The sequence below is a fragment of the Lithobates pipiens genome, unplaced genomic scaffold (assembly GCF_037356315.1).
Source record: "Lithobates pipiens isolate NorthernLeopardFrog02 unplaced genomic scaffold, aLitPip1_a1.2 Scaffold_10, whole genome shotgun sequence".
NCBI lineage: Eukaryota > Metazoa > Chordata > Amphibia > Anura > Ranidae > Lithobates > Lithobates pipiens.
Window position 1 is genome coordinate 100,906,759 of NW_027507686.1, and position 51,400 is coordinate 100,958,158.

The following is a 51,400-nucleotide window of genomic DNA, read 5'->3' on the forward strand; positions in this document are numbered from 1 at the left end:
ACCCCCAATCCACTAAAGCCCCGTACACACGAGAGGACTTATGTCCGACAGACTTCCGAAGGAGTTCTGCCGGAGTTCCGACAGAGTTCTGACGGACTTTTCGAATGAGCGGACTTGGCCACACACAATCACACTAAACTCCGACGGATTCGAACGTGATGACGTACGACTGGACTCGAATAAGGAAGTTCATAGCCAGTAGCCAATAGCTGCCCTAGTGTCGGTTTTAGTCCGTCGGAATAGCATACACACGAGCAAATTTTTTGAAGGGACCGGGTCCGGCGGAGTTCCGTCGGAAAAATTTGAAGCATGTTCCATATTCTAAAGTCCGTCAGACTTTGGCGAATCAAAAGTCCGTTGCAGCCCACACACGATCGAATAGTCTGACGGAATCAGTCCGCCGGACTTTGGATGTTGAAAAGTCCGCTCGTGTGTACGCAGCATAACAGTCCCTAGAGCAATTGTGTCTCTGGATGCCCATAAGGCGTTTGATTCAGTGGAATGGCCTTATCTCCTATATGTTACGGAAAAATTTGGCTTCGGACACAATGTTATTACCTGGATTAGAATATTGTATGACCAACCCATAGCACGCCTTCGGCTTAATGGTGTAATTTCTAAACCCTTTAGAATTCATAGAGGCACCCGGCAGGGTTGTCCTCTGTCACCCCTTCTATATGCGTTGGCAGTGCAGCCTCTGGCAAGGTTGTTAAGGGGTTCCGCGGAGCTACAGGGCATGTGGATAGGGCTGTTGGAAGAGCGTATATCACTATATGCCGTGCTGCTTTATTTGTCGAATCCTAAATGTACGATTCCCAGGTTGCTGCAGTTGATCACTGCTTTTGGCGCATATTCAGGGCTGAAGATTAATTGGATCAAATCCATTATATTCCCAATAGACTCAGATTCCCCTGATCAATTACCACAAAACTGTCCTCTGCAGATTGCCACAAAGTTTAAATACTTAGGGGTGGTGGTTCGGCTACCAATCTCAAAGTACATCCCAGATAATCTTCTCCCTTGTATAGCTTCCCTTAAGGTTAAACTTAATAACTGGGTTAACTTACCCCTTACGTTGATGGGGAGGGCCAATTTATTTAAAATGGTGTTTTTTCCCAAACTATTATACATCTTAGCAAACTGCCCGGTATATGTGCCCAAGGCGATTTTTCAAGAGATTGACTCTTTAGTATCCACATTTCTGTGGTCTCCTAAAAACCCACGGATAGCAATGACTACTCTGCAATTATCCATAAATAAGGGGGGGCTGGCACTACCAAACCTGAGACTGTACTACTATGCCTCACAATTGGTATATGTACATTGGTGGCTGTTCCCACAATTGAATAATGCTGAGTTGAATAATGAGGCAGCATTGCTTTCCTCCTATGAGGCACTATCGAACGTTGTATTTAGGGGGGGAGTTGCTGGGAGGAGTGGTACAGACATGATCAAGGTCTCTCTCAAAATCTTTAAAGTATGTCAGACACTGGTGCCTGAAGCCCACCCTACGATATCACCCAATCAGCCCATATGGAACAACCCTTCATTCCCACACTTTCGAGATTTACCTGCTGCAGGCAGATGGGCTGAAAGAGGCTTAAAATACGTTCACCAACTGTACGAGGAGGGGGGCTTTAAAACATTCCCAACGTTGCGACAGGAGCTGGATATACCTGAGTCCTGGAGATTTAGATATTTACAACTGAAACACGCATCTGATTCTCAGTTTGGACTCAGGGATGTTTTCTTTCAGAATTCTACATTAGAGGGAGCGCTAGCACGACCAGAGCATGTTAAACTTGTTTCCACTTATTACAAGGTACTGAATGAACCTAGAGCTACTAGATTACAAATCCTGAAACAACAATGGACGAGGGATATACCTGAGCTTTCAGAGGGTAACTGGGAGGAACTCCTGGATACGTATTTTAGCACTGCTATCTCCGCCAGAGATAGAATGATACAGATACGTATTTTTCACAGGATATACTACACTCCTCTACGTCTTTTTCGTATGCGGAAAATACCTACCCCAGTGTGTCATAAGTGTGGTAGAGGGGAGGGAAACTTGTTACATATGCTATGGGACTGTGAGAAGATAAGACCATTTTGGTCTCAGATGACCCACTTTGCTGCGGTCACTTTTGACCTGCCCAATATATGTAGTCCTAAATGGTGTCTCCTCTCGGTATTTGAGGAGGTAGATCTTAGTAGTTACCGTAAGCAATTTTTGCGCTTTCTGCTATATTATGCTAGGAAGACTGTACTCTTACAATGGACACAAACCGCAATGATCTCCTTAAACAGATGGAAAGCCTTGATTAATCAGGACATACCGATATACAAAATAACATATGAGGCAAGGGGAAGGGCAGGAAAGTTTCTTAAAATATGGGGAGATTGGGTGGAAAAGGTAGAAACATGTGGAACTGCTGAATTGTGAACCTAACATTATATGAGAATACTACCATGAGACTCTCTTGACCTCAGAGGAATGGGTTTGTGCTTCAAACTTTTTGCCACCTGACTATCTTACATATGCGTGCAACAGTTTGTTTGTATGTTTGTTTATTGTTGTTGGGGTTTAGGGGGGGGGAGAAAAAGTACACACTTACTGAATAAATGAAGCACAGGGAAGCTAAAAACGTAAGACTTGATACTATACATGATGTCCTGTTTGTATTACACCCTGATGTACAATGTCTGTTATATCATACCTGTCTGTACCAATTACTAATAATAAAAAAAAAGAAGTTAAAAAAAAAAAAAAATAGGGGGCGTGTCCGGCAGCCGACCTGGAAGGACGCACAGTGTGAGTGCTCTCCTCCAGCCCGCCGCTACAAGGCCTTGAATCGGGGACCCCACCTGCACCTCATGGGGAGATCACGGGCCACTCGTTCCTCCTCACTCCGGGGAACGCCTCAGCCTCCGCCGGGACCCGCCGCGGCCTTCAAAAGCTACTTCCAGCCGCCCGAGGCCTTGCCGGGCGGAGGAAGCAAGATGGCGCCGGACGGCGCGGAGCCTCACAGACGGCCTCCTTCGGCGCCCTCTGACCTCCGGACGGATGTCGCATATCAGCCCCTGCTCCCCCCGGAGATTGCGGGGGAGCGGGATGCCTTCTACCACCCCCCGGACCCTGCTTTGGACTGCCAGGAGGCCCCGGATGGGCCGGCCAGGGATCCTCTCCTTGCGCTAGGCCGCAACGGCAAGATGGCGCGGATCGGGCGCCCAGCGTCCTCTCAGGTATGCCAGCCCTCCCCCCTGCCTGCAACTGCACAGCCCCTGTCCCTGTCTGCCTTCTCCCAGGACCTTTTGCAGGGCAGGCAACCTTCTGGAGAGGCCACCCAGGGTTCCCCATCTCCCTCCCCCCCTCTGTGCTCTGGGGGGAGCAGGCCATGGATCCACCACCTTCCCTGCTGCATACCCAGTGCTCAGAGACCTTCCCCCGCCTTCTCCGCTCAGCTCCTCTCCCGAGCAAGGCCCTCAGCTCTTCCTTGTCCCCCACATCCTTGGGCGTTATGGAGGACTCTCGGGAGCGCTCGGACTGTCTCCCTAGTGGGGATGCTGGAACGCCCCTGGCGGCTGTGGGGGGGCTCCGGTGGCATGGCCGCAGCCTGCCTCCCCTAAGGCGCAGAGGCCCCCCCGTTCTCGGGACTCTAGTGAAGTCAGGGACCGCTCAGATGCCATCCCCTCCTATGCCCAGGTGGCCCGGGCCCCTGGCCGCCTCCGAGGAACTGCCCAACTGGACCCCTCACCCTGCCCCCCCCATGCTACCTCCTGGGCTGACCCCAGGGGACCTTTGCCATCGTGGCCCCCCTCCCCTATCCGATGCCATGAGGCCGTTCGCCCTGACTGGCAGATGTACCTGCAATCTATGCAGACGAAAGAGGACTTTAAACAGCTTATCACGGAGGTACAGGCCACTTGCCGCGCTGAGATCCAGTCCCTGCACACTGGCCTCAAACATCTATCTGACCGTGTGGAGATGGTGGAAGAGGAGGTCCAGGACACCAAGCTGGCGGTCCATCGTGCTCAGGTGGAGACCTCTGACCACCGCCTCTTGCTACGGGATATGCAACGCCACGTGGAAGACCTCGACAATAGAGGTCGCAGAAACAACATCCGCATTCGCGGTCTGCCTGAGTCGGAGGGCGCCGAGGACCTTCAGTCTTCACTGCAAACGCTATTCAACGAGATGTTGGGGGAAGATCCGGACAAGCACATTGAAATGGATAGAGCCCATCGGGCCCTGAGACCCAAAGGCCCGGCCTCCAAACCCAGGGACGTTATTTGCAGAATTCACTCCTTCCCGCTTAAGGAAGACATTATGCGCAAGTCCCGCGCCATCCGAAATCTGGCCTTCGATAACTCACCGATTCAGCTTTACCCGGACCTTTCCTGGATCACGCTTCAGAAACGGAGGCTGTTGCAGCCTCTTCTCCGAGCCCTGCAAGATAAGCACGTTCTCTACAGATGGGGCTTCCCCTTCAGCCTGACCGCGAGACATCAAGGAAAGTCGGCAACTCTCCGCTACCCGGAAGATCTTGTCCCCTTTTGTGACACTCTTGACATTCCTGTCCCTCAGCTGCCTGATTGGGATCTGGTCGCCTCTCCCCCTCCGATGCCGGTGCTCTGGCAGAAAGTCCCTTCAGCCAAATGGCGCAGAGGCCCGGATCCCCACCGCGGGTCACCCAAGCGTGACTGAAGCACTGGCCCTGTCCAACGGACGTCTCCCCTCTACAGTTTTTTCTTTTCCCCTATTTTTGGGGTTTTGTTACTTTTTTTCCCCCCGATTGCCGGAGCTACATATTTTACCAGTTTTTCTTCCTCGGGCTGGCCTAGGTTGAGTCTCGAACCGGATCGACTCCCGGGTTACTGCCCCCCCTGTGGTTTTGCACTTGTTGGTTCCTTTGGTGGAGTGGACTGTTGGTGCCTCCCTAACCCGATTTTTTTTTTTTTCTTTTTGGGTTGGGGAGTCGATAAGGAACCGTACAGATCCGGTGTCCCTATAGGACCTCCGGACCTGTTACTTGATAATGTTTTCTTTTATCTTGTACTGTGTTTTTGTTTCTCTTTTTTCCTCTCTTTCTAGGCTTTTTCCTCTTCTTGCCTCCTCAGAAGTGCCATGCCAGTGGTTCTCCCGGTTGCCGTATCTCCTCCAGTGGTCGCTGCTCCTCCCGAGGCACCTGGGCCTCCAATGGACCGAGCTAAGTATGCCCTATGCTCCACCCCTACTTGACCATGGCTAGGATCCTGTCCCTTAACGTTCATGGCCTAAACTCCAACAAAAAGCGGCACCTGGCACTTAGGGAGTTCCGACAGGCGGGGGCGGATATAGTAATGGTTCAGGAGACACATTTCAACCGGGGAGACTCCTTTGCGTTTGCCTCCAGGCATTTCCCTCAGGTTTATCAGGCCTTCAACCCACGGAAGAGAGCGGGAGTGGCCATTCTTTTCCGGCGGGGAGTCCCCTTTACTTGTACCTCCGTGCACCTAGATCCACGGGGCCACTACATTATACTCCGTGGTCTGTGGCGTACGCAGGCACTGACCTTATGCGTCCTCTATGCCCCCAATGTCCATCAACATAAATTCTTGTCTAAGGTGTTTTCCCGTTTGTTTAAGACGCCCCCCCGGGCTCCTGGTGATAGGGGGAGATTTTAACCTTACTCAGTCCACACTCCGAGATCGCCTAGCAGTGGGCCTCCGGATGCCTCAGGCTAGGACCTTGAGAGACTCCAGGCTCTTCCGCCAAATTACCAGAAGGCGGGGTCTTTTTGACGCCTGGCGAGCTCTGCACCCGCAAGACCGCCAGTACACCTTCTTCTCCGCTCCCCACGGCACACACTCGCGCATCGATCACTTTTTTGTTAACAACGCGACACTGCGGGCGGTCCAATCTGCAAATATACTCCCCATCTCCTGGTCAGATCACGCCCCCATAACTCTAACTCTAGCACTGGACTCCCCCCTTTATAAGCCCTGCACCTGGAGGCTGAATAACTATCTCCTGCAGCATGCTCCGGCAAAGGCGGAGCTGGAGTCTTCGCTCCGGCACTATTTTGTTGAGAACGACACTCCAGACGTCTCCCTCACTACCCTCTGGGCCGCCCACAAGGCTGTCATCCGGGGGCGCTGTATAGCTCTGTCTTCAGCCTTAAAGCGGGACGCACGGACCGCCAGGTTACTGGCTGAAAAACGACTTAAGACCCTTGAGGCCCGTCTCTTGGTCTCCCCCTCCGCCCCCACCCTTAAGCGAATCGTCCAGACTAGGCAGACACTTCGGGACCTGGCGTTGGGATCGGTTGAGAAAGCTCTAGTCCGCTTACGACAACTGTACTATGACAAAGGGAACAAAGCACAGTCACTATTGGCCCAGAAACTGGCGGACCGTACGGCGACCTCTGCCCCCGCCCAAATTAAAAATAAGGGGGGGACCTTTTGACCCACCCCCAAGCGATGGTGGATGCGTTCGCGGACTATTATACTGACTTGTACAACAGACCGGACATCCCCCACAATCCCCCAACCTCGGACCAGTCCGCCCGCATTACCCAGTACTTGGACAATATAGTTCTACCCCGACTGCAAGACGCGGACCTCCGAGAACTGAACGCCTCTGTCACTGAAGAGGAGCTCTTGGAGACTGTGAGGACCCTCCCTGCCCACAAGTCCTCGAGACCAGACGGGCTCCCCTACGAATACTACAAGGCGTTTATACCCCTCTTAAGCCCGCACATGACCAAGCTTTTTAACTCCTTTCTCCAACAGACCCCGGTCCCGACCGACATGCTAGGCTCGTTTATTTCCCTTATTCCCAAGCCAGACAAAGACCCGACTGTTTGCGCTAGTTACCGACCTATAACCTAAAATTTTTTACGAAGCTGCTAGCGAATTGCCTTAACACAATCCTCCCTTCCCTAATACACAAGGATCCAGTGGGATTTGTCCCCTTGAGACAGGCAGGGGATAACACTAGAAAGATCATTGATCTTATTGACGTGGCGAATAGGGATAACCTAGGATCTTTGGTTCTCAGTTTAGACGCCGAGAAGGCGTTTGACCGCCTCAGCTGGCCCTTTATGGAGGCCACGTTACACCGCATGGGCTTCCGGGGCCCATATCTGCGAGCGGTGCGGCACCTCTACACCACCCCCTCCTCGCAGGTTAAAACCCCCTTCGCCACGTCCTCAACTTTCTCTATTACTAATGGCACCCGCCAGGGCTGTCCGCTCTCTCCTCTCCTTTTTGCTCTATGTGTGGAGCCTCTGGCGGCTGCCGTTAGAAGCAACCCCGATATTCGGGCGATCCCGGTCAGGGGCAAGGAATTCAAGATTTCGCTCTTCGCAGATGACGTTATCCTCACCTTGGCTCAGCCCGGGATCTCACTCCCCAACCTCCACTCCAAGCTAGACCGATATGGGGAACTTTCCAGCTACAAAATTAACCCGTCCAAATCGGTGGCCCTCCCACTAAACATGGGGGCGACTGAGACGACCCGCCTACGCGCCGCTTTCCCATACAAATGGGAAAGCTCTTCCCTTAAATATTTGGGGGTCCTCCTTACGCCATCATTCCACTCCCTATATCAGGCTAATTTCCCCCCCCTCTTTCGGGCGATTAGGGAATTACTACGTAAATGGAAGGCCCACCACATATCACTCATAGGACGGATCACGTCTATTAAAATGGTGATCCTCCCCAAGCTCCTGTATCTGTTCCAGGCACTGCCAATCCCGGTCCCGTATGCACAGTTACGCGGGCTCCAGAAGGATCTGTTGAAATTCGTATGGAACTACAGAAAACACCGGGTCCCGAGCTCTGTCCTGACGGCCTTGCGCTCTGACGGCGGTTTGGCGTTCCCCGACTTAGTCCGCTACTACCAGGCCGGTCAGCTGCGGGCCATAGCCTCCTGGTTTCCGCAGAAGTCTTATAATAGATGGTCAGAGATTGAAAAGATCTGGCTGGCTCCTGTACACCCAAACAGTTTCTTATGGGGAGCGAAGTTCGATATAGATTCGGGTCGACTACTGGGGCTGATGGCCCAGCTTCGTCTCCTCTGGCGGAAGCTCTCCCGCGACCACAGTCTCCACTCTGAGTTCTCCCTACTGACCTCCTTCCTCTACAACCCGACTCTACCGACCAGCTTGACCCACCAGATGTCCTGGCCTTGGGCCTCGCGTGACCTGTTCCACTTGGGGCACCTGGTGGACCCCAGAACACGACGGCTGTTGTCCTTCTCGGAGCTCCAGGCTAAGCATGACCTCCCCCATCAGACGTTCTACAGCTACCTACAAATTAGGCACTTTGCACAATCTAGGGCCCCTCACCTACGGTTCTCCCCGCCCTCTCCCTTTGAACTGATAATCCTGGCAGGATGGAATCGCAGAGGGTTGATTTCAGACATTTATCGCGTCCTCAACGCATACCACTTTCAAACGAAGGGGAAGCACTCCTACATGAAACGCTGGGAGGGGGAATTGGGTGAGGAGCTCCCCCTTGAGACCTGGCAGGGGGTGTGGCGCCAGGCAGCCAAATCTTCTCTGTGTACATTGTACAAAGAGAATTTCTACAAAATTCTTTTCTTCTGGTACCAGACCCCGGATATTCTCCACAGGATATACCCCTCTACCTCGGATCGCTGCTGGCGATGTCTGAGGGAGCGGGGCTCCCTGTTCCATATCTACTGGGCCTGTCCCCTGATTGCCCCATACTGGCTTACGACTCGTAGGCTGCTCCAGCGTCTATTCGACGTTCCTGTGCCCCACTCCCCCAAATTTTTCTTGATGGGCCGGTCCCAACCCGCTCTGACTAAGCCGGGCCGGAAGCTCCTTAGGCACATCCTGACAGCGGCCCGCTGCCTGATAGCCCTTAACTGGAAAAATCCATTGCCCCCGTCTAGGGAGGCCCTTTACTCCAGGATCAAGGATGTTGAGCTCATGGAGAAAATGACTGCCAGGGTGAGGGACAGGCTTGAGGAGCATGACCTGGTCTGGGGGAGATGGCGGCTGCTGGAGGACTGATGGTGAACCGGTGTGGACATGGTGATGTGGACCGTTGGCACTCTATTCCCTTTTCTATGTCTTTCCCTCTTTCTTTCCTTCTCTCTCCTCTTCTCTTTTCCACTCTTCTCGCTCATACTACTGATGGTCCTTGTTTTGTTTTAAGTTTGGCATATAAGCTAGGCAGCAGGCCCTGGGTGGCCTTTTGGTTTCCAGCACGGATAACTGACTTTTGGTGTCTTCCGTCCTGCTGTGCACCCTGGGTCGGTTGGTCTGATCCCGCTGCATTTCCCGGTACTGTATTCTTCTGCACTGTCTATTTACAATGGGCCTCCTGTGTTTTGGAAGCCATGTTACCACTGCTGTATGCCTGTGCTATTACTTTTGTTATGCGACCACGAAAACCAAATAAATTGTTATTTGAAAAAAAATAAAAAAAATAAAAATGGAGGACTCACATCACAAGGTAAACAAGAATTTTTTAAACAAACCTGGGACATCTGGAATACCTTTATATTCTCGCTGGAAGGATGTAGCCTGCTATCGCCTTAGTGCTCTGAGCTTTCTTTGACTGGCCCCTTGGGCAGTGGCTGCCATCGTGTCTCGTCCCCTCTTCTCCTTTCCTGATCTTTCACCCCTTCTCTTTTCTGCCTTCCTCCCCTATCTCTCACCCCCTCCACCCCCTCTCTCTTTTGGAAAAAGTGGAAAATTGGGAATGACGGCCCCACACCCCCCTCTGGATGGATTATGCCGGAGGGACCTGGGGTTTGTGTGACCCTGGATCTTGGTACAGTACTTCATCCGTGCCTCGAATCATTATGATTGATGGAAGGCAGACTCACAGTTGCAAATACAGTGGTGTGAAAAAGTGTTTGCCCCCTTCCTCATTTCCTGTTCCTTTGCATGTTTGTCACACTTAAGTGTTTCGGAACATCAAACCAATTTAAACAATAGTCAAGGACAACACAAGTAAAAAATGCAATTTGTAAATGAAGGTGTTTATTATTAAAGGTGAAAAAAAATCCAAACCATCATGGCCCTGTGTGAAAAAGTGATTGCCCCCCTTGTTAAAATATACTATAACTGTGGTTGTCCACACCTGAGTTCAATTGCTCTAGCCACACCCAGGCCTGATTATTGCCACACCTGTTCACAATCAAGGCATCACTTAAATAGGAGCTGCTTGACACAGTAAGGTCCACCAGAAGATCCTTAAAAGCTACACATCATGCCGAGACCCAAAGAAATTCAGGAACAATTGAGAAAGAAAGTAATTGAGATCTATCAGTCTGGAAAGGGTTATAAAGCCATTTCCAAAGCTTTGGGAATCCAGCGAACCACAGTGAGAGCCATTATCCACAAATGGCGAAGACATGGAACAGTGGTGAACCTTCCCAGGAGTGGCCGGCCGCCCAAAATTACCCCAAGAGCGCAGCGACGACTCATCCAAGAGGTCACAAAAGACCCCACAACAACGTCCAAGGAACTGCAGGCCTCACTTGCCTCAGTTAAGGTCAGCGTTCATGCCTCCACCATCAGGAAAAGACTGGGCAAAAATGGCCTGCATGGCAGAGTTCCAAGGAGAAAACCACTGCTGAGCAAAAAGAACATCAAAGCTCGTCTCAATTTCTCCACAACACATCTTGATGATCCCCAAGACTTTTGGGACAACATTCTGTGGACCGATGAGACAAAAGTGGAACTCTTTGGAAGGTGTGTGTCCAAGTATATCTGGCGTAGAAGGAACACTGCATTTCATAAAAAGAACATTATACCAACAGTAAAATATGGTGGTGGTAGTGTGATGGTCTGGGGCTGTTTTGCTGCTTCAGGACCTGGAAGACTTGCCGTGATAAAAGGAACTATGAATTCTGCTGTCTACCAAGAGATCCTGAAGGAGAATGTCCGACCATCTGTTTGTGTACTCAAGCTGAAACGAACTTGGGTTCTGCAGCAGGACAATGATCCTAAACACACCAGCAAGTCCACCACCGAATGGCTGAAGAAAAACAAAATGAAGACTTTGGAGAGGCCTAGCCAAAGTCATGACCTGAATCCTATTGAGATGTTGTGGTATGACCTTAAAAAGGCTGTTCATGCTCGAAAACCCTCTAATGTAACTGAATTAGGACAATTCTGCAAAGATGAGTGGGCCAAAATTCCTCCAGGACGCTGTAAAAGCCTCATTGCACGTTATCGCAAACGCTTGGTTGCAGTTGTTGCTGCTAAGGGTGGCCCAACCAGTTATTAGATTTAGGGGGCAATCACTTTTTCACACAGGGCCATGATGGTTTGGATTTTTTTTCACCTTTAATAATAAACACCTTAATTTACAAATTGCATTTTGTGTTTACTTGTGTTGTCCTTGACTATTGTTTAAATTGTTTTGATGTTCCGAAACACTTAAGTGTGACAAACATGCAAAGGAACAGGAAATGAGGAAGGGGGCAAACACTTTTTCACACCACTGTATACCAGTATCAAGTATTGTTCAGCTGCTTTTTGCTCTGTATTTCTCTGTTGCATTATGTACTCGGGGGACCATCTTCCCCTGTTTGGAGAAAAAATTATATTTGAAAAAAAAAAGAAGCCTACGACACCTGGTATTCCCAGGCGGTCTCCCATCCAGGCATTAACCAGGCCCGAACCTGCTTAGCCTCCAAGATCAGACGAGATGGAACAGATTCAGGGTGATGTGGCCGTAGACAATATCTTCAAGCACTCTCAACTCTCTTGACAAACGCCAAGATGGTCACCTTGGGAACAAGCGGAAAAAAATAGGTCAACGACAACAACATAAAAAGAAGACTGGGGGCGTGGCTTGGCCAGCAGCGAGGATGGCGGCGCACTAGCTGAGCTCCGGGGAGAGAGTCGGCAAAAAGCACAGTCTGTCCCACACCAGCAGCTCGAGATGGGCAAGAAAACACAGCTCACCCCTCACTCGAGTGCCCGGCGGAACCCAAGTGGCGGAGCAGCCAGGAATATCACCGAAATCTTCAAATCTCAATCCATGCTGAGGACCGGCGGCCCAGACAAGATGGCGCGGGCGCATGGCGAGGAGGAAGATTTTAGCGAGGACTCTCAGTCCGCTCCGGAGGACACAGGTAGGAGTCGTTTTCACTCCTCCAAACCCCTCACATACGACCACATGTCGGGCTTTGCTGCAGACATTAAGTCCACATTTTCAGCGGCCATTACGGACTTAAAAACCAACCTGCTGGTTCTCACAGAGAATATCACAGCAGCAGAGGCGGCAGGGAAACGGAGAGACAAAGACATCCGTGCACTGGAATCAGTGGCGGTGGCCCACTCTTCACATTTCATAGAAATGAACCGTCATTTAGAGGACCTGGACAATAGGGGGAGGAGGAATAACATTAGGGTACGGGGGATCCCAGAGTCGGTGGAACCGGATCAAATAGTCCCTGCTCTACGAAGACTTTTTAATAGCCTCTTGGATAGACAGGAAGACACCGCCATAGATTTTGTACGGGCCCACAGAGCACTCAGAGCGAAGGGACCGGACTCTGCCCCCCCCAGGGACATAATCTGCTGTCTTCAGAGCTTCCCCCTTAAGGAGGATATAATGAGAAGAGCCAGGAGGAATGACTGCATTGTCTTTAACGGAGCAGCCATCATGCTTTTCCAAGACCTATCACAAATCACACTGCGCAATAGGAGAGCCCTGCGCCCTCTATTAGATGTCCTCAGGATGAGGGAGATTCGCTATACCTGGCGCTTCCCATTCGCTTTGGTAGTCACACACGGAGGTAAGCAGCTTTCCCTGCGTACCCCGCAAGACCTTCCGGAATTCTGCGAGGCCCTGCACATAGAACCACTGTCACTACCGGACTGGTACCAGGAGTTCTTGCCATCGGTAGGGCCCCAGGAGCCCCCTGGTTCAGCTTGTTCAACGCCGGAAAAACACCTCCCGAAGCGCATGAGGAACAACCCAGGGAATCACTCAGCCATGGGAACCCCTGACTCCCGCCGTGCCCCTTCTAGAGCTAGAGAGGGGGACCAGGGTTAGATTGATTTGTTCTATCCCACAGTGTGCTCTACGTGGGAATTCTTTGGGTCACCCCTGCAAAACGTATGGCTTCGAGGGGTATGTCTTGGGCGGGCTAGAGATTGATGTTATGGAAGACACACATTAGCCCACCCCTGGTAATGAACACCTCGCCTTTCATACTGTGACCTACTAACTCTCTTGTTTTGTGGTTGGGGTGCAACTAGTGGGTAGGTAATGACTCGATAAGACGATATTAGAAATTTCCACTACCCAAGCAGTGTTATTGTGTCCATGTACCTAGAGCGCAACCTTGCAGAGCCAGTTATTTGAAGGATTTGGCATGGCACAGGAGTCTGGGGGAGGATTGCTGCACTTTCTGTCTTAGGCGGGTAAAGCTTGGACACGCTTCACACTCATCAGCCCCCTCGAGGATTGCATGAACTTTGTTTCCCGGCTAACTCTGTGCATCTGGCTTTTTTAGTGTGCATCTCCTTCACTGTTTGCCCCCAGCATACCCACAGACTGGTCTATCCTCGTGCTCAGTGAGCAATTACTTTGTACAGCTTCTATCAGGGCAGTGATGGTCCAACAAGAGGTGGCCGTGACCCTACCCGGTATTGTAATGTAAGTTCATACCCCAGAGGAGACAATGTCAGACGAAGGATGACCCACGGACTCTTGCCTAGATGGCCTTAATGTATTCTCCTTTTATAGGTTAAGAGGAACGAAGATGACAGACTTTTTTTTTTTGCTTTTTCTTTTACAAATAATTGGTTTATTATTGCTGACTCTCTATCCCATTTCAGCGTGCTGTTTAATTGATTGTTCTTAGACACTGTGTTCTTTATTTTCTTCTGTTTTGATTTTTCTGTTTTTTTTTACAGTGTCCTGGTTAGTCGCTTATTCAGGTCAGCACTCCAGAAAAAGCGATACGCTTTCTGGACTGACCCACGACCCTACCAAGCCCTCCAGGATCGGGCGCTTTGCCGGATTCAGCGAGAGGCTAATTTGTAATCCTGTGGGCTGAGTACAGCTCACAGAGGTTAAATATCTGTTCACTTACACTCGGGGACAGCTATCTTCTGTCTGCTGTTCCCTACCTCTTTTTCATTCCTTTCAGCTCTTCATTCATTCCTCCCTCTCCTTCTTTCTCCACTGTTCTTTCCTATCTGTTACTAGATTCTAATACCTCCCACGCGTTGACTTGCTTTATTAAAGGGTACAACAGTTTCGTACTTTGTCCATAACCCGAGGGTTTTTTTTTTCTTTTCTTTTTCTTTTAGTTCTACCTTTATTTTATTGATTTCCTAGATCTCCAGACCACAGAGGGCGAGACCAGTCTGAACACAAGCCTGGGGTTATAGGCCTAAGGAATTTCTTGAATGGCATACTCAACGTTGGGCTCCACGCCCCTGGTGGTCTCCCACAATATACAGGGATTGAACATTCCGGAAAAAAGAACCACGGTCCTCAGAGAACTGCAAAAAGGTAGGCCACAATGCGTTTTCCTTCAGGAGACGCATTTTCTCTCGCGCCAGACGCACAGACTGACTAATAGATTCTTTAAAAGAGCTTTCCATGCTACTAATCCCTTATCCAAGACAAAGGGGGTTTCAATTCTTCTGGGTAAAGATACTCCATTTGAAGTATCCGAGACGGTCTCCGACCCGGGGGGACGTTATATTTTCCTAAAAGGCTCCTACAAGGGCAGGCCTCTTACCCTGGCCAACACTTACTTTCCCAATAGGAACCACTTACAATTTTGCAAAAAACTAATGCAGGAATTACAGGGTTTCGTGTCAGGTTGCATCATTTTGGGCGGGGATTTTAATATCCCCTTAGACCCACTAGCGGATACCTCGACGGGGAAGTCATGTGTCCAGTTTCAGGTACTGAGACAGATCAAGAAGCTTCTGCAATCCTTACAACTCGTAGATTCGTGGCGTTAATTGAATCCAGAGGGTAGAGACTACACACACTTCTCTGCACCTCATAAAAAATATTCCCGCATAGATTACCTGTTTGTGTCCCAACGCGATTTATCAGTCATCAGTGCCGCCAAAATAGGCACACAAGTTATCTCAGACCATGCTCCAATAGCGGTGACCCTGGACCTTAATTTGCATAGACAGAAATCCGACACCTGGAGATTAAATTCATCCCTCCTGACAGACCCCCACACTCTACCTCAAATTGAGGAAGCGATTAAATAATATTTCTTGACCAACGACTTACCCGACACGGACCCACTGGTACTCTGGGAAGCACATAAATGCACTGTTAGGGGGGTACTAATCAAATTAGGTTTGAGACGCAAGCGAGCTCAGGAAGAGGAGACAAGGGGCCTATTGGAAAAAATAAATAGACTTGAAACTTTGCACAAACGCACACTATGCGAACGAACGGCCACAGACTTGTTGGAAACCAGGAAACACCTACATGACTTGCTTCTCATTAAATCCAAACGTATGTTATTTTTCAAAAAAAATATTTATTATGAAGGGGGCAACAAATCTGGCCGACTGCTTGCCACAGCCCTTCGGGAACACCACTCAGGACAGACCATCAATGGGATTCGGAATGCGGACGGTTCCTTAGCGGTCAACAACGAAACTATAGCTGCACACTTTCACGACTACTATATGGGGTTATATAACCTACCCCACAACATAGACCACCCGACCTGGACGGCAACAGATCCCAAATTATCACGGACTTCTTACTAAAAAGTGGACTCCCATCTCTTGGGGACCAAGACCTAGCTCTCCTTGACGAACAGATTTCTGATGAAGAGATTAAAAGGGCTGTTAACGAACTGAAGACTGGGAAGAGCCCTGGGCCAGATGGCTACATGGCCATTTATTATAAAACATTCCTGAATATCCTTTCGGTTCCCCTTAAGAAAGCCTTGAACTCCCTGTCCATACCCAGACAGGTCACCCCCGACTTCCTATCAGCACATATAGCGGTGCTGCCCAAACCCAATAAAGACCCTTCCCTATGCTCGAGCTACAGGCCGATATCGCTACTAAATTTAGATCTAAAAATACTGACAAAAATCCTAGCTTGCAGACTGTGCCCCCTACTATCGGACCTGATTGGTCCGGAGCAGGTAGGCTTCATGCAGGGGAGGGAGGAAAAAGACAACATTATTAAAACGCTTCTGCTGACTCAGGCCGCTCGTGCAGGGCAGCTCAGAGGCCTTCTCCTGTCCACGGATGCGGAGAAGGCCTTCGACCGAGTTGCGTGGGATTACATGCTGGCCTCATGCAGATGGGTAGGAATGGGAGAGCGGATGATGTCGTGGCTCTCGGCGATATACCAAAATCCCTTGGCTAGAGTCAGGGTTAATGGTTCCTTGTCGGATCCGGTGACTATCGCAAATGGGACCAGACAGGGATGCCCCCTGTCCCCACTTTTATTCATACTCTCCCTTGAGCTGTTTATTAGAACGATCAAAGGGGAGGACTCGATCAGAGGGTTCAGGGTTCGAGATAGGGAGTTTAAAGTAGCGGCTTACGCCGATGACCTGATGTTTTACCTAGTGGACCCACACACGCCGATCCCCAATTTACTTAAGGCCTTTACGAACTTTGGTTACATATCAAATTTAAAAATCAACTTCTCCAAATCTGAAGCTTTAAATATAAACTTAAACCCTGAAGACCTACCGTATATACTCGAGTATAGGCCGACCCGAATATAAGCCGAGGCCCCCAATTTACCCCCAAAAAAACTGGCAAACTTATTGACTCGTGTATAAGCCGAGGGTGAGACATGCCTGTCCATCCCTGTGTGTGTGTCCGTCCATCCCTGTGTGTCCGTCCATCCCTGTGTGTCCGTCCATCCCTGTGTGTCCGTCCATCCATCCCTGTGTGTGTGTGTGTCCATCCATCCATCCATCCCTGTGTGTGTGTGTGTCCATCCATCCATCCATCCCTGTGTGTGTGTGTGTCCATCCATCCATCCATCCCTGTGTGTGTGTGTCTCCATCCATCCATCCATCCCTGTGTGTGTGTGTCTCCATCCATCCATCCATCCCTGTGTGTGTGTGTCTCCATCCATCCATCCATCCCTGTGTGTGTGTGTCCATGTGTGTGTGTGTGTGTGTGTGTGTGTGTGTGTGTGTGTGTGTGTGTGTCCAGCCTACCTGTGTCCCGAGCCTGTGTCCCGAGCCTCCGTCCCGTGCCTTGCCTCCTTGCCTCCGTCCCGTGCCGTGCCTTGCCTCCTTGCCTCCGTCCCGTGCCTTGCCTCCGTCCCGTGTCGTGCCTTGCCTCCGTCCCGTCCCGTGCCGTGCCTTGCCTTGCCTCCGTCCCGTGCCTTGCCAGGATCGCCGCTCTTCGTCGGCGCCTCGGCGGCCATTCTAAAATTCAAAAGCCGCGCCTCCGCCTTCGCCTGTGATAGGCGGAACACTGAATTTCCCAGCAGCCTGTGTTCCGCCTATCACGGACATCGTCTCATCCTCGTCCGTAGTACGAGGATGAGACGATGTCCGTGATAGGCGGAACACAGACTGCTGGGAAATTCAGTGTTCCGCCTATCACAGGCGAAGGCGGAGGCGGAGGCGCGGCGTTTGAAGGGTAGAATGTCCGCTGTCTGTCTGCTCGACACGCTGATCGAGCAGGCAGACAGCGATGACTCGAGTATAAGCCGAGGGGGGCACTTTCAGCCTCAAAAAAGAGGCTGAAAATCTCGGCTTATACTCGAGTATATACGGTAACTAGATTTGAAGGGAACTGCCCGTTCCGCTGGGAGAAGGTAGCGCTTAAATACCTAGGGGTGTGGGTGGCGCCAGACATTGGTAAAGTTTTTGATCTTAACTTTCCCCCGTTGCTAAAAACAATTGAAGAAGACTTGCGTTCATGGGGTGCGCGGTGGTTCTCCTGGTTTGGACGGGCCGCTATTCTGAAGATGTCAATATTACCTAGACTGATTTACCTATTCAGGACGCTACCGGTCCGGATTCCGAGAAGCTTCTTCCATAAATTAAATTCACTGGTGTTGAATTTCTTATGGAACAAAAAGAGGGCGAGGATTAGATTCGCCCTTCTGACGAAACCCAAGGTCAAGGGAGGGCTGGGGCTTCCGGACTTCAAGAAATACCAGTTAGCGGCCCACCTGACCAGGATAGTCGATTGGCAATGCCATAAGAGCGATAAGGACTGGGTGGGATTGGAAGACATGCTGTCTGAGAATAGATTAAGATTCTCTCCATTGATTCCCCTGAACAGACTAAAAGAAGAGATTAGCCTGAACCCCCTGACTGAGACAACACTGGCACTGCTACACGCGACGACAAAATATTTTGCTGTAACAACCCCATATGGCCCCCTGACTCCACTACGAGACAACCCGGACTTTATTCCGGGGACGGGAAACACTTTCTTCTATAACGCGACTTCCGAAGCCCCGAGGCTGGTGAAGGACTGTTTCACCCATGGCAGAATGAAAGACCTGAACACACTTAGGAGAGACTGGGAAGCCCCCAAAATCCCCCTTTGGACGTACTTCGTACTCAGGAGCTTTGTTAATTCCCCGAGACATAAGGAAGCATTTCATAGACCCTTGACGGATTTTGAGTCGGTCTGTGCGTCTGGTGAGTGACAGATTAAGACTACCTCTGTAGCGTATTCCTGGCTGCAGAATCTAACTAAGCACTCTGAGGACAACTGTAAGATTAAGTGGTCTCTGGAACTCCAAAGAAATATTACGGACTCGCAGTGGGGGGACGCTTGTGCATTGGCCCATAAATGTTCAATTAGCGCTTCCACCCAAGAGTTATGCTACAAACTACTGATAAAATGGTACCACACTCCAGACAAACTTCACAGATGGTTCCCACAGGTGTCGGAGATGTGTTGGAGATGCCAAAGCGATGTGGGGACACTTACACATATCTGGTGGAGCTGCCCCAAGTTAACTCCCTACTGGGATGAGGTGAGATCATTAATCACTCAAATGACACGTACCTCCATTACATTGGACGTGGCTTGTTGTCTCCTGCACATCACCGACATACCTCGGAAGAGGTATAAAAATTCGTTGCTCAAACATCTGCTGAATGCTGCTAAAGCACTGGTGCCGCTGCACTGGCGTTCCCCCAGAGTCCCCACGGTGAAAGAATGGTTGATTAAGGTAGCTGATACCTATGCAATGGAAGAAACGGTGGCTCAGGCCCATGAGGTGGTGGACCAATTTGATGACACCTGGACACCTTGGGTAGTGTTCAGATATTCTAAGAGACATGCCGATATCCTCCAGACCATCTGAGGCATGGTATACTTGCATAGACTACTCACCTCTGTTCTCTGGTTTTTTTTTTTCTTTTTTCTTCTCTTTCTTTTTTCCTCTTTTCCTCTTTTATCTTTCCTCTCTGCTCCCTTCAACTCTGAATGATCTTTCTTTCAGTTATTAATCACAGATTTTATCTGGAGGATTAGTTCATTTTGCTGTATGGTACAGGCGGTTTAGGCACCTGCGAGCTTACTCACATTCTTTCCTCACTGGTTAAGAATACTAGACGAAGGGGGTTTGCCTTAGACGATCGAGTAGCTTTTATTGTACAAGCTATAGCCTCTGGCAAATAGGTGTACCAAGAGGACAAGATTTCGCTGATTCTTAAAGTATTTTTTATGTACCACCAAACGCAATTGTAATGTTATAACTCCTGTTATTGTTTCACCTTTATTTTCAATAAATGCTATTGATGTGAAAAAAAAAAAAAAGAAGACTACGGCATCTGGAAATCCCAGGCGGTCTCCCATCCAAGTACTAAACTGGTCCCAACCCTGCTTAACCTCTCAGATCACATGAGATTGGGCTCTTTCAGGGTGATGTGGCCGTAGGAGATTTCTTCAGGCACTCTCAACCCTCTTGACTAACGCCAAGATGGTCACCTTGGGAAACAAACAAAAAAAACAAGTCAACGCCAACAATATAAAAAGAAGCCTACAGCACCTAGTATTCCCAGGTGGTCTCCCATCCAGGTATTAACAAGGCGCGACCCTTTCTAGCCTCTGAGATCAGAGGAGATTGGGTGCTTTCAGGGTGATGTGCCCAGCGAAAAAAAATAAACGAATCAATGTCAACAACATAAAAAGAAGCCTACAATAACTGGTATTCCCAGGTGGTCTCCCATCCAGGTACTAACCAGGCCTGACTCTTCTTAGCCTCCAAGATCAGACGAGATTGGGTGCTTTCAGAGTGATGTGGCCATAGGCAATCTCTTCAGGCACTCTCAACCCTCTTGACAAACACCAAGATGGTCACCTTGGTAAACAAACAAAATGCTTTCGGACCATCGTGCAACAATTTTGGCCTTTATTACAGGCCGACCCTATTGTAAATCAATACATAACTGACTCACCTGCAATTACTTTTAAGAGATCACAATCTCTAAAAGATTGTTTAGTTAAAAGTCATTTTATTGACAATCCATTATCCACTTCTTTGAAACAATTCGGCACATATTCCTGTGGTCAATGCGACACGTGTCCGTATATTAATAACTCTTGTAAAGTGAAACTACCCAATGGTAGTTGTTTTTTTCCTAAGTTTCATGTTACGTGTTCCACCCCCGGCATCGTATTTCTAGCGCAATGCCGATGCGGAGGCTTCTATGTTGGTAAGACTAAACGACTGTTTTCAATCCGCATTAAGGATTATATTAAACCTATACTAAATAAGTCACAGCCATAAGTAGGCATATTGGGACTTACCATTCCTTTGACCCTGATTGGATTCGTTTTACAGCTTTGGCACATATACCCTTGAATTCACGAGGTGGTTCTGTTGACAAGTTTCTTTTACAAACCGAGGCCAAATGGATTTTCACTTTAAAAGATACCCAGTACCCGGGGTTCAATGAAAATATCAGTTTTAGATCATTTTTATAACAGTGTTCTTTTCCACTTTTTCCCCTAACCCCCATTCTGGGTTTTCCCTGACAACAGGACTTAGATGAAGAAATTTCCTTCTTTTTTTCTCCCCCTCCTCCCCTCCCTCCATTCCCCCTTTTTTTTTTTTTTTTTTTTATTATTTCATTATTGGATTTGTTATAACACCATATGAATTGACTTGATCATTGCTGTAATTATAATTGATATTTTTTTCTCCTTTTGTGTCTAATAATAAACTAGTTATCATGGTACCCTGGTTTGTTTGTATCTGTGTTCGCGGATCATGCTGCACAAACATTGGGATCTCTGTTGTTCACTATGACTCTCGTTCACAGGGCGGCGCTCCACAGATCGCTAGCGCCGTGTCCGGGATTAATCGATACCTTTTTTTTTGCATCGCTGGGATAAATCAGTGGGTCCATTAGCCTTTTCCTTTTGGTTGGGGGGCATACGGACACCCAGGGTGCCTCTTGAGTCATTGACTTTGGGGACACCCGTTATGGTGGATCACTGGCTGTTACCCCTATTATGGGGATAGGGCTAGTTTGCATACAGGCTTGTCTACTTCCGTCTCTATAACACCAGAGACCCATTATGGCCATCTCTCTATTGTTAACCCTGTTGGCAACTGCCCAGCTGGAAGCTCCACCTCCAGCTTAGTGGCATGATGGGAAATGTAGTCTGGCAGTCGGCGTAACTGGCTCTGCACATGCGCGGTGTTCTCTCCAGAATGTCCGCATCGAGCCGGTGACGTCAGACGCCGGTGACGCCGGTGACACCGGTGACGCCGGTTGCACATATCTTCATCTAGTGTTGATTCCTGGTTTGCGGTTGCTGGTCGATAGGTGGTAAGCGCCATTTTGTTTAGATCACATATGCCTGGGTTGCTATATATATCTATATTTATCTATGTATCTTTGTAATTACATTGTAGATTTATGTTACTTTGTATATTAATTCTATATTATATTTATCGTTAGTTGCACATTCCCCTGAAGAAGCTTGTTGCGAAACATGTTGGGAACGAGTGCTATCAGTCTTTCAACTTGCATTTCCGGGATCCCTCTAGTCCAGTAAAAATGCGTACATTGTTCTTTGTATTTCTACGTACTATATTTGACACTATAGTGCTTTTTAATGTATATGAATAAATTAATTTTTATTATATTTCGTTCTATTAGTGTTTATAATTGCACCGCTTAAAAATCTCCCTTGTTTCCCCTTCCCATCCCCCTTCCCCGTTTTGTAATTTTCATATTTATTAGGAGATGATGTGCCTATCTCTGCACGGTGTCACTGGATAGGTTGGACCATATTGTTTCTATAACATAAGAAGAAGTCTACAGCACCTAGTATTCCCAGGTGGCCTCCCATCCGGGTATTAACAAGGCCTGACCCTGTTTAGTCTCTGAGATCAGACGAGATCTGGTGCTTTCAGGGTTATGTGGCCATAGGCGAACTCTTCAGGCACTCTCAACCCTCTTGACAAACAACAAGATGGTCACCTTGGTAAACAAACAAAACAAAAACAAGTCAACGCCAACAACATAAAAATAAGCATGCGGCACCTGGTATTCCCAGTCGGTCTTCCATCCAGTTACTAATCAGGCCCGACAATGCTTAGCCTCAGAGATCAGACACGATCGGGCACTTTCAAGGTGATGGGGCTGTAGGCGATCTCTTCAGGCACTCTCAACCCTCTTGACAAACACCAAGATGGTCACCTTGGGAAACAAGCGAAACAAAAACAAGTCAATGCCAACAACATAAAAAGAAGCCTACGGCACCTAGTATTCCCAGGTGGTCTCCAATCCAGGTACTAGCAAGGCCCAACCCTGTTTAGCCTCTGAGATCAGAAGAGATTGTGCGCTTTCAGGGTTATGTGCCCATAGGCAATCTCTTTGGGCACTCTGAACCCTCTTGACAAATGCCAAGATAGTCACCTTGAGATACAAGCGAAAAAAAAACAGGTCAATGTCAACAACATAAAAAGAAGAATACGGCACCTGGTATTCCAACGCCATCTCCTATCCAGGTACTATCTAGGCCCAACCCTTCTTAGCCTCAGAGATGAGAAGAGATAGGGCTCTTTCAGGGTGTTGCTGCTGTAAGCGATCTCTTTGGGCACTCTCAACCCTCTTGACAAATGCCAAGATGGTCACCTTGGGAAACAAGTGAAAAAAACAAACGAATCAACGCCAACAACATAAAAAGAAGCCTACAATAACTGGTATTCCCAGGTGGTCTCCCATCCAGGTACTAACCAGGCCTGACTCTTCTTAGCCTCCAAGATCAGATGAGATTGGGTGCTTTCAGAGTGATGTGGCCATAGGCAATCTCTTCAGGCACTCTCAACCCTCTTGACAAACACCAAGATGGTCACCTTGGGAAACAAGCGAAAAAAAAACAGGTCAACGCCAACAACATAAAAAGAAGCCTACGACACCTGGTATTCCCAGGCGGTCTCCCATCCAGGTACTATCTAGGCCCAACCCTTCTTAGCCTCAGAAATGAGAAGAGATAGGGCTCTTTCAGGGTGTTGCTGCTGTAAGCGATCTCTTTGGGCACTCTCAACCCTCTTGACAAATGCCAAGATGGTCACCTTGGGAAACAAGTGAAAAAAAACAAACAAATCAACGCCAACAACATAAAAAGAAGCCTACAATAACTGGTATTCCCAGGTGGTCTCCCATCCAGGTACTAACCAGGCCTGACTCTTCTTAGCCTCCAACATCAAACGAGATCGGGTGCTTTCAGGGTGATGTGCCCGTAGGCAATCTCTTCAGGCACTTTTTCACCCTCTTGACAAACGCCCAGATGGTCACCTTGGGAAACAAAAAAAACAAGTCAACGCCAACAACATAAGAAGAAGTCTACCACACCTAGTATTCCCAGGTGGTCCCCCATCCGGGTATTAACAAGGCCCGACCCTGTTTAGCCTCTGAGATCAGATGAGAACTGGGATCCCAGTTGAAGTCATTGGATGACGTAACGCGTAGGAAACCGGAAGTGACGTTTACATCCGAGCAAGGCGCTCGCCGGTCCATTGTTATAACTGTGTACTGTTCCGTTTTTCTTGTGAGTAGACAAGTTTTATCTTAAATAAAAGTGTTGGTTTGAAATACTACACCATGGTGGACCTTTCTGACTTATCCCTTTGAGCTTGCCTGTCATTTATAACCCACGAGGAAATCGGAGGAGTTTGTGGTATCTCCAGAAGTCCGCTCTGCAGCCATCCCTTTGATCATTCTCTGTAATTTAGTTGCTTTGTTTCTCGCTGCATACCTTGCAGCTGCGAGGTAATTATATAGCATAAGCATCACTGGCACGGAATATCACCAGAAGAGAGTTGGTTTGGCACATTGCACTTTAATTTTTGGATTGTGATTATTGCATTCAAATTGCACGATTGGACTATGTATGGGACACTTTAGTGTGATTCACTGATGTTATCGTAACTCACTCATTTGCTGCTATTGATTCCCGTTGGAATTAGTCTATTTTTTGCGTGTTTTAATTAATTTTATATACACTGCAATTTTACACTGTTTTTTTTTTTATTTTTTATTTGGTGATATGTGTTTTATTGCATTTAGCAATGTACCCTGAATTTTTGACACCTGAATGATGCACAGAGACACCTTTAAATAGTTAATTTATGTATAAATGCATGTATGCACTTTTCATATAACTTTTAAGCACTTGGCACTGTTTTAGTTTACAAACTCAGTTGCACCGATACTCGTTTTTGCTAGTATTAATGATTTATTTTTATTTTTTCATATTATTTGGTTTTCAAGGTAGCGCAACACAACCCCCCCTGTTTTAAGTATATATAGCATTGAGAGCCAACTCATACAGTGATTGCTGCTCCTGTTGTTATTTTGCCTTCTGACCTTATTTGCCATAGAGCGCGGAAGCCTCTTGATATACAAGGGCACTGGTAAGTCACTTCCTAGGTCTAGGGGGTTCTAAAAATGCCTGTAGGTTACCACCCCCCCCCTGCAAGACTGGAGCCAGCCTCACAGGATGAGTCAGTGCCCCTGTCAGGTTTTGCAGCCTCTCCTAATATTTCAGCCCCGATATACGTCACTGAGGACTCCCTTAGGGCTACATTGGAGGGTTTTGAAGGGAGAAACATATTGTTTCAGCTTCCCTGAAAGACAGCAGGAAAAGGGGTAGACCCCCTCCCTCTGCTGAGATTCCTCTTTCAGATGACACTTCTGACAATGAGGAGAGATCCCTAGCTTGGGACAGGGATCTTGAGCAGTTGGATGAACCAGAGGAAGAGGAGAGAGTCCCCTCCTCCAAGGCGCTCAGAAAACAGGTGCAGTATTATACTGAATTGGTGCGTACCACATTCAGAATGTCTGCTGCTGAGATCGCTACGTCCTCTGTTTCTTCCCTGGGAGTCAGGAAAATCCCACAGACTGCCTTTTCCTTTCCAATTCATCCCTTAATGGATAAATTGTTGCATGAGGATTGGGAACATCCCGATAAACTTTTTGCTCCTCCTAAAAGGTTTTCTATGCTTTATTCTCTGGAGGAAAGTTTCACCAAGAAATGGGAGGTCCCATCTGTCGATACGGCTGTTTCTTGCGTGAATAGAAACCTGACCTGTCCTTTGGATAATGCTCAGGTATTTAAAGATCCAACTGATAAAAAGCTGGAAACATTATTAAAAGCCTCCTTTTCCATGACTGGCGCTGTAGTGCAACCTACAGTCGCAGCTGTGGGGTTGTGTCAGTTCCTCAAGGAACAGGTTAAGCAGATGCTTGGCCTCCTTCCCAGTGAGGAAGTGGAGAATTATGCAGAAATACCTCAAATTCTGTGTTTCATGATTGATGCGATTTTGGATTCTGTCCAACAAGCATCTCGTTTGTCTCTCCTGTTGGTACACATGTGAAGGGCCCTATGGCTAAAGAATTGGACAGCTGAGCTATCATGCAAGAAGCATTTGATTGGGTTCCCGTTTAAAGGGGAAAGTTTGTTTGGAGAAGAATTAGACAAATTCGTCCAAAAAATTTCATGGGGTAAATCTACTCTCCTTGCAGTCAAAACGTCCATCATTTAGGCGTTCTCTCTCTCCCGGAGCATCAAGCTCTAAGCAGTGGCGACGGTCTTCTCAACCCCCCTCTACAGGAAAGGCTCAAGGCCGGGCCCAGGCGCAGAAGAAATCCGGGGGGCAAAAGCCTGCCAAGCAGAGCCCAAAAGCTTCCTTGAGAAGGGGCGCCCCCGCTCGGCCGAGTGGGAGGAAGGCTCCTGCAGTTTGCGGAAGCCTGGCGGGAAGAGATCCGGGACAAGTGGGTGGTCTCTTCGGTATCTCTGGGCTACAAGCTGGAGTTTCAGGAGATTCCACCTTCTCGCTTTCTAAGGTCAAGGATCCCCAGGGACCCAGTAAAGCAAAGACCGCTATTTCTGGCCTTAGATCACTTACTATCCCAGGGGGTGATAGTAGAAGTGGACCCAAAAGAACAGGGTTCAGGGTTTTACTCGCATCTCTTCACTGTTCCAAAGCCAAATGGAAGTGTCAGACCTATCCAGGATCTGAAGGATCTGAACAGTTTTTTACGCATCCAGTCCTTCCGAATGCAGTCAATTCGCACTGTGGTCTCCTCCCTGCAAGGGGGAGAGTTTATGGCATCAATAGACATCAAGGATGCATATCTCCATGTGCCAATTTTTCGCGCACACCAAAAGTATCTAAGGTTCGCGGTAGATTGGTGCCATTTTCAATTTGTAGCCTTGCCGTTCGGGCTCGTGACGGCCCCTCGAGTCTTCACAAAGATTCTGGACCCTCTCTTGGCAAACCTAAGAGTTCAGGGTATAGCCGTCATGGCTTATCTAGATGATTTGCTTCTCATAGAGAAAACAGTAGCGCTCCTGAACCACGGTGTTACCAGAACGCTAGAACACCTGGAACGTCTAGGTTGGATTATAAAAAGTCATCCCTACAGCCTGCTACCAGGTTGGAATACCTGGGTATGGTTATCGACACCGCTCAGGGCAAGGTGTTTCTACCAAGGCCAAAAGCCTTGGCCATTGGGGATCTGGTGCGCCTAATTCTGGGCAGATGATCTTCCCCCATTCGGTTGTGCATGAGACTGTTAGGGAAAATGGTCGCCTCCTTCGAGGCCGTTCCATTCGCCCAGTTCCACTGAAGGCCTCTGCAAAGATGCATCCTTGCGGCTTGGAACAGGAAGCCCCAGTCGTTGGATCTTCCTATGCGTCTATCCCCAGGGACACGCAAGAGTCTCGTCTGGTGGTTACAAACGAGAATTCGCTGAAAAGCAAAACTTTTCTTCCTCTTCCATGGAAGATTATTACGACAGATGCCAGCCTGACAGGCTGGGGAGCAGTGTTGGAGGAGACGTGCTCGCAGGGGAAATGGTCTGCGATCGAGAATCTATTGCCCATAAATGTCTTGGAGATCCGGGCAGTTTATATGGCTCTCATAAACTGGTCTTTCAGACTACGGGGTCTCCCTGTTCGGGTTCAGTCTGACAATGCCACTGCAGTGGCCTATATCAATCACCAGGGCGGTACCAGGAGTCTGGTTGCTCAAAAAGAGGTGAATCGCATACTTGTCTGGGCAGAAAGGCATGTACCATGCCTTTCTGCAGTCTTCATTCCAGGAGTGGAAAATTGGCAGGCGGATTTTCTGAGCCACCAGCAGTTGTGCCCAGAAGAATGGGATCTGCACCGCGCCGTATTTTGGAACATATGTCGCAGGTGGGGTACTCCAGACGTAGATCTGTTTGCGTCCAGGTTCAACAGAAAACTGGACAAGGTCGTGTCAAGGACAAGAGATACACTCGCTCAGGGGTCGGATGCTCTGACAGTTCCCTGGGGTAAGTACAATTTGATTTATGCCTTCCCCCCGTGTCCGCTTCTGTCGCGGTTCCTGGGAAGAGTCAAGAGGGAGACAAAGTTGGTTCTTTTGGTAGCCCCGGCTTGGCCCAGGCGACCGTGGTACGCAGAGATCATGAAGTTGGCAGTAGGCAGGCCGTGGATCCTCCCTCTCCGGCCAGATCTGCTCTCACATGGTCCAATTTACCATCCTGCTTTACACAGTCTGAATTTGACGGTTTGGCTGCTGAGACCCACATTCTGAGAGACCGTGGGCTTTCGGGGCCAGTCCTTTCTACTCTGGTCAATGCCAGAAAGCCGGCCTCCAGGCTTATTTACTACAAAATCTGGAGGGCATATGTTTCCTGGTGTGAACTCAGGGAATGGCATCCTAGAAAGTATGTCATTAGCAGGATCTTGGCCTTCCTCCAGTCAGGCCTAGAAATGAATTTGGCCGTAAGCACTATCAAGGTGCAGATTTCGGCCTTGTCAGTGTTTTTTCAGAAGCCACTTGCATCGCATTCCCTGGTGCAGGCTTTCATCCAGGGGGCTATGCGGATAAGGCCGCCAGTCAAACCTCCGGTGTGCCCATGGGTTCTGAATTTGGTTTTCTCAGCTTTGCAGGGGCAACCTTTTGAACCTTTGCATCAGGCTTCGTTAGTTCTTTTGACTAAAAAATTGGTTTTCTTGGTAGCCATATCCACGACTAGAAGAGTGTCAGAACTAGCAGCTCTCTCCAGCAAAGAGCCGTATCTAATTATTCATAAGGACCGGGTCGTAATGCGTCCCAACAGGTCCTTTCTGCCTAAGGTGGTTTCAGGATTCCATTTGAATCAAGATGTAATCCTACCATCCTTTTTTCCGGACCCACAGTCCGCAGAATAAGAATCTTTGCACACTTTGCATGTGGTAAGGGCAATCAGTATCTATCATCAGGCAACTGCTCAGATAAGGAAAACTGATTGCTTATTTATTTTGCCGGAAGGCCCTAGGAAGGGCCAGGAGGCATCAAAATCCACTCTCTCAAGGTGGATTAGACAGATTATTTCTCAGGCCTATAGTGTTAAAGGGAAGATCCCTCCTTTTCAAGTGAAAGCGCACTCAACTAGGGCTGTAAGTGCTTCTTGGGCAGTGCATCACCAGGCCTCCCTGGCTCAGATCTGTAAGGCTGCAACTTGGTCATCAGTCCACACATTCACCAGATTCTATCAGGTGGATGTCAGAGGGCAAGAGGATATCACCTTTGGGTGCAGTGTACTGCAGGCTGCAGTTTAGGTCCACCGGTCCTTGGCGGTCTACAGGGGCGGGCTGGGCCGGGGGGCAGGGTGGCAATTTCCCCCTAGGCTGCCCTAACAATATATGCATAATGGCTGGCGGCCACTGCTCACGATTTTTTTTCCTTTTCGGGTCAGGGCAGGGGCTGCAAGCTGAGGCAGAGGGAGGGGCGCGGAAACTCAAGAGACACTCACACTCACTTATGTAGTGGAGGCCACTCTGTTCCTGCACCTCCCGTCGGTCGCACTCACACTAATCCACTGACAGTGGAGTGAGAGCCAACCTGACCTGTCAGTTCGTGTGGGGGATTCCCCCCCTCCTCTCCTCCGAACACTGCAGCCTGTGTGAGCGTCCGCCCACTCTGTTCCCTCCCCTGCTTCCTCATTGGTAGAGGGAGGGAGCCCATCAGAGCCTCCAGCAGCTGCAAAGCATTGTGGGACATGTAGTCCCGGTGGCCTAATAGCAATTCCTGGGCGCAAAAAATTCCCTAGCCTGACCACAGGAAGAGAACAAACGAGAGGCTGCGGGGGAGCAGACTGTCACCCCATGAGGCTGATCCTGAGGACAGAGCAGAGATAATGTAAGTTTTTTGGTGAATGTGTTTTTTTTATTTTTTCTTAAAAAGAAAAGTCTTACACTATGAAGATTTCTCACTTCTTTCCCATTGTTTCAAGCTGGGAGCTGATATTATTAACCCCTTCATGCCTAAACCTTTTTTGACACTTGTTTACAAGTAACAAATCTTTTGTTAGAAAATTACTTAGAACCCCCAAGCATTATATATATATATATATATATATATATATATATATATATATATATATATAATTTATATATAGAGAATAAAATGCCAATTGTTGCAATATTTTACGTCACACTGTATTTATGTAGCTGTTTTTCAAATACAATTTTTTTTGGAAGAAATACACTACCGGCATTTTCATCCCTTCCTGCCCAGGTCAGTTTTCATTGTGCGGTCATGCAACATTGTACCCAAATAAATTTTTTCCCACAAATAGAGCTTTCTTTTGGTGGTATTTGATCACCTCTGCGGTTTTTATTATTTGCACTTTAAACAAAAAAAGAGTGCCAACTTTAACCACTTCAGCCCCGGACCATTTTACTGGCCAAAGACCAGACCACTTTTTGCGATTCGGCACTGCATCGCTTTAACTGACAATTGCGCGGTCGTGCGACGTGGCTCCCAAACTAAATTGACGTTCTCTTTTTCCTACAAATAGAGCTTTCTTTTGGTGGTATTTGATCACCCCTGCGGTTTTTATTTTTTGCGCTATAAACAAAAATAGAGCGACAATTTTGAAAAAAACGCATTATTTTTTACTTTTTGTTATAATAAATATCCCCCAAAAATATATAAAAAAAAAATTTTTTCCCTCAGTTTAGGCCGATACGTATTCTTCTACATATTTTTGGTTAAAAAAATCGCAATAAGCGATTATTGATTGGTTTGCGCAAAAGTTATAGCGTTTACAAAATAGGGGATAGTTTTATGGCATTTTTAGTAATATTTTTTTTTTACTAGTAATGGCAGCGATTAGTGATTTTTATTGTGACTGCGACATTACGGCGGACACATCGGACATTTTTGACACATTTTTGGGACCATTGTCATTTATACAGCAATCACTGCTATATAAATGCAGTGATTCCTGTGTAAATGACACTGGCAGTGGAGGGGTTAACCAGGGGGTGGCAGTGTAGGGGTTAAGTGTTCCTAGGGGTGTGTTACTAACTGTGGGGGGGGGGGGCTGGGCTTTCATTTAGTGAACACTGATCTCTGCTCCAATCACACGGAGCAGAGATCAGCGTAATTTGTTGCTAGGCAGAACGGGGAGATGCTGTTTACAACGGCATCTCTCCGTTCAGCCGCCCCGTGAGACGATCGCAGATATGCCTGCCTGTGCCATTGTGCCGATGTACATCGGCGTGCGCTGGTCGGGAACTGGTTAACCACTTGCTTACTGGGCACTTAAACCCCCCTCAGTCCCAGACCAATTTTCAGCTTTCAGTGCTCTCACATTTTGAATGACAATTACTCAGTCATGCAACACTGTAACCAAATGATTTTTTCGTCCTTTTCTTCATACCAATAGAGCTTTCTTTTGGTGGTATTTGATCACCTCTCGGTTTTTTATTTTCTGCGCTTTAAATGAAAAAAGACCGAAAATTTTGAAAAAAAATGAATTTTTCTTCGTTTCTGTGACAAAATTTAGCAAATTAGCAATTTTTCTTCATAAATTTTGGCCACAATTTATACTACTACACATCTTTGGTAAAAATAACCCAAATTTTTGCATATTATATGATCTGTGTGAAATTTATAGAGTCTACAAGCTATGGTGCAAATCATAAAGATTTGCAAAAAAAGATCACATCTGATGTACTAAGGCCTATCTCCATTCTTGAGACCCTAACAAGCCAGGAAAGTACAAATGCCCCCCAAATGACCCCTTTTTGGAAAGTAGACATTCCAATGTATTTAGTAAGAGGCATGGTTAGTTATTTTAAGTTGTCATTTTTTCCCATAATTCTTTGCAAAATTAAGATTTTTTTTTTTTTCACAAAATTTTCATTGTAATAGCTTATTTCTCCCACACGGAATGTGCATACCACAAATAACACCCCAAAATACGTTCTACTACTCCTCCTGAGTATAACGATACCAAATGTGTGAGACTTTTACACAGCCTGACCACATACAGAGGCCTAATTTTGAAGTAGCACCTTCAGGCATTCTAGGAGCATAAATTACACATTTCATTTCTCAACCACCTATTACAGTTTTGAAGGCCCTGGAACACCAGGGCAATGGAAACGTCCAGAAAATGACCCCATTTTGGAAAGCTAACACCCCAACGTATAATCTATGAGGCATAAAGAGTCTTTTCAATGGTTCATTTTTTTCCAGAAGTTTTCGGAAAATGTGGAAAAAAATGAAAACGCATTTTTTTTTACACAAAGTTGTCCGTTTATAAGATATTTCCAACGCATAGCATTTACATAGCAAAAATAACACCCCAAAATACGTTCTACTACTCCTCCTGAGTATAACGATACCAAATGTGTGAGACTTTTACACAGCCTGACCACATACAGAGGCCTAATTTTGAAGTAGCACCTTCAGGCATTCTAAGAGCATAAATTACACATTTCATTTCTCAATCACCTATTACAGTTTTGAAGGCCCTGGAACACCAGGGCAATGGAAACGTCCAGAAAATGACCCCATTTTGGAAAGCTAACACCCCAACGTATAATCTATGAGGCATAATGAGTCTTTTCAATGGTTCATTTTTTTCCAGAAGTTTTCGGAAAATGTGGAAAAAAATGAAAACGCATTTTTTTTTACACAAAGTTGTCCGTTTATAAGATATTTCCAACGCATAGCATTTACATAGCAAAAATAACACCCCAAAATACGTTCTACTACTCCTCCTGAGTATAACGATACCAAATGTGTGAGACTTTTACACAGCCTGACCACATACAGAGGCCTAATTTTGAAGTAGCACCTTCAGGCATTCTAAGAGCATAAATTACACATTTCATTTCTCAATCACCTATTACAGTTTTGAAGGCCCTGGAACACCAGGGCAATGGAAACGTCCAGAAAATGACCCCATTTTGGAAAGCTAACACCCCAACGTATAATCTATGAGGCATAATGAGTCTTTTCAATGGTTCATTTTTTTCCAGAAGTTTTCGGAAAATGTGGAAAAAAATGAAAACGCATTTTTTTTTACACAAAGTTGTCCGTTTATAAGATATTTCCAACGCATAGCATTTACATAGCAAAAATAACACCCCAAAATACGTTCTACTACTCCTCCTGAGTATAACGATACCACATGTGTGAGACTTTTACACAGCCTGACCACATACAGAGGCCTAATTTTGAAGTAGCACCTTCAGGCATTCTAAGAGCATAAATTACACATTTCATTTCTCAATCACCTATTACAGTTTTGAAGGCCCTGGAACACCAGGGCAATGGAAACGTCCAGAAAATGACCCCATTTTGGAAAGCTAACACCCCAACGTATAATCTATGAGGCATAATGAGTCTTTTCAATGGTTCATTTTTTTCCAGAAGTTTTCGGAAAATGTGGAAAAAAATGAAAACGCATTTTTTTTTACACAAAGTTGTCCGTTTATAAGATATTTCCAACGCATAGCATTTACATAGCAAAAATAACACCCCAAAATACGTTCTACTACTCCTCCTGAGTATAACGATACCAAATGTGTGAGACTTTTACACAGCCTGACCACATACAGAGGCCTAATTTTGAAGTAGCACCTTCAGGCATTCTAGGAGCATAAATTACACATTTCATTTCTCAACCACCTATTACAGTTTTGAAGGCCCTGGAACACCAGGGCAATGGAAACGTCCAGAAAATGACCCCATTTTGGAAAGCTAACACCCCAACGTATAATCTATGAGGCATAATGAGTCTTTTCAATGGTTCATTTTTTTCCAGAAGTTTTCGGAAAATGTGGAAAAAAATGAAAACGCATTTTTTTTTACACAAAGTTGTCCGTTTATAAGATATTTCCAACGCATAGCATTTACATAGCAAAAATAACACCCCAAAATACGTTCTACTACTCCTCCTGAGTATAACGATACCACATGTGTGAGACTTTTACACAGCCTGACCAAATACAGAGGCGCAACATGCAAGAAACACCGTCGGCGTTCCAGGGACACATAGCCTGCACATACCAAGAATTACACCCCCAAATACATTATGCTGAGCAAAGGGTAAAGAAAAGATTACCTGTGGTTTTAGAAGCGCAGTTGTCCACAGGAGGATATCACTGGTCCAGGCAGCAGGCAGGGACTTGGTCAGCAACAGCGAACACAGTTTTTCAGGCAGCAGGCAGGGATACTGTCCATATTACAGTCCAGGGTTAGTGCAGAGATGTCAGCAGTGCCAAAAATATTGGTCCTGGTAGTAGGCAGGTCCTTGTGGTGTGGTCAGTGCGGCATGATGGCAGTAAGTCCTACAGGCAGCAGACAAAAGTAGAGCCTCGTTCAGGACAGAATGGGGATAGGGGTAGAGGCTTCTCCCTCCCAAATCTCTTTGAAGCCTCCGAGTCTCCAGACCCTAATCTAGGAATAAGAAAACAAAGAAAATTGTTTTCTTCTTCCAGAAAAACTATACTGGAGCCCCTCACATATGTGAGACCCCGTGTTGAATCCCACTAGTCCAGTTGCAGAATACAAGATCAGTCCAAGAGGCAGGCAAATATCGTGGTCAAACAGTCCAAGGTCAGTTCCAGATCAGGCAGAGATATATACAGAATCGTTAGACAGAAGCATGGTCGAATAACAGTCCAGGGTCAGTTCCAGATGAGGCAGAGGTATGTACAGAATCGTTAGGCAGAAGCGTGGTCGAATAACAGTCCAGGGTCAGTTCCAGATCAGGCAGCGGTATGTACAGAATCGGCAGGCATAAGAGTGGTCAAATAACAAGCCAGGGTCCGTTACAGAGCAGGCAGTGGCATAAGGGGTGTGAAGGTGTATGAAGGCAGGAACTGAGGATTATGTTTACCATACTTCACTAAAAATTTATTGAAGTATGGTAACGCCGAAAACAGTCGCCTATACAGAGGCCTGGTTGGGAAGGACATTGTGCACAATAATAAGATGTGTCTTTTCTGACTCCTGCTTTGGTACACGCCTTACATCTTTTTTGGCGTCTTTTGCCTGCTGGTGTGGGGGGAATTTTATCCGGAAAGTGGCGCTCGGAGAGTCGACTTACAACGTCTGATCGGATATTTTCTGGTGGGCCGTTTGGGAATAAAAGGGCTGTGAAAACTTCCTCCTGGTAGCCAAAGAAACGTTTGGGGTTTTGGGTGGCGTTGCTGTAAATTACATATGAATTGTAAATGGCCAATTGAAAAAAATAAATTACTACTTTTTTGTACCAATGATATGTCCGTCTTGAGACCAGATATGGTTCCATCATTTGGTCGTTGAAGTCGACTCCTCCCATGAACAAATTATACTCTGAAATACATTTGGGTTTCTTTACGGGGCCATTCCTTCTGGGGATTTCTACGAAGGTATCGTTGTGGATAGAAGATAACATGTACACATCTCTTCTGTCCCTCCACTTCACTGCCAGAACCTCCTTGTTTCTTAGACTTGCGGTTTCTCCTTTCCGCAGCTTCTTGTTCACCAGACTTTGAGGAAAGCCCTTCCGGTTCTTTTTTACAGTGCCACATGCTGGCGTCTTCTTCCGGTGAAGGTTGTGGAACAGGGGCAGAGATGTGTAGAAGTTGTCTACATAGAGGTGGTAGCCTTTATCCAGTAGGGGGTATATGAGGTCCCAAACAATTTTTCCGCTGGATCCCAAATAATCCGGACAATTAGGGGGCTGTAGCTGGGTGTCCTTCCCTTCGTACACCTTGAAGGAATATGTGTACCCTGTGGCTCGGTCACATAATTTGTAGACCTTCACCCCATAGCGGGCCCTTTTGCTGGGCATAAATTGCTTCATCCTAAGCCTGCCACTAAATTTAATAAGGGACTCATCCACACATATGTGTTGGTCCGGGGTAAACAATTTGGGGAATATTTCAGAAAAATAATTTAGTATTGGTCGAATTTTGTAAAGGCGGTCATAATTTGGATCATTTCGTGGAAGGCATTGGGAATTGTCACTGAAATGTAAGAACCTCAGGATCATCTGATACCTGGTTCTGGGCATTACCGCGGAGAAGAGCGGTGAGTGGTGGAGGGGGTGGGTTGACCAGTAGGTACGTAATTGTTTTTTTTTGTTGAGTCCCATATTAAATGTGAGGCCTAAAAAAAGCTTGAACTCCTCCACCGTTAGGTCTCTCCATTCGTAGGGACGGGCATAATAGGAGGTCGGATTTTGAAAAATAAATTGTTGTGCATACAGGTTGCACTGGGCCACAATTGACGCCAACATGTCCTCCGTAAAAATTAAATTAAAAAAATCGATGGGGCTAAAATTCTCCGTGTCCACCTGGACTCCTGGCTGGGCGGTGAAAGGGGGAACATTGGCCTCTCCTGAATTAGGAGGAAGCCACAAGGGGTTCTGAAGGGCATAGGGAAGGCCAGCATGGCTCCTAACCCTTTGGGGCTGAGATGACACCCCACTGGTACTTGGCCTTTCTTGCTGGGGCACTGCGGTGCTGGTGGACGGCATTGCGGTGCTGGTGGACGGCACTGCGGTGCTGGTGGACGGCACTGCCTCACTAGAACGCCTTCGCTTGATGGGCCGGATATCTTCCTCCTCGGATTCATCAGTCAGTGTTTCACTGCTGAGGACTGGCTCATAAGTTGCGTCTTCAGAATCCGAATCCGAAAAGGAATCGGAAGAGGAGAGCTCCCCGTTGCTCTCGTCGGCCGCGGAAATAATTTGGTACGCCTCCTCAGCGGAAAAGACGCGTTTAGCCATTGTAGCACTGATGGGCACTGATGAGGTGGCACAGATGGGCGTTTTTGAGGTGGCACAGATGGGCGCTTTTGAGGTGGCACAAATGGACACTGATGGGTCGGCACAGATGTGCACTGATTTATTGCACAGATGTGCAGATTTGTTGCACGGATGTGCACTGATGAGGCGGCAGATGGGCACTGCTGAGGCGGCAGATGGGCACTGCTGAGGCGGCACAGATGGGCACTGCTGAGGCGGCACAGATGGGCACTGCTGAGGCGGCACAGATGGGCACTGCTGAGGCGGCAGATGGGCACTGATGGGTCGGCACAGATGTGCACTGATTTATTGCACGGATGTGCACTGATTTATTGCACGGATGTGCACTGCTGAGGTGGCAGATGGGCACTGCTGAGGCGGCAGATGGGCACTGCTGAGGCGGCAGATGGGCACTGCTGAGGCGGCAGAGATGGGCACTGCTGAATTGGCACAGATGGGCACTGCTGAGTCGGCAGATGGGCACTGATAGGTCGGCACAGATGTGCACTGATTTATTGCACGGATGTGCACTGATAAGGCAGCAGATGGGCACAGATGGGCACTGCTTAGGCGGCACAGATGGGCACTGCTTAGGCGGCACAGATGGGCACTGCTGAGGCGGCACAGATGGGCACTGCTTAGGCGGCACAGATGGGCACTGCTGAGGCACAGATGGGCACCGATTGGTACAGATGGGCACCGATTGGCACTGGCTGGCACTGGCGGGCACTGGTGGGCACTGGCGGGGCACTGGCGGGCACTGGTGGTGCACAGATGGAGTACTGGCGGTGCACAGGTGGGCACTGGCGGTGCACAGGTGGGCACAGGTGGGCACAGGTGGGCACAGGTGGCCACAGGTGGGCACAGGTGGCCACAGGTGGGCACAGGTGGGCACTGGCAGGGTAGATCTGGGCACTGGCAGGGCACTGGCAGGGTAGATCTGGGCACTGGCAGGGTAGATCTGGGCACAGGTGGGTTTTTTATCAGTTTACTGCAACTTTTCAACTCACAGACACCTTCGGTCTCCTCACACGCTATCGCTGTGTGAGGAGACACGTTCGGCAATGGGTGATGATCTCATTTGTTTACATTTGAGATCATCACCCATTGGAGGAGGCGATCGCGCTGTAAACGGCCGCTGTGATTGGCCGTTTACAGCGATCTGTGATTGGCTGTGTCCAGCGGACACGGCCAACACAGATTTTCCCCGATGCGCGCTCCCGGGAGCGCGCGGGGAACTCTTAAAGGGGACTACGTCAATAGACGTAGTCCCGGAAATTGAGATCCGCGCTATACACGTCTTTTTACTATAGCGCGGATCTCAAGTGGTTAAAAAAAACACAATATTTTTTACTTTTTGCTATAATATGCCAACTTAAGCCTTAACAGTTTAGGCTGATGTGTAATTTTCTACATATTTTTGGTAAAAAAAATTGCGATAAGCAGTAATAAGTTATTGATTTATGGAATTTTTATTATTTTTTTCTTTTTACTAGTAATGCTGCAATTTTTATTGTGACTGTGACATTGCGGTGGACAGATCGGACACTTTTGACACTATTTTGGGACGAGTGACTTTTATACAGCGATCAGTGCTATAAAAATGCACTGATTACTGTATAAATATCACTGGCAGGGAAGGGGTTAACACTAGGGGCAATCAAGGGGTTAAATGTGTTACCTAGGGAGTGATTCTAACTGTGGGGGAGATGGGACTGACTAGGGAGGAGACCAATCCTATATACTAGGAACATACGATCTGTCTCCTCTCCCCTGACAGGATGTGGATCTGTGTATTTACACACACAGATCCACATTCCTGCTCTGTCATGAGCGATTGCGGGTGCCCGGCAGACATCACAGCAACTGGGTACGTGCATCGGCTCCTCGTGACGTGTACCTCAGTGTACCGCCAGGAAGCCAAGGATGTCCTATGATAAAGTGGTGACATCTATCATAGAACCTGGTCCAGGAGGCACGACTTCGTATGACAGAAGCCGCACTGGGTAAGCGGGAGATCTCCGCTCTGTGTTATCCAGCAGCTTTTCTCTCTCTAATCCCCATGCACTGAACAGACTGCATTGATGGGCTATGGTGAGGCTGCATTGATGGGCACTGACAAGGCTGCATTGATGGGCATTGGTGAGGCTGCATTGATGGGCATTGGTGAGGCTGCATTGATGGGCACTGTTGATGGTGAGCTGATTCGTGGATTAATGGGCCACTTGACTAGACTTGCCCCCCAGGCCTAAGGCTGCCAGCCCTCCCCTGGCGGTCTATATATTATGATCTCTGTCTCCCTCCCCTCAATCTGAGCATTGCTTTGGGACATCCCACTATGTAATGAAGCTCCTGTGTCCCGTGATGTATGATCAAGAAAATAGGATTTTTATATACAACTTACCTGTAAAATCCTTTTCTTGAGAGTACATCACGGGACACAGGGCTCCCGTCCCTCTTGGATTTTACGTGGTTTCCTATTGCTTTGCTACAAAACTGAGGTGCCTCCCATATGGGAGGGGTTATATAGGGGAGGAATTCTCCTTAATTGGGGGTTAACCAGTGTCCAATCACCAGAGGTGCCTATATAACCCACTATGTAATGAAGCTCCTGTGTCCCGTGATGTACTCTCAAGTAAAGGATTTAACAGGTAAGCTGTATATAAAAATCCTATTTTTAATGTTGTTGGCGTTGACCTGTTTTTTTTTTTGCTTTTTTCCCAAGATGACCATCTTGGCGTTTGTCAAGAGGGTTGAGAGTGCCCAAAGAAAGTGCCTACGGCCAAATCACCCTGAAAGCGCCCCATTTTGTCTGATCTCGGAGGCTAAGCATTGTCGGGCCTGATTAGTAACTGGATGCGAGAACGACTGGGAATACCAGGTGCCGTAGGCTTCTTTTTATGTTGTTGGCGTTGACATGGTTTTTTTTTCCGCTTGTTTCCCAAGGTGACCATCTTGGCATTTGTCAAGAGGGCTGAGAGAGCCCAAAGAAATCTCCTACGGCCACATCACCCTGAAAGCGCCCGATCTCATCTGATCTCAGAGGCTAAGCAGGGTCCGGCCTGGATAGTACCTAATTACAGGTGCTATAGGAATCTTTTTATATTGTTGGCTTTGACCTGTTTTTTTTTCGCTTGTTTCCCAAGGTGACCATTTTAGCATCTGTCAAGAGTTTTGAGTATGTCCGAAGCGGTCGCCTAAGGCCACATCACCCTGAAAGCGCCCGATCTCAGAGGCTAAGCAGGGTTAGGGCCAGATGGGAGACCGCCAGGGTCTATGTTGTTGGCTTTGACCTGTTTTTTTTTCACTTGTTTCCCAAGATGACCATCATTTGTCAAGAGGGTTGAGAGTGTCTGAATAGAACACCTTTGGCCACATCACCCTGAAAGCGTACAATCTCATCTGATCTCAGAGGCCTAGCAGCGTACGGCCTGGTTAATACCTGTATGGGAGACCATCTGTGTATGTTGTTGGCGTTGACCTGTTTATTTTCGCTTGTTTCCCAAGGTGACCATCTTGGTGTTTAACAAGAGGGTTGAGAGTGCCCAAAGAGATCACCTATGGCCCTATAGAGGGTGTAGGTAAGGGCTACAAGAGCGTGGTCAGACAAAGTAATATGGCCGATGGAGGAAGAGCTCACCAAGTGCAGTTGGTCATGTGGAATCAAGAAGAAGTCTATCCTAAAGTATGATTTGTGAGGGGAAGAGCAAAAAGAGTAGTCCCTTTCTCCGGAGTGTTGCAGACGCCAGACATCAACTAATTGGTCATTCAATAAACACTTAGTAATCTGCTTTCTAGAGGAAATGGGGAGCGAGGAGCAAGAGGCAGAAGTGTCAACCCACCTAATATCAACTGGCCCTCCCGAAAGTCACATAATCTGTGCAGGGTAGTTCTGAGGAACGTGTCTTGGTGATCATTGGGAGCGTACACAGTGGCAAATGTAAAAAGGAGCTCTCCAATGTGGCCCCTAAGAAAAAGATATCGACCCCCAGGGTCCACCAGAGAATCCTGGAGAACCCAGGGGAGCCTGCTAGAGATCAGAATGGAGACTCCCTTGGTCTTAGAGGAGGGGTTAGTAGAATGGTAGACCTTAGGCCGCGTACAGACGCGGGGACTGTTCGCTCAACTTTGTCCGTCAAACAGCGGACAGTCCGCTCAAAATTAGCATGGACGGACTTGGCCACACACGACGAACGAACAGTCCGCTGAAACCGTGCGCGATGACGTGAACGGCACGTACGACGGGACTAGAAAACGACGTCCTATACACTGCAATCCAAACTTCTGCGTGTAAATCCTTTCTGAGCATGCGCGGAACTTAGTTTGACGAACAAGCCTACACACGAGGGGACTGTTCGCTGAAACAAAGTTTCAGCGGACAGTTTTTCGGAATTTCCGAAAAACTTTGTTCAGCAGACTGTCCGCTGAAACTGTCCACTGAAAGCCCACACACGAGCGGACTGTGCGCCGAAACACTGTTCAGTGGACAAAGTTGAGCGAACAGTCCCCGCGTGTGTACGCGGCCTGAGGGAAGGATCTCGACCATAGAAAGGGGAGGCTAGTATTTTTAAAATGTGTTTCTTATATAAAGGCCACATCAGTACGGAAAGTCTTCAGTTCTCACAGGAGGATCCGCCGTTTTTCAGGGGAGTTCAGTCCCTTAACGTTTAGAGAGGTGACCTTGACTGAGTCTGCCATCGCTCCTCGGGGAGGGGGAGGTGGACGTCAGAGAAAAGCAAAGAAAGTTGAACCAAGGTAGGTATTGGGTAGGTAATGGATGGTGGGAACTAAGGGGGAGAAAGGAAGGGCAAATGGAAGGAAAGGTAAGGGGAAAAAGAGGCCGGGCACCTCAACCCCAGGGGGAGAGGGAAATTAAGGGTTGTCTGCACTCAACAGTACAGGAAGGGTATACTAAAACAGCACAATTATGCTATAGCGCTTACCAGATGTACACTGGGTTTAAAGCGCCGTCCTACTTGGGTTGGTGGGTAGACAGGTCGGAGAGGGAGCCCCCGGATCCCAGTCCCCCCAGTCCTGGCAGTGGTAAATGTCACGTCTGATACCGGTATGCAAATAAAAGACAATCAGTAACATCATAGAACCAAAAAACAATAGTATAATCAAAACCGAGGTTGAGCAGATAACTATCAGCACTGAGGGGTCTCCTTGGCTCGCCCTAAACGTAGGCATGCACGAGGGAGCCCGTCACAACAGAAAAGGCATCACAGAATGGGATACACCACCCCCGTCCCATACCCCAAAAGTACATGCAGCCCCCGAACAAATGCATTTCTCCCTTTGGCAGATTGTCCTCTCCTTACCCCCTCTCCCCCGTCCATGCCCCGGGGGGAAAAGGGGGAGGCAAGGGGGGAAAACGGGGGGAAGGGGTGAAAGGGGGTGGGAAAGGGGGGAGGGAAGGGGGAAAGGAGGGAGGGGAGGGAATGGAAGGAGGGAAGGGGGGGAAGAGGGGGAGGGGGGGAAGGGGGGAGGGAAGGCGGGGAAGCTAGGGAGAGGGGACAAACATGCGGAAATGTCAAGTCCTTTAGCGCACTCACACCAGCAGCCACCCGGACCCCATAAATTTCAACTCCTCCCCTCCATGGTCACCACATCAAGATGAAAGAGGAGCAGCCCTGGTTAGTGCATGGAAAATCCGGCAGGCAAGGGGCTGGGGCCACCGTCCCTCCAACCAATGGGAGACTTCACCCGAGCAGCAGTCCTGGGGCCCGCCAATTAGTGTCTCTCCTGCATCGCCATCGGGGGCTGTGTAGAGCATCCAGAGGGAGGCTGGGACCGCCCAAACAGTAAGGGGTAAATCCTCCAGGGGGGTCCAGAGTCAAACTGGAGGGAAGCAGTGTCTCGTACCAATAGGCTCAATAAATAAGTCATCCAGGGTGTTCCCGAAAGCTGCAGAAGGCAATGTCGGCAAAGAGTAGGTGGGGGCCAGAGGGGGGGAGGGGCGCAAACCGGGGTTGGGGACACATATGCGGGAATGTCAAGCCCTTCCAGTACAGCGCACTAAGTATCACTCAGACCCCCCAAAGTGCAACCCCCCCTCTAAGGTCAAGATTCCAGAAGGGAAGATGAGCCGCCCTGGTCTGTACATGAAAGAACCTGCAGCTAAGGGGTTGGGGCCATCATCCCTTCTTACAATGGGAGATGCCACTGGCATGACAGCCCCATGTCCTGTCAAGTGGTGCCCCTCCGACAATGTCGTCGGGGTATATGTGGAGCATCCAGGGGGAGGAAGGGACCACCCAAACAGTGAGGGGTAAAGCCTCCTCCAGGATGATAGCGCTGTCTTGTACAGTTGGTTAATTAGACAAGTCATCCAGTGTGTTCCCGTGAGCAGCGGAAGGAAAGGTTGGTAAGGATTATGAATGGGTGGGGGCAAGGGAGTCCATAAAACTGCCACCAGATGACCGGGGCAGAGAGGGAAAGGGGATGAAAATCAGATCTAGTAGATGGGGGGGGGGGTGAGGAGTGTCCCTTATATTACTCACGTTGGCCATCCCTTAAAGCTGAGCGCTCTGCATACCCAGGAAGTTCTTCTGTATAATCTAGCCTATCTGTATACATTAGCCTGTCTTTTGTACACATTAGCCTCTCTGTACCAACTAGCCGGCCCTCTGTAAACTCTAGTCCGTCTGTATACACTAGAGAGGCTTGGTTACACAGACGGCTATATACAGAAGACCTTTCTAGTTTATACAGAGAGGCTAATGTGTACAAAAGACAGGCTAGTGTATACAAATAGGCTAGATGATAGATAAGAACGTGCTGGGTATGCAGAGATGGAACCTAGGGTATACAGAGAAGCTAGTGTATGCAGACTTGCTAGTGTATACAGACGGACTAGTGTATACAGTAGACCAGCTAGTTTATACAGGGAGGCTAATGTCTATAGAAGACCGGCTAGTGTATACAGATAGGATAGATAATAGAGAAGAACGTCCTGGGTATGCAGAGATGGAGGCTAGGGTATACAGAGAGAGAGGCTGGGTTACAAAGAGAGGCTAGTGTATGCAGACTTGCTAGTGTATGCAGGCGGACTAGTATATACAGAGAGGCTTGGGTATACAGAGAGATAATGTATAAAGAGATGCTAGTGTGTACAAAAGACAACCAAGAGTAGACAGTGAGGCTCGTGCGCGGAAGCCGCGGAATGGCTACAGAGAGGCTAATTTGTACAAAAGACAGGCTAGTGTATACAGATAGGCTAGATTATACAGAGGAAGGTCCTGGGTATGCACAGATGGAGGCTAGGGTACCCAGAGAGAGACTGTGTTACACTAGACTGTGCTGGCTAGAGTATGCAGTATACACTAATACGTCTGTATACACTAGCAAGTCTGTGTAACCAAGCCTCTCTAGTGTATACAGACGGACTAGAGTATACAGAGGACCGGCTAGTTTATACAGAGAGGCTAATGAGTACAAAAGACAGGCTAGTGTATACAGATAGGATAGATAATAGAGCCTAGTGTATACAAAAGAATGGCTAGTGTATACAGAGAGGCTAGATGATAGATAAGAACGTGCTGGGTATGCAGAGAGGCTAGTGTATGCAGACTTGCTAGTGTATACAGACGGACTAGTGTATACAGTAGACCAGCTAGTTTATACAGGGAGGCTAATGTCTACAGAAGACCGGCTAGTGTATACAGATAGGATAGATAATAGAGCCTAGTGTATACAGAAGAATGGCTAGTGTATACAGAGAGGCTAATGTGTACAGATAGGCTTGTGTATACAGAAGACAGTCTGGGGAATTCAGTGAGGCTATTGTATGCAGAGAGGCTGGGACAACGAAACTATTTGTAAAAAAGAAGGCAGGCTAGTGTATATAGATTATGGGCACGGAGAGATTAATGTATACAGAAAAGCTAGCGTGTAAAGAAGACAGGACTTTATTTTTTGCTAATGCAACTACTTCTGAATCATGTAAAGCGCTTTTTTCATTCATGCTTTTTTCATTCTTTGGTGCTGTTAAAAGGTCAGTGGTGTGTTGTCAGTGGTGATATCAATGTGACAGTTAATGTGGAGAACTACAACTATGCAAAATAGAGCAAAAGAGTGCTAAGTTTATTTTGTTAAGTCATTGACTGATAGACGTTAAGTAATTGGCCGTTATTGGTTTGGCAGTACATTGTTTATTTTGTTCTGGTAGCACTGAGAAGACTGATATTAGATGAGTGATCTACACATTACGTTTACTTTTGCAGAGAGATACCGGCTAATATCTTAATATGTGCTGCGTGTAAGGTAGAAATAAGATGATTTTGTGTGAGTTGGTTTACCAGGATTTAGAGATAGTAATGTGTTTATTCTAATAATAAATATAGCAAAATTACTCAGATTAATAGTGAGACAGTATATACAGGTCGGGTTTAAGTGGAAGTACACGAAATAACAGCAACGACGTGTTTAGGTTTTTATCAATCAGGTTCATTACGTGTCTTTAATCATGTAGTGAATATACCCCAAATAGAGCATAAGGATGAGAAAGGATAATAACTGGAATAGGATGACATGGCAAAAAGACAAACTGCATTAGAAATGTGAATGTGAATTAGAGATGAAATGTCAATCCCCATTGGTTACTTGCAGGTAACTATTAATACAGTTAACACGGCTACGTACAGCAAAGTGTGAGCTAAGCAGCAAAATATTACTTAATATTGCAGAGATTAAGTATTGCAGTTAAAAAGAGATCAAAAAGTTATCCCGGTAGCACAGAGTGGACTGATATTAGATGAGTGATCGTTGTAGTACAAATTCAGTTTCCTATAGCAGAGAGATACCAGATAAAGGTGAGAAGAGCAATTAAACTGTTCACATCGGTAGCATTGTATTACTCCTAATATTTGCGGCGTGTAAAGAAGCAATAAGATTGTTTTGTATTATCTTAAAATTTGCAGAATACGTAATAAAGGTGAGTAGGTAACCTGGATTTAGACATAGCAAACTCTATAATCGAATTTAGCAAAATTAGAAAGGATAATATTGAGACAGTATATACAGGTCGAGTATAAGTGGAAATATACAAAGTATCTAGCTTACCTTTACATTGTTCAATAGAGCGTTGCAAAGTGATACCAAGGTAGAATGTCGGAATAGCAATTAGATGAGATGATTGCTGTAATCATGAAATATCAGCAACGACGTGACTAGGTTTCTATCTTTTTTCAGGATCCTTACGTGTCTTTAAGGATGAGAAAGTGTAATAACTGGCAAAGTATGACATGGCAAAGAGACAAATTGCATTAGAGATGTGAGATAGACTTGAAATGTCAATCCCCATTGGTTACTTACATGTAACCATTAATACAGTTAACGCGGCTTCATACAGCAAAGCGTGAGCTAAGCAGCTAAAGGGTATACATTGTTTAAGAGTCAATTGTTGTAGCTTGAAAATTCCAACGTGTAAATCGTTCCATAAATTTTGTTACGCACGAAGACGGCTTACACTGACTGTTTTCCGTTTCTAATGGTTATCGGCATATCAGTAACCCTGAACATTAATAGTGATAGACATTAGGATGTATGCTTGATGTGAATGTAAAATAGTTGCATTATGTGTTATTAAATGTAATCAAGCTTTATTGCTATCCTTTGCTACTGCAACCACTACTACATCAAGTAAACCGTCCCACTGCTTTTCTCACATTTTGCTGCTGTTAAAAAATATATTGCCAGTGTTATGTGTTACAAAAGGTTATCAGTGTGACAGTTAATGTGGAGAAGAAGTAATACACAAAATAGAGTCAGAAAGAGAATCCCATTTCATAGAGGTAACGAGAGATGGATGCATTACTCTTAATGTGCAGTGTGTAAAACGTTTTTAAAAGATGGTTTTGTGTGAATTTTGCGTTAACGTAAAATTAGCTGTAGACATTGTAACTATGGTTAGGTTTACAACGATTTAGAGATAGTAATCTCTATAATAGAATAATAAGTATAGCAAAACAAATTAGGAAAATATTGAGGCAGTATATATAGGTCGAGATAAAGTGAATACACAAAAGGGATCAAGGGATAGTTGCAAAGCAATATCATCATTAAGGCAGAATGTCGGAATAGCAATGAGATTAGATGGTTGCAACATAACACGAAATATGAGCACGGCTAAAATACAGAAAAACAGTACAGTAGAATATAGTATAAATTATTTAAGATTAAATTGATTTAGCTTGAAAAAAATCTAAGTTTAAATCGTTGAGTAAATCGTTGAGAAAATCGTAAATTTATCAGATGTGTTATCTCGTCTGATTGATGAGATTATTAATCAATGAGATTATGATTAATTTGACAGTTCCATTACACGGTCCTTTTCCACTAGTATAATCGTAATCTAATATCAGTAAATGTTAAAATTGTATGATGGTTTACATTAGTATGTGGCATTGATATGGATTTTAAAGCGGTACATTAATTTTCTGAAGCATATGGCAGAAAGACGGCTTACACTGCTTTTCTCAGATTTTGCTGCGGTAAAAAGGAATGTTTTGTCACTGTGTTTTAACTGTGACAGTTAGGGTGGAGAAAAAGAAGTAATACAGAAAAGAGAGTCAAACAGTGAAATAAAAACGTTTATTTGCTTGTGTCATGACAGCTGATACTGGTTGAGCAATAAAACTGTTTTATTAAGATGTAAGACTAGTTTTATTCGCTATATATATGCTTTTCAGAGAGTTGTATAATATAGGCGACCAATAGGACATTTAAATGGCTTAATGTTGCAGGGAGGAAGTATCGCTGTTTCAACGGTAGGAGATTGAAAGCTTAGCTTGAGCATGGCCGAAAATTGTTTCGTTAGTCTAAATTTAAAGGATAAGTCGGTACCATTGAGAAAGCTTATATTAGACTAGTTAATCTTTGCATTACACAATTCTATTATTATTATTATTATTACAATCCTAGTGCAGAGAGATACTCAGTTAAAGTCAGAGATACTCAGTTAATGTCAGAAAAGCCATAAAACTGTTTAGCGAGCGATATTTACATTGCTCTTCGTATGTACAGCTTGTCTGGTAGCAAATGGATGGTTTTGTGAAAATTTTGCATTACCGTACAATTAGCGGTAGACCTCATCAAAGTGAATAGATTTAACCGGATTTTGAGATAGTATTTCTAATAATAAATAAAGCAAAATAAGTCAGAATGGTGTGTGGTCAGTGGTTATATCAATGTGACAGTTGATGTGGAGAATTACAAATATGCAAAATAGAGCATTAGAACAATAGTCTCTCTGTATAAACTAACACCTCTGTATACACCAGCCTGTCTTCTGTACCCACTAGACTCTCTGTATACTACCCAGTCTTCTGTATACAGTCTGTAGTCTTTGATTTATACCCAAGCCTGTTTTATGTACACACTAGTTTCTCTATATGCACTGTCCTATCTGTATACACTAACATCTTGGTATATACTAGCCTCTCTTTAAACTAGCCTCTCTGTGTATACTCAAGCCTATCTGCATACATGAGTCTGTATTCTGTATTCACTAGCCTTTCTTCTGTATGCTGTAGTCTTCTATATATACCAGCTTCTCTGTACACCCTTGCATTTCTGTAATAAAGCATCAAGCATACATCCTAATGTCTATCACTATTAATGTTCAGGGTTACTGTTACATTATGCCGATAACCAGTAGAAACGGAAAACAGTCTCTGCTATAGGAAACTGAATTTGTACTACAACGATCACTCATCTAATATCAGTCCAATCAGTGCTACCGGGATAACTTTTACATTTTAGAGTAATGAAATGATTTCTCAGTCATTTTGAGGCTACTAACGCTTCAAATCTCTTTTCAACTTCAATACTTAATCTCTGCAATATTAAGTAATATTTAGCTGCTTAGCTCACACTTTTCTGTACGTAGCCGTGTTAACTGTATTAATGGTTACCTGTAAGTAACCAATGGGGATTGACATTTCATCTCTAATTCACTTTCACATTTCTAATGCAGTTTGTCTTTTTGCCATGTCATCCTCTGCCAGTTATTATCCTTTCTCATTCTCATGCTATATGTGGGGGATATTCACTACATGATTAAAGACACGTAATGAACCTGATTGATAAAAACCTACACACGTCGTTGCTGTTATTTCGTGTATTTCCACTTAAACCCGACCTGTATATCTGTCTCAATATTAATCTGAGTAATTTTGCTATATTTATTATTAGAATAAACACATTACTATCTCTAAATCCTGGTAAACCAACTCACACAAAACCATCTTATTTCTACCTTACACGCAGCACATATTAAGATATTAGCCGGTATCTCTGCAATAGTATCACTCATCTAACATCTTCTCAGTGCTACCAGAACAACAAAAAACAATGTACTGCCAAACCAATAATGGCCAATTACTTAACGTCTATCAGTCAATGACTTAACAAAATAAACTTAGCACTTTTTTGCTCTATTTTGTATATTTGTAGTTCTCCACATTAACTGTCACATTGATATCACCACTGACAACACACCACTGAACTTTTAACAGCACCAAAGAATGAAAAAAGCACTGTAACGCTTTACATGATTCAGAAGTAGTTGCATTAGCAAAAAATAAAGTCATGTCTTCTTTACACGCTAGCCTTTCTGTATACAATAATCTCTCCGTGCCCATAATCTATATACACTAGCCTGCCTTCTTTTTACAATAGTCTCGGTGTCCCAGCCTCTCTGCATACACTAGCCTCACTGAATTCCCCAGACTGTCTTCTGTATACACAAGCCTATCTGTACACACTAGCCTCTCTGTATACACTAGGCTCAGGGGAATAACATTAGCCTATCTGTATTACCTTGTTTGACTTTTCTGTTTTCTGTTTTCTGTTTCTTTTCTAGGCTGTACTTCGCCGTATACCCGAACCATTCTTATTACCCCAGCCTCATTCCAATTATAATAGCCTCACTGTATACCCCAGGCGGTCTAGCTTGTCTTTTATACACCTAGTCTCTCGGTATACCCAGGTCTCGTGTATACGTCTTTATACACTAGCCTCTCTGTGTACCCTATCCTCTCTGTATAATCTTGCCTCTCATTATACCCCAGCCTGTATTCTGTTTACCCAATTTTGTCGTTTATATAAACTAGCCTGTCTACTGTATAACCTAGCTTCTCTTTATACCCCAGCCTCACTGTCAGCTTGTCTCTGTACACTAGCCTCTCTGTTTTCCCTAGTCTCTCTGTATAAAATAGCCTCTCTGTATACACTAGTCTGTCTGTATACTCTAGCAAGTCTGCATACACTAGCCTCTCTGTGTAAAAAAGCCTCTACCTCTGTTTAACCTTCCTGTCTTGTGTACACATTAGCCTTAGTTTTTCTGTATAATCTAGCCTATCTGTATAAACTAGCCTGTCTTTTGTACAAATTAGCCTCTCTGTAGCCGTTCCTCTGTATGCACGAGCCTCACTGTCTACTCTTGGTTGTCTTTTGTATACACTAGCATCTCTTTATACATTATCTAGTCTTAACTAGTCCGTCTGTATACACTAGCAAGTCTGCATACACTAGCCTTTGTGTAACCCAGCCTCTCTCTCTGTATACCCTAGCCTCCATCTCTGCATACCCAGGACTTTCTTATCTATAATCTAGCCTATTTGTATAAACTAGCCTGTCTTTTGTACACATTAGCCTCTCTGTATAAACTAGAAAGGTCTTCTGTATACACTAGTCCGTCTGTATACACTAGCAAGTATGCATACTCTAGCCTCTCTCTCTGTATACCTTAGCCTCCATCTCTGCATACCTAGGACGTTGTTCTGTATAATCTAGCCTATCTATATACACTAGCCTGTGTTTTGTACACTTTAGCCTCTCTGTATAAACAAGCCCGTCTTCTGCATTCACGAGCCTCTCTGTATACCCTTTTTTTTTTTTGCAAATCTTTTTATTAAGATTTAGGCAGTAAACAACAGCAAGCAAACTAACAAACAAAAAAGAACACATACATTGGTCACGACTACAGTTACAGGCGTGGTGTATACAGAGTTGTAATACAAGACAGTTTGGTACATACAGAATATGACGGAGAGTCTAAGGCACCTCATTGGCCACAGATAGCTGACTCCATGTGCAGCAGGACAACTTGGAGTTAAAACATGCTACTCAGACAAACAACATTTCCACTGGTGCAGTTTCCAGTTTACTAGCAAAAGGTAACTTGTTAAGTAGGCTGCGGGTCAGAGGCTGTGGAGGCGTCGGCCAGCCAGCTGGACCAGACCTTGTCATATTTTTGCGGGCAACCCCTATTAACATAGCAGTCTTTGTAAAGAGGCATGCTGCCGTTGACCAATTTTTTCCACAGGGAGAGAGGAGGAGGAGTTGGCTTACGCCAGCTGAGGGCTATGACCTTGCGGGCATAGAACAGGAGAAGCCCAACCAGGGTGCGTCGCGCCACAGTGGGAATAATATGATCTATCAGGCCCAGTATGCAAATTTCTATGGAGGGCTGGAGCGATATGGAGGTGGCCTGTGCAATGACCCTCAGTATCTCCTTCCAATAGTCGACAATGGCCGGGCAGGTCCAAAAAATATCAGTGAAGTCCCCCGGTATTGTCCCACAACGCCAACACCCCGGGGGGGAAGCGGGGTTCATTTTGTGCAATCTATATGGGGTGAAATATGCTCGGTGGACCATCTTAAACTGTATTAGCCGGTCTCTCAGGGAGACCAGGGATCTGAAAGGGAAGTCCCACATGTCATCCCAATCATCATTATCAAAGGTGGGAATGTCGCGCACCCATTTGTCTCTGAGTTTTCCCAAGGTAGGGAGGGAGGTCGTTATCAAATGGGAGTAAAGTTTCGAGGTGGGCTTATTTTCACATCTGGACGTGAGGAGGTCCGGACTGGACAACCTGG

General features: G+C 46.5%; 5 pseudogenes; all 5 read right to left on the reverse strand.

Annotated features, from left to right (window-relative positions):
• Window positions 1-11,593: 11,593 nt before the first annotated feature.
• Window positions 11,594-11,712, reverse strand: LOC143953306 (5S ribosomal RNA; annotated as a pseudogene).
• An 8,406-nt stretch (window positions 11,713-20,118) lies between these two features.
• LOC143955489 (5S ribosomal RNA) lies at window positions 20,119-20,237 on the reverse strand (annotated as a pseudogene).
• A 2,015-nt stretch (window positions 20,238-22,252) lies between these two features.
• LOC143948951 (5S ribosomal RNA) lies at window positions 22,253-22,371 on the reverse strand (annotated as a pseudogene).
• Window positions 22,372-23,130: 759 nt separating this feature from the next.
• On the reverse strand, window positions 23,131-23,249 carry LOC143954607 (5S ribosomal RNA; annotated as a pseudogene).
• A 322-nt stretch (window positions 23,250-23,571) lies between these two features.
• On the reverse strand, window positions 23,572-23,690 carry LOC143951482 (5S ribosomal RNA; annotated as a pseudogene).
• Between the last annotated feature and the right edge of the window lie 27,710 nt (window positions 23,691-51,400).